A 71,925-nucleotide genomic window follows, 5' to 3' on the forward strand; every position below is an offset into this window, starting at 1 on the left:
TGTTCATGGAGGGAAGAATCAAGCAATTTTCAAGTGAAAACAATCAGAAGTCAAATCAAGGACACGTTGTAGAGAAAAAAAATCCACTAGAGCATAGCCATGAAGATGTGGAAATGTGGTTAACATACAATCAAACAATAATAAGAGTCAGATGTTTGAGTAATTCACGTGTCTCTACAGCAAAACCAAAACTAACAGCAATACCTCATCTGTGAAGGTCCTTCAACTCCTAGTGAGTTGGGGTAGCACCTGGTCAGATCAAGCCCTAACAAAGAAGGGCTTGAGAAAATGTTTCATATGTCAGGAACAATACCACCACTTATGATAGTCATCACAGACACAGTCAGGTATTTCAAGGAAAGACAGATCAGAGTAAACAAGTGAATCAACACGTTCAGATAGCGTGTATATTACAGGCAGAAGAGCATCATGAGCAATTTTTTATTATTATTCTGCATTCATCTGTGTGAAATTCAGCAGATTTCTTCATGGAAGAGCATCTCCACATAAGCAGATGAGTTATAACCTGCTGAAGATATTGGAAGGATATTTGGACCTATTGTTTGCCAGCCAGCGTCCTGCACACTCAAACTAACGGCCTGCTGGCGTATTCCCGTTTTGGGACCGATCCTGTTTCTGCTGAAATTGACAGAAAGCTCCCACTGGCTTCACCAGGAAAGCACTCATGCTCTTTGCTAGTAAGACTAAACACTTTGTGAGCATCCCTACTTATTTAAATTATTTTAACTGGTTCCCACTTTCACAACATTCTAGCAGAAAAGCTCAGGTAACTACTGAAGCAAACTAAGGAATCCACTACCCACCCAAAATATAAAGTCGGCACACAAGCAGCAGTCAAGCTTGGGATACCATTTCACTAGTTAAATTACACACTGTATGAGGGCAAAGTGGAACTCATCTGCTCACCTTTCCCAGCAAATGTATCCTCCATGACCATGGAAGAATTTCTCTACCTGATTACAGTTTATGGACCAGGAAGAATGAAAAAGGAATCAATACAAGATGGAAAAAACTGGGAGCAAACACATCTGGAAGAGGTCCTCTGCAAAACCAAACCTTTTGTTTTTAGAGCAACAGAAATTGCTTAGGGTTTTGCAGCTTAACTGAAAGGCAGAATACAAAATGCAATGTGTTTTAAACAAGAAATTGCTTAGTGCAACTGCACATAGTAGTGTTTCTAGGATTATAATTACAAAAAATAAAATCCAGACAAAAATCTCAGATACATGAAGTGCTTGACACTGGTGGGTAGTTTCTAAAGAACACCACAGAGCCGCTGTTTTCAAGCACTTTTGCATTGAAAAAAAATTACAGGAGAACTAACCATAAAGGAGGAGCTACACTTACGCTGTTATTTTTTGAGTGCCATCAAGTGAACACTAGTTCACAGCAACTGTGTCATTAAGTTTATTATGTGAGCCACTGGAACAGATGTTTTTCTTAGCAATTAGCTAATTCAAACATCTTAGTCTTTGGCCCAGCTAGGAGTATTTCTAGTTCATTGCGAAAAGATTGAACAGTTCATAAAAAGCTTAAAGATAGCAATTGTACCAAAAATTTGGCAAGCTAAACTGTAAAATTTGATTTTTTGTACTTACATCAAACTTTGGGCCTGAAACACCAAAAACAGTAATTGTATTAGAAATCTTTACATTCACACCATCATTAACTTTTATACTTTCCCAAGAGAAAACAACAAAGGGTTTGCTCTGTCTTCTTTTGTTTTTTGGACTGAAAAAAAAAAAAGATATATGTACAACTTCAGCGTGATCGCCTTTTTAAGACTGCTGATTACAGAACTGTAGCAAGAGTTCCTCTGAGAAACCCATTATATTGCACCATCGTTCTGCTGGATTTACACATTGATTCCAACAGAGCTGCAATGCTCACTTGTACAAGTAAAAAACAAAAACAGCAACAAAAAAAACCAAAGCAAATACAGTACCAAAAAGTGTTGTGTTTTTTTTTTTAACCTGTGCCTCATTATAACTGAATAATTGTAAACAGGCTAATGCAAGAACGCTTTAGCTTCAGCAGTACTGAATGGAGGGTATGCAAAGCCTGTTTTCTTATGGCACACAGGAAGAATAAGTGAGTAATTCTTTAAAAATCGTTTTGCCTCTATGCTGAATATGTGCTGCTCCACAGTGCTAGTCTTGTTTAAAAGGCATACACAGACTTGCCATTCACCCTCACAGCATAGATTTTCTTTTTTGTGCAACATGTTAGCAATCTAAACAACTGCTCCACACAAACTGTCCACAAACCACTCACATACAATACTAATGCGACAGTAGATTACAGTATGATAGCAATACAAAATATTTCATCAGATCACGTATTTCTCTCCATCTGGAATGAAATTCGAATCTTGCAAGCTAGAAGAGCCACAGTTCGATTTCTGCGTGTAGTTTCTCATCTGTGCTGGGGACAACGTCTCCAGTGCGGACCCAGAAGCGTTAGCAGTCCTGACTTTAGTGGCTGTGGATTGTTTAGCAGCAGCAGATGCTTTGTTACTGGCAACTACATCCAAGTTTCCAGTAGGGTCAATGATAGCATTTATAACTGGGGAAAAAGAGGCATACACAGACATATTAGCAGAACTCGGAGTTGTTTAAAAAGGTTACTTGCCTTCATTTTGAAGGCCATAGAACTGCAGGCACTACTTGTGCTCATTTTAATCATGTTATTTTTTCCCTCAGTACCTTCAGACCTAAGCAGCTTTAATAAGCAAAACCTCTCCCAGTCTGAGTTTACAAGGACATTCAACTTTCTGGTTAAACTTAACAAGACAAACTACAGCGGAAAAATAACAGGCATTTAGCAGGAGCCTGAAGTGATCCCTGTATGTTTTCACATGCCGTTATTAAGCTTCCAGATGATGCAAGAAACATCCACTGAGATTGCCGTGCCTTCTCTATTGCACAGAGCTCTATGGGCAAGATTCAAGTCAACATGGACACTTAATCCAAAAGCAAAGCACAGCTTATTGGCTGGAAGAGCTACTAAGTATTTCAGCAGAACAGACCTTTGCCAGTGCATCTTATGTGAATATACTAATTACCACAAACAAAGCATTTCCACAGCAACAGCTTCCACATTTCAAAAGTCAACATTTTTTTTAAAAAAATTGGCAGCACAAGATAAATCTACTGTTCCTTCCATATGCACCCGTCAAAGAGCACCATGGAAACTGAACTTCTGCATCCTTTCCCAGTTTTCAGTTGCAAATCAAGCCACATTATTTTATTTTGTACAATTTACTGGCATAGGAAAGACAAAACAAACATTTCAAATGACCAACCTTCAAGCTGTTTTTGAACTCTCCTGAGCTCCTTCAGGATAGAACTGATTTCCTGGAAATAAAAGCATCAGAATGGAGATTTAAGCAACAAGTTACTCAACTAATGCAGGAATCTAGTCCTACTCTCCCCCTGCCTTCTCCCATCAAGAATATTCAAGGCCATTTCCAAACTTGATTATTTAACAGAAAAGACTAATAGAGTATTATGCTTTGACTTGATGATCTTGAAGGTCTTCAACCTAGATGATTCTGTGATCTCTATCTAGGTCAGCACATGCGACCTCTGCTCTGCCTCGTTTTCCCAAGTGCTACTACACCACCCAGTTTATAGCTACAATGGTTTATTAGATTTGAAATGTCAGCCAGATTAACTGTCCACGTAGCTGGACACTAACTATACAAAGGCTCATTCACACCCCTTTAACACCACACAAAGGTATTTGCAAACAACTCCTAGACTAGACAAAGTAACCGGCCACATATATACCATTGTAGCACTGGGTCCGTAGACAAAGGTCCTGCACAATTATACATACTCTTAGCATCAGCCAGAGTCCATTACTGCACTTAAATCCCTACCGACGGTCCCCATAAATGACAGTAAGAGGTTATGTGAGCACAAACACCACCCTATAGATGAGGCTTATGTTATTGTCCTGTTAGCAAATTGTAACAGGTGGGGAAAAAAACAAACATCCAGGAGAAACACCTGTCTGCAACTAAAGCTGTGGCAACTACATGGTAGGTGATGCTTTGGAAGATGTTTAAATGAAGCCTAAAGATCCTGAACTTGTACATCTGCTAAGGGACTGAGTATCTAAAGATGAATTACTAAGGAAGGGGAGAAAATTTTGGTGAAAGTGACAGTACCACAACAGCTGGAAAAACTCACCTTATCACACTTAAAGCAGCAACAGAAAACAGCAGTTCAACACATGCAAATGAGCCAGTAATTTCGGAAATGGATTTGAGGTGGGCCAGAACTTACGTCGGTTTCTTGCAAAGCTTCCAATGGACACAAGCCTTCAGTAGTTTACTTGTTCCATGTCTTACCTTGTTTGATGTCTTCAGAATTGGCACTTCATTTTCCGAGTTAATTTTGGCCTCCATCTCCTCCCAGGTCCTTTCTGAGTTTTGGAACAGAATCCTGCAGCACAAAGCGTGGAACAGGTCTTAAAATTGCCATCCAAAAGCTGATTGTTTAAAAGACTTAATTATCACAAGATGTGGCAACAAAGGAGATTAATGGATTAGTGACAGGACAAAGCTCCTTTCAGCTGATTTAGGAACATTCCAAAGTCCGTCTCTACCTGATGGCTTCTAGAGCAACAACAGGCTTTTGAAGAGCTTGCACAAGACCTGGTGATCTGTGGGCTTTCCGAGAGCCCTGGGACATGGGAGGAAAGAGAACAAAATCCACCAGTAGGAATACATTTTTTTCTCTCTCTTTCCACAGGCAGCATTTCAAAGTTAATGCATTAACAGATATTATAAATCCAGCACTAAAATTCAGAAGGCCAAATATATGAGAAAAGAGATGGCAAGAAACCATATTACCTCTCGTTCACTACATACCCCATTTACTACAACCGATTCCCTACCCCTTGCTAATAAAGCTTTTGAAGATGACAGCGTATTATCTTCCACAAAGAGCCAGTAAACATTTCAGGCCAGGGACAAAACGTTACTTACTTCATTTTTTCAGCTAGGTTTTCTGTATTTTCACGGATTGTATGTGATAACTGGGACACCGGGTTCAACATCAGGTTGTCAAAGATAACCTAAAATAAAAGGCAAAATCAGATAAAGAAATTTTATCAAAAGAGGAAAAATCAAAAATACATTTTCTTTTAGAGTAAACAATCCCCACTGAAATATCTTTATCTATAGGGGTGATATTTGAAGCTCAAGGGAGATTAAGATAGCATACAGCTTTGTTGTAACACTTTGTCAGAAAGATTAACAGTAACCTGTTCAGTTGTTGGTTTTGGTCTTTTTTTTTTTTTCCTAGAAGAGTAGGGGAAGACAGAGTTGTTTGAAGTCACATAACTGCTTAAACATTTCTGTAAGACTTTACAAGCCTCACAGGTACCTTCAACCCCAAAACCAAGCACATGCACACACACACACAGAATAAAACAAACAAAAAAAACATCCTAAGTGATTTATATGAGACACTTGAAGCCACTTTCACAGTCATGTATCTTGATATTCAGCCAGGCATATCCAGATTCTGCCACAACTGCTCCACAGGCAGCTCAGACAAGCATGTCCATTGCAGAAAAATAAGGTGCCATTACTGATTACGGACAGCTAGTCTCCTGACATAATTTCTTGCCATTAAACCACCAAATGCTGTACATTTCAAAGTTTGAGACATTTGTGTTTTTCTTTAAAAGAGCAAGTGAAATAGCCAAAGTGGGCTGACACTGAATGCCTCCTCCCCAGTGATCAAGCCTCAGATCCTAGTGAAGCTTTACACAGGAAAGGAAACTTCCAGTTAGCGTTGGCTAAAAGGGTGATTTTCTGTTCCTTTTTTCATTTCTTTAACACTATTTCTATACCAACAAAACTGAGACCTCTTGAGAAGAGCACTTTTTTGAGTAGCTGCCTTTTGCAGCTTAAGAAAGAGCAGATATGCATACTGCAACTGAGAGCAATGTCATATATAAAGTTAGAAAGTAAAGAAAAGGGTGGCCTGCCTCCTCACGGTTTCTTGTCCTTGTTTTTTTTGATGGATCCTCTTCTCTATTATCGTTCATATTTTGGTCAAAATCCTTCAGTTCCACTGATCCCGGAGGCACTTTCTGGTAGTTCAGACTTGCTTCTGGAATGTGCTGCACCAGCTTGGAAATAATGAGTAATGAGTCATTAAAAATGAGTAGGGAAGGAGGCACACAGGCACTCACTGCAGGTATGGCAGATTTTCAGGCAAGCCCCAGAGGAACACTGATTCATTCAAGTCTTGTTCAGACAGGTATGGGTTCCTAACCAAATTACCAGACCCCAATCCTGCAAATATCTACCCACTGGAGTCATCCTACAAAACTCAGTGGGGCTATTCCACTTTATAATCTTGAGACTTGAACGTGTCATTGAACAGTACATCTTTGCCTTTTATAGGCTAAAACTCAAAAAAAACCTGTTTCTCATATCTTATGTTTTAATATATCAATGCAACATTAAAGTGACACTAAAATTAATCAGAAAACATTTAATAACACATGGAAGAGATGAAAAAGGAATCCAAAACCACTGATAATGCAGACAATTAACAGTAAGAACAGAAACAGCAAGACAGCTACTCCTGTTTGTTTCATTGACAGACAAAAAACTAAAAGAAGGTGAGGAAAGTAACAGCGACAAGACAGGAATACAAAAATAATGGGATGGAAAGTGCACCTGAGATGGATATGCCAGCCGAAAAGATCTACGAGCAATCTGTGTTAAAACAGAAACAAAGAGATCAATGCTACTGAATGACTGTGACAGCAAGTATCAAAGAACACACACATTGTTATTTTGGGGTGACATTCCCCAAAGCGCGTTCCTGAGGACCAGCACTCGCTGCCCACCCCCTTCAGCATGCACTGAAGCCCACAGAGGTGCTGGTCACCCACCAGTTCTGCAGAGGTGGTCTCAGGCAGCTCCCCAGTTACTTCAAAATAGACAGTGCTGAGTGAAATCCCACAGCTCTCTTAACACAGGAGGCTCTGGGGGTGGCAACAGCCCTTGACTTCGTGAGAAAGCCATGTGCCATCCAAGGTCCAGGCTTCCCAAACTCTATGCGGTAGCATTTGGGTTATGCACAGGCAGAAGGCATGAGACTTTATGCTATGGGTGCACAACAGCCAAAATGTTTAGCTAACAAGCTTCATTTAAGCATCCTTGTGTGAAGTGCAGAAACAAGTGAGTTATGCTGGCTGCAGCGGTAAAACAGTGTCAGAAGGGAACGAGATATTCCTATAGCCCAGCAGATCTCGGCACAACCAGCTGTAGGAGCTGCATCTGCTCCACCACCAGCAGGAGATTTTCATACACGGTCTGGTTCCTTCTCATGCTTTCTGTTCTGTCACATCCATAAGCACCTCCTTTCGTCATACCAACAGTCACACTGAGCACATTAAACAGCAACTTCATAAATATAACTGGGATCTACGTTTTTTGCTATATCATTAATAACGAAAAAAAAAAAGCCAACCAACTGATTTTGTGCAGGACTAAGACTTGCAGAAGTGGCCGGGGATTTGGGCTGACCCACTTGACTCCACCTGCAGCCCTGCAGAGAACTGGGTCCTGTAACACCTACACACACACAACCCAAGGCATCCCAGACAAGCCAGGACTTTGGTAAACGAGAATCACGAAGGTTTCACCCTTTCTTGCAGCAGGGCTCAGCTCAGTACTCCAAGAATCTGGGTTACTGCACACTGTGCAGTTGAGGGCTACAAAAACCGAAACCACCCTAAACGTGCATCAGGGAACTGAAACCCTCCCGGGCTAACATCCAAGCTAACACTGGACCTGAAGGGCAGAACGTGAAGCGTAAGGTTTAAATCTCCATCTTAACTAAAGAGATTAACTAAATCTCCATCTTAACTTTTAAGAGAACGCACCCAGTTTTTGCTCTTAGCCAAGCTCTGTAACAAAAGCAATTTAAAATGCAATTTGTTGGAGGCTGAGAAATGCTGTAGCACACACAGGTCTGAAGTGAAGCTTCTGGTAAGGTGCTGAACCCTCAGAAGTGATTCCAGTGTTGGCACTTTTCCCTGCATTTTTCCCCCCAGTTTCTTAGAGTAGGTGCAAATATTTAGTAGTAGCAAACCAAGGGCTAGCAGAACGGCATACAACACTGCAGGAACCAGAGCTGTATGAGAGAGATGGTCACATACAGCAAACATTGCTCATTCACATATTTACTGTTAGCAGATATTTCTACTAAATTACTTTTGCTACTATAGTAAATTTCGAATCGCTGTGCCCTTTCCTAGAATATTCAATGTAAAATTGCTTAATAAAAACAAACTTCACAGTGCTTGGCATCACACATGCTGATCTCGAGATTTCCAAGCAGCTTCCCTGCATTAAGCTCAAAGTAATTATTTTAGCCCAGGTTGAGCAGCACCCACACCTGCCTGATGCCCTCTGAGGGAGGCGTGCCCGCTGATTCCAAGACCAGTCCCAAAGACGTGATGTGTATTTACTAAACCCCGCATCGGTCCTGTTACTCCCAGTCACAACACGACCCCCAGGATGCAGAGTTCAGGATCCAGCTCAATGCCTCAGCAGCACAAAGTCCTGCTGATTTAACCTGTTCCTGGCTACCACGAGGCAGCTCCACCGATGCATGGCCGCGTTCTGGGTCTAACTGAACAGCCTCTCAGCCGCTGGCCGTGCTGCAGTCACTGTTATCCAGCCCTACCGGGAGAGAAGCCTTCACTGGGGTTTCAGCCATCGCTGGCTGAGCACACCAAAGGTGCCAAAAGCAGATGAAGGACAGAACCCTCCCGCACCACTGCCAACGAGGGTGAGCAAGGCCCTCCTCACTGCAACCAGACTGAAGCAGGACCCCCAGAACAGTGCACACGTCTGTGATTTTGCTCCCTCCTGCCTGCTTGGAGTCCAGCATGCTCCTGAGCATTACCTACAGCACAGCACAACCCTGCAAAGTCGTGTCATGGAGAAATCCTCAATTAGCCAGGGTCCGAACAGTCCTGGCAAGCCATTGAGCATCACTACCAGGCACTCTGAAGCCCAGCATTTTGCACAGCACCCTCAATCCGTGTGTTTTGCAGGTATCACCGCTCCTCCATGCTACCCAGCAGCAGGGAACAACCTTCTGTAGGTGCTGACTTAGGGCCGCACCCTTCAGTGGCACTGCAGAAAAGTAGGTGTGCTTCCTGCTGGAAGGAAGTGGGTGCTGGTCATTACCAACCCACAGCAAACGTCTCATTTGCAAGTCAGAAGGTAGATATGCCACCTTAACTGCTCAACAAAGCAGCACAAAAGGCAGTTCTGCAGGTGTGGCATTTGCATGGAAACAAAGCAATAAAACACCATCTCGGAGCCTGAAGTTATTGTGAAATGTTTGCACACTGTGGCTCAACGCCAAATGGCCCCTAGCAGAAAACCCTTCCCCAAGCAGGCTGCAGCTGACCAGGGTTTGTTTAACACAAGCACAGCCCTGCACACCTCATCTTCCAGTAACCTCCCTAAGCTTCTGCTTTGCACCTTCAGCAACGAACACAGCAGGGTCACAGGGCCTCCAAATCCTCTCCTAGCAGGGCAGCAAGTTTGGCCTCAGCTTTGAATCCTGTTTAGGATAGACGTACAATTCTTACAACACAGACAACAGAGGACCAAGAGGCCCAGGTGAACAGCAAATAAAAGGAGAGATTTATTTTTAACCCCACACTGGTGGTAGACAGGAGGGAATTTGGATTTAAACAGTAGCAAAGGCCAGGGCACCTTGCAGCTGAGCTTGGGCTGAGTCCCTGAGCTGCTGCACTGGTGAGCCAAATTCAGATAAGGCCTCCATCCTCCCAAAGCTAACTCCCTCCATCCTTGCCCACCTCACAGGCTGCAGAGCAGAGCCTCTGCCCTGGCCTGCTGACACACAGGTGCAGGGAAGGGATTTAAGAAACCCCTGCACAGCATTTCAGAAGCCCTGGCAGAAAGGACACAGCACAAGTTCAAAACACACAGCTGGTACCGAGGGAAGAGCTCACCGTGTACATGCAGGGCACACAGCCAGCACCTTGTCTGGAAGGAGGGAGGCTCAGGCTCCCTGGCCCAGGAGCACTGCACACCCACCCCATCCTGCTCCTCAGGGAGCAGCGTCCCACTAGAGGCCATCGGGTCCTTAGGAATCTAACATTTTGACAATAGGGCCTTCTTGCTTCCTGGAGATGCTGTAAGGACGTCCACAACAAAAGTGCAACCTGCCCAGTTTCAATATTAAAGAAAAATAAAAAGACGAAATAAAGAGCATCCTAAACAGACTAACGGACTGCAGTCAATCTTCCGTTATTTTTTTAGGAAGGCGAGAGTTTGTAATGCTGCAGAACCCAAGGATGCTGCCCTGATCTCCCACTACAGCCGTGCCCCGCACACCTGCAAGCACTCAGAGGCCGAGATTTCTGCCATTCGGGATCTTACCTCTTCTCTCGCCGATATGGTAGAAGCAGGAGTGTTGGGCACAGAGCTGAGGGAGGTGCTTGGTCCCGTCCCCGACGAACTCTGTGAGTCCCCATCTCCAGCAACATCATGAATCTCTCGAGCAAGGATGGCCACATCCTTCACCAAGGTTTGGCTTAGTCTGAAGCACAGGGCATGAAGCACAGCCGTTAGGACACACGACACAACAAGCCTCATATTCATAACATATATATATATATATATTTTAAAAAAGCATCTGCAAAAGACTTTTTTTTTTTTTTTTTACTGTCAACCACAGGAAGTCTGTAAGAATCACAACCTCCACAGAGGCTAGGAAAAGCTTTGGGGTGCCTTGACATGGCATTGAGGAATGCTCTGGCTACATACGAGAACAACAAAATAAATCCACTTCTCTCCTATACCCAGCTTCAAAGCACAGATTTGAGAAGAAAACAAATTCTCGTTAGTACACACTATCAAAAAGTGTTGGAGATGGTCCATAAAGAAGCTTAATGTTATTGTTCCCCAACCATTTTTTTTTAATCTTTTAAATAGAACATGGTCACTTCTTCTTGGGACTTTTGCTTTCCCCTAAGAAGCACAAAGAAGGAAAATGGGATTAACAAAACCATTGGCGACCATTATACTCATGGCCTATTTCCAGGCTTTTATTTTTCTCTTTAAACCATTAAACTAAAAAGCAACAATGAAAGCATTCCTCCACCATGCAAAAAAAACAAAACAGTAAGCTCTTGTGCCTCATGGAAATTACCACAGTGTGATGTTCTACAACACGGCTAGAGCTCTCCTAGACAGCCAGAAACTGTATTCTTTATTACATAAAGAATAAAAACCTCGAACTCTTTCCCTCTCCCTTGTGGTTTACAAATCAAAATATGCCTCCGTCATCTCCAAAAGGGATGAGGGATGACCAGGGTTATGCATGGCATACCTTAGAGCGATCTGCTTTTCAGAAACCAAGTCCTGAAAGTTCAAGCCCCCTTACAGGTCTCCAGTTAAGGCTCAGTGACTGCAGAACTCTGCTCTGCTTGCTCTAGAATTTGAAACCAGTTTGTAAGTCTCTAGGTTGTTAGTAGTAAAGACTAAAAAAAAAATAAATCATCAGACCAGAAGTAGCTGTTGTGATAATTTTAAAGAAGTGCTTAGAAAAAAAAAAGTCTTCCAATTAGCTAGCTTCATCTGAAAGACATCTTTACTTGGGGAAAAAATAAAAAACAAGCAATATAATAAAGCTGTCAGTTCATCAAAACATTTCCTCAGAAAGAAAATGTGTAATTGAACTAATAAAAAGTAGTTTGATCTGCCTGCCGAAGGTGCCCCTATCCGTGCTGGTTTCGGACAGAGCTGTCACCCAACGCACCCACTGTGCGGTTCACTTACTGTATACAAGTGGCATTTTCCCTTTTAACTCTCTCCGACTACTTTAAACCCCTCCCAGTTAATTTGGGAGCAGCAGCGGAAATCAGAGCAGCAATTAGAAGCAGACTGTGTGACCGAGTTCTGCAACGTGCCGAGCCAGCCGAGGCTGATGCAATCACTTATTTATAGCTCCTGCGTGCCCGAGTGCTCTCCCGTGGTAGGGACGCTGCTACGAGGGAAATCAACATTTCCCCCCACACACACTTCTTACAGCACAGGTAAAGCAGCTTGGTTTGGGGGCTGGCACGTTTTCTACGGGCTGCCAGCGGCGTTCAGGAAAGAAAGCTTTTTAAGACCCGTGCAGCAAGCGATACGTCTGACATGGAAACGCTGACCCGGAGCACGCCAAGACAGCTTCCTACGTCGAAATTATTTCAAGTATGGCCAGCACAATGGAAGACCAGTATTTCTGGAAAGTTGGCATAACACACTCGCATATTAGAGATGTCAAACCTCAAACGCCACCGTTTAAAAAAAGAAACTATTTGCTTTACTGCCAAAGCCCTCCAGGCAACCACAGGACCACCAGTGTACAATAGCTCCCGTATCCACAGACATCGAGCTAAGCAAGAACTCATTTATATACAGGGCACAGACAGGTTTTCTTGTCTGGATTCGATTGTGCCAGCCAAAGAGGTTTCTGCCCTGCAGCGACTGCTTACTGCTACCTCCCCGGCTTCAGGCACAGCAGCTTCAACAGTTTACATCCTGGCTGTTTGCTGAGCCATTTGATTTCCTCTGTAGGAGAATTAGGACGGTTCACATGAACTGCTCTGTGCACAGAGAGCACCTTCCAGCAGAACACGGTGACAAGCAGAGATAGATACATGCTTTGACAGACTTAAAGCTAAAAGAGGATACCTGTCCACAGCTCGAAGAAGAAACAAGCCCAGAAACAACCCAGCTTCTCTGCACCTTGGCATTTTCTAGCCAGAAGGTACAACCAGCACTGCCTGGCACAGGCTGTAAAGCTTCAGGAAAACATATTGATGCTCAAGGCATGAAGGGAGGTGGGGGACACACAGACAACAGGGGAGTGTGCCTCTCTTTCCACCTTCACACCTGGGTTTTGAACACCAAGGAAAACAACCCACTGCTGCCCAGCTCCTCACCTGGCTATTTCTGCTATCTCTGCTGTCTGCGCCATGAAGTTGTAGGGGTCAGGGTGGTCGTCAAACTCTTCGTCATCATCCGTTTCTCTGCCGTTGTGTTTCTGCTTGCCCAGCCCAGAGCCACGTATCCTCGGCGTCTGTGTGGCTGTTGAAGTATGGGAGCGTTTGTGTTTAGGGGAGCTGTGATTTGAGCCATATTCCTCCTCCGAAGTAGAAGTGTAATCTGAACCCTGTGGTCTCCGCCTTGATGCTTATAAAAAATGAATTGGTTTCAGACCAAGGAAAGTGAAGAGGGACTACAACAGGGCAAAAAGGTAACACAACACTAGCCCAGGAACACAAGGGAAGGAGAGTTTCTGTGCAGATTTTAAGTTAAACAGCACGTTCTCGGAGCTTATTTCAAAGTTGAGCACTTCTGCAGCTCCCATCCGCTATACAAATTTGGAGTGGGAAATTCCAATGCAAAACCAAAATGACTCTTAACAGCTCCAAAGCATTAAATTATTACCGCAGACTTAGCTTTCCATGCACAGAAGCTCTGTGTATAAGCAGCACACGTTTCAGACTCCTCATAGTCCCACAGAAATCCTTCTCTAAAGAGAGCCCAATTTTCAAGCCTGCAGACACCTTACCAATTAGTTTCAAGTCCAAGCAAAAAGGAAGGGCTTTTTTGAGTGAAGCAGAGATGATGGTACTTGGTTTTATTTGTAAGAGTCCACACCCCCACCTCCTGCCTCGCAGCTCCCTGTCACTGACACCCTACAAGCAGCGTTCACACCAGCAGGCCGTCAGGACCGGATCCAGCCCCTGAAGTCGAGCGGAGGCTGCCCGCTTGTCCCAGCTGCTTCTGCAGCCACCCAGGTCCTGGTTGCATGGGAAGCACCGAGATGCCCTGGTATCAACCCCCTGATTTGAAAACCGGGCTCCCAGAGTTCGCTGTCTCATGGCACTCTCTGCACAGTCCTTCATTCCTTCCATCCTTGCCTGGAGGATGAGGACCCACCGAACACAAAGCCAGCCACGTTACTGAAAATTACAGCACCTAAAAGCTTCACTCTGCTACCAAGGTTATAATAATGCTAAATCACTAAAAGCAAATTAAGCCAGCATCACTGATCATGCAAACAAAAATAATGAATTTGGCTTATAAGATGGAGATAGAAACTAGACAGTTACCACATAGAGGAAAAAAAAATGTTCGTATACATTGTTACCTCAGGTATTTACAGGTCATGGCTCAGGATTAAAATATCTATGTATATACAGAAAAACAAATCAGTTCATATTCCACCAGAAGTTTTTGTTTGTTTGTTTTGTTTTTTTTTTAATTACAGGTTTCAAATCAAGAGGTCTCCCTATCACTGAATAGGGACTCCCAAACTAAGGGCCTGATTTTCCGCCCCTGCACACCAAGGGCAACCAGAATCTAGTCCTGCAGTGTCATTCAGATTACACTGAGTAAACAAATCACGTACACAGAGGAGCAGGGGGATACCAGCCCTTCTCTTTCAGAATTGGTACCTTGGATTATCCTGACGTTATCTGCGCTTTTCCCATAAAGTCACCTCAGGTGCCTGACAAGCCACTGGCATTTCTTGTCTCGAGGCCAGATACTCATTCTGTTCCTCCGTTAGCAAGATTAACTTTCTCCCACTGGGACGGTTGGAAACCATCGTGGTTAGCTTAATGCTTTAAGAAATCCTCGAATAAATCAGCCACATCTGCCTCCTTACTCCCAAGGCTTGATACTCGGTGTTTCCAATGGTTATTGTACCGTGCTCAGAAACACCTTGATGGCACAGTGCAACCATTCAGTTCATCAGCGCTTTGGTTTTGTCCCAGGAATGGGGTGCTGGGTGCTCGTTCACAGGGTCTCTAACATTAGTATAGGAACATGCATCACACACCCGCTACAGCACTACGAAGCAGGAGGAAGTACAACTAGTCTACTTAGAGCTTGTGCAAGGTCCACAATCCTATCAAGGAATTAGGAGGTTAGTATTTTAAGAGCAGCTAACTCAAAGAAAGGATTAGCATCATGTGCTGCAACTATGCCCAAGGAAAGGTGTTAGCGTGCTACTACAAAGCTCCGCAAATCAAAAACCAATTCATTTGAGAACAAGAACTGGCCAGCTCTGATCATTTTTCCCCAAATGATTTGAAGTCTGTGGTCCAAAGGCAGAGGGGTGTGAAGAGTACCTCCTGTTTGTAAAACCTGAACCACATCGTACTGATCTGAATTTGTTACTGATTAACACACAGTCAGTAACAGCATCATCTTGAAAAAGGCAAGAGAGCGACTCTACGCACTCTTTTAGCTAATTTACATTCTGATTTACATGCGTATACAAATGTGCAAGAAAAAAATCATTAAAATAAAGGGAAGCTGGAGGTGATAAAACAATCCAAAATCAAAACAAGCAGCAAATAACATTTTTAGCATGCAATAAAAATGAATAGTGCAAGAAGGATAATTATTTCAACTGTATGAAAGGACATGAAAAGGACACATCCGGAACTCTTCAAGAGCCCTTACAAAAACACAGATCTGCTCAAAACAGCATCCCTCTCAACAGGCCTGAGAAACTCAGCCAAAGCAGTTCTTCCTGTCCCTTCAGGCCCCCATCCTGCCTAAACAACAACTCAAACAGCCCTGCTTGGTCACGTTCATGCTAGATCAAGGAGTCTGCGCATAGACCAGGTCTTAGACTGAAGGCATAAGCACTGTCTGGGACAATCTCCGATTGCCAATTACCGTACCAGAGCTGTCATCTGCACTGTCCCCACCTCTTAATTAAAGGCTGTTTTAACCATGACAAATGTTGATATTGCGAGGGTCTGTTCATAACAGGCTGCTGAGTGTACAGCTAGAGAGCAAGACAGCCCCCGAACCTCCTCCTCGCGGGCAGCATAACTGTGCGCCTTCCTTACCTACGGCAAAAATGAATGAAAATACACAGCAGAGGGAACCTCGTGGGGCAATCAAAATGTAGCGTCCAGCTCCACGCTTACATTTACAGCAAGAAGAAGCGAACGGCCTTTAAAACACAGGGACATTAATTTGTTTTCCTGTTTCACGTGCCTTCAAACCTGCCGCTGTGGACATTAGCTGCCATCAATACCATTAGAGCCATTCTTGGAGCAAACTGAGTTCTAGAAGTCAAAGAAAAGCAGAACAGAACTGAAGAGGCATTAAACTCTACCTTTTTAACAGAAACAAAAAAGCTAACATTCTCCTGCTAGATGGCAACTGGCTGCTCAAAAAAATAAAATCGAGGAGCTAAAAAAAGCTATGTGTGATATCCTCACAGGCAACACCACAGTGACGTCTCCTTGGGTACAGGAGATGCTCTGCTGCCTCCGAACCCCACTGCACAGGAAGCATCACCCTCCGTCACGGTCATGAATGCAGACTGTTGTACTCACCATTGTGAAACTTGAAATAGTGGGGATACCAACGGCTGGCAACCGTGTCCGGCCTATAAATCAGAAAGAGGGCAATACAGGAAAAACAAAGCACGAGCACTTACTGGACGTGGAAGAATACTTGACACTGCTTGAGCGGGTCCTGCTGAAAGGCTGCTTGGTGGAGGCGGCAGCAGCCGCCGTTTTCCTCGCTGCGGCTCTGACCTCCGCAACGCCCGTCTTCCGATAGGACTCCACGCTCCGGCCCGAAAACGCCGACCTCGACTGCGCGGTTTCAGAGTCACTGGGCACCGTGAACGAGCCCGCCCGTTTCCTTGGCATGGCGAGGATGTCAAGCCGGGAGAGCTTTTTCGTCTCTGTGGTCTGCTTGGAGCCCGGCGCGGTGGCTTCGTGGTTGGAGGCCGTTTTCTCGGTATCGACGCACTCGTTGTCCGAAGCGTCGCCCAGACGGGCGCGACGGAGCTTGGAGGCCCTGGTGGGCCGCGGGGTGGACAAACTATTGGAGCGGGTGAGAACTTGCTGGATCTTCTGCACGTTCGGCGTCGCTTTGCTGTGCTCCTCCTTGGCAGCCTGAGGAAAAGGCTTCCTTCTGGGAACCGGCCGCGTTACCGGGTGCTCGTGGTCAGACACGACGGCGTCTGGGACCGGCAAGTAGGGCAGGCTCGAGCTTCTCTCATCATCCGTGAAGTCGAGCGACCCCCGAGTCCCGGCGCTCCGCTTCATCTGGAAGCGCTTGGTGGCCTCCACGCACCTTGGCACCTCCGGCACGTGGGCCTTCCTCTTCTCCGTCAGCCTGTCCCGCGCGCTTGGCTGCCCGCACTGGTCCTGGATGGACGGCGTGGAGGAAGATTTCTCCTTCTGCAAGCTCGCGACCGCTTTGCGTTTCGGGGCGCTCGTGGGGACGTTTTTGCCGCTCACCAAGCTGACCGTGCTGGCTGTGTCCACGTCGGAGTCGCCAGACAAGGAGTCCTCCAGCTGACCAGCAGTTTCCGAGGCCTCCAGCTGTTGGCTTTGACCAAGAAATTTGGCTTCCAGCGCTGCCAAGGCAGTTTCGGTATCCTTAAGGAGAAGATGAGTGTCCTGACCAAAGTCCATACGGGTTGACCGAACGGCCTCTAAATCTTTAAGCAGAGGGTGACTTGAAATATGCGGAAGTTTATTTTGAGGAACGCCGCTGCTTGATTTATCTTTGGTAAAGCTTTCCTGTCTAACAAAAGACGATGTTTCCTTTCCTGCCACATTTTCCTGATCTTGAAGGGAAATAACCATTTTTCCTGCTGCATTAATGTAAGCACTGACGTCTTTGACTGGTGGCTTTCCAGGAACAGGTGTGCCAGCAGACTTGAAGGAAAACTCCTGATCCTTGGGGTCTTTGTCTGCTCGAGCATGGGCCATGCTCAGACAGAGCTTGGAGGCAATCCCCACGTCATTGCTGTCATCACCAATGTAGAACGAAGTAGAAACTGCCTCACTTACAGCTCTCATGTTTGCAACCCGGGGGGCTCCTTGCTGCCGGCTCTCTGATTTTATGTCTTCTCCCGTCTGATCTCGCATTTTATTGTTCTCTTTGTACTTCCTGCTTTTTTCCGAGCTGAAGCCATCGTCGGATCTGCTGGCATCGCTGAGGCTATCTGGATCCAAGTCTTCCTGGATGAAGAGGCGGCTGCTGGGATCACCATAGGCTTCCACGCCGTGGTCCTTCACGACGGTTCTCTTTGTAACCTCGGAATAGGCCTCCTGGCAGACCAGAACCGTGGGTGTGGGGCTGTCCGATTTATCGCTCGGCGGGAGCTGGGGAAGAAGGCGCCTCGTCCTCAAGGGCACAGCGTTTTCTGGTTCCCCAGGTTTTGTAGCTACACCGCTTTCTGAAGGGAGTTAAGTGGATACAAGTCAAGTGTTGTACAACTATACTGCCTTTTTTTTTCCCTAAACAAAAAAGAGCTTAATTGTGCAAAGAGCAAGTCCACAAAAGCACTGAAAAAATGTGTGCAGAACTAAAGCTTGTGTTTAATATGAACATCATATTTGGGCCAGACTCCCGCTCAGTCCCTTTAGGTTTACCAATACAGAAACCCAAGGTAAACTTAATTCCTTTGCTGGATCAGAGGGCTCAACACCTTCCCTCTGAATCTGAAATCCTACCTGGACACTCTCCGATAATCTACCTCTCAGTACAATCACGTATGTTTAGAGGCCATACTATGAATCTGCTGGCATCAATCTACCATAAAAATCAGACTACAGGAAGGACGTGAAAAGTCATCAAGCCAAACCACTCCAGCGATGCAGTTTTCAGTGCCATTCTACACAATGTAGATGATGTTTCTCACAAGTTCTCATTTGATTGTATCCTACTGCAAAGCCTCAGAAGAAAGATGCTAATAATGAAGAAACTGAATTAGAGCTCTCACTGCCCCAGCGTGGGTGCTCCTCAGCATGAACACACTTCACAGAAAGAGCACTCTTATTTATCCCCTGCTGGTCAGGACTTCATATCTGATACCACCTTTAAATACCAGGATAACTGGTTGGATGGCTATGGTAATATTTCAAATGCTCTGGGAGTCGTTTTCCTCACATGGTGTGAAAACAGTGGCAGTAACCTCCAAAACAAAGGTTTCTTTTAAGCTTTACTCAGTCTGTCTCTAGCTGTTGATGGCGTGAAGGTAACGACAAATATTTCCAAACAAAAAAGGGTAAAAGCATTTCTAAAAGCCAATGAAGCACTGTTCTCCCCTTCTCATATATCAACAGGACCTGGGGGTTTGTAAGCTGTCTTCCTAGCTGGGAAGACTTTCCTAGATGGGAACCTGGTCTCCTCCCACTCCCTTTCCCTTCTCCATTCCTAGATTTCTATGCTAATCTCCACATTTCAAACCTCTCAAACTCCAGAACAGCCTAAAATTCTCAGCGTAGCCAGGCACAGGAGAAGCATACCCCAAAAAAAGCACCAGTCAGCAATTATGCTCCAAGACAACTTGCAGAGGGGTTTTTTTTGGCATCATTAGGCAGCCTAAGGAGTTACTTAGGGCTAGTTAACACCCAAGGCCCTTACAATCTTTCTGCTTCCCAGGTGCCCTTTAGTCATATCAAATACAACACTGAAGAACTTGGATGACTGTGAAATGCAAACCACAGGCACTCTCAATCTTCGCTCCACTGGGAACAATTCACCCTGCCCTTCCCACCCACAAATACATTAGCTGAAACAGAACATAAGCCACAGCCAGACACACAGAAGCCCATAATTCCTGCTTTTCATATCATCTTGATTTAGATTCAGGCACCTTCAAAAGGTGATGCCAGGTTGAGACTTACCTGTACCTCCGTCAGCCTGCCCAGAAACAGATCCAGAGTCAGAGTAGCTGTCGGCAAGGCTCGCCCACCTAGACACCCACTTCTGACTGCCCTGAGCTGCTGCAGACATCTACAACAAGGTGGGGAAGGTGGTGTCAGAAAGATGGTTTGTAAAACAAATCCAAGCCACAAAATCTCTCCGCTCATATCCGCATCACCCAGTCTCCTCAAAATGGAAACCAATCCTTGCATCACCTTTCCATGCATCCAGAAAACCCACCCACACCTCCACTCTCCCAACAAATCCACCTGGACTGCCCATACCTGCATGTCAGCCTGAGACCCACTCACAGCTTTTGAGGCAAATGCCTGGAGCAAGGGTGACTTCTGACTAGTGCCGTTTTCAGTGATTAAATGCTGATGAGAACCAGAGTCGTCTTTTTCGCCTTTTATGACTGGTCGGAAGACTGAGGATATTCTGGAAAATTCAGGTGACTCGAGAACACCAAAAACCTGAAAAGATGTTTGCGTGGGAAAGATTAAATATGGAAAAAAAGAAAAAAAATATTAACCCCAAATTCAAATCTACAAAGCATTATTCACACACAAACTACGATCCCAAAGGGTCAGAAACACTTGCCAATCCTTCCATACAAATTAACTAAATCATTTTCTTCTCTACTCCACCGTAGCAGCTTAAAATACACTTACTCACAGAATCCCACTCACACCCACCTTTTCCCTCATCCGCATTATTTCGGTGCGTTGCCTTTAACGGTAGTAACTTTCACTGACTGAGCCCCTTTTCAGCCCTGAGAAATTTCGGATGAGTGTCAGGAAATCTATTTACCAGCTAATTCATGAAGCAGAAAAAAAAAAAGCACAACAGGGAAAGCTCCATCTCCAGGGTCTTTCATAGACTGCAGCAGTGACAGGGCTGAGAAAAGCAGCCTTGCACAGCCATGGAAGGACCTGGGAATGGATGAATCTCTGAGACAAGTGTTTAGGCTAGCTGGCCAGCTTCCCTCTGGAGAAGAACAAGCTTTCCTAGGGGAGTAAGCAAGATCCATGCCTCAGAAAGGCTTGTTTCCCTCCCCTGACTGCAAGTAGCTCAGGAGAAGAGGAGACCATGGAGGGTACCTAAGTTTGGACAGTGATAGCCTGAAGTTCTCCACTCTTACTTCCCTCAAAAAAAAAAAAAAAAAAAAGAGTGTGTATAGTGGCAGAGGAACAAAAAGCAAACACCCCAGAACCTCAGCAAATTCAAAATTCATAACATCTTCCCTCCTGCACAGAAATACCGAGTTCTGGTGAGTTATTTCCCAAGTGGCAGGTCTATGCTGCATCAAGCCTATGGCACAGCCAGGAGCAGAGTTTGACCAGCCTGCCTGACCCGGGCACATGCCTGCCAAGGCTACTCCCCAGAAACTGTTTTTCTTTTGTGGTATTTTTGCTCATATTTCCCCACCAGAGCAATAAAGCATCTAATATTAGGACTAGGGCCTTGCTGCGGCTGAAACACCCTGCCCTGAAAGCTTCCGATCGCATTTCAAACAAGATGTAAGGAAGAAGTGTAATAACCAAACAAACGAGGGAAGCTAGATCGAGGCCCACAGAGCACTGTATATAAAGCTCTAAAGCCAGGTTCAATTAAGGCCTCCTTTAAATCTCACCATCCTCCTGCCCACGGTTCACTAAATGTTCACAGCAACTTGCCAGTTTTGTTTTCCTAATAGACCGCAGATGAAAGTTAAACCTGAAGATCAGCCAAACTTTGGTTTGCCCTGGGGTTGCCTGGCTGGGTGGAGTATTCTTAAGCCTCACCCTCTTTTTTTTTTTTTTTTGTAAGGCTATCATTCACTTTGCAAAATCTAAACAAGCATAGATCCATCCAGGATTGCCTCTGCCCTAGACCACACCCTTCACTTATCTCAACTAGCTGCCGCTTGCCCTGCCAGCCAGCACTACCTTCCTAGCTGAGCAAAACTAGACACCACCTACCACCAGGGCTTGTGAACGATGAAGGAAACCAGCCCGTGGTTGTGTTTCCCTTGGACTGCCACAGGACGCAGTGCCAGCGATGGGGTGCAGCTCCCCTATTCATAACAGCGGGCAGGAGGTGAGGCATGGCCAAGGCAGAGGCTCGCGAGCAGCCCCAGTCCTGGAGAGCAGAGCTGCTCCCAGCCACGGCGCTCAGCAGGACCAGCCTGATCTTTGTTTTGCTGCTGCCCTCCCCTTTAAACTCACAGCGAGCCCACTTGCACTTTAGCACCTGAATCTCATTTTGGAAGTAAGACAGCTCTTTGCTGAGGGCTTACCTTGCTTTCTGACATTTGGTGTTTCTTTGTTTGTTTGTCATTTTTATTGTTTGGGCTATTTTGTTGTTATTGTTCATAAGATCAGTCTCACAGTTTGTTGACACCTATCCTTAACAGAGCTCAGCCAGGATGATTTCCCACACCAACCACAACCCCTATCTGCACCTGATTTAAGATGGCAGCAGCTAATGAAATTAGAGTTAGAGCCTTCGTCACCAGCTGCAGAAGCACAAGCCTTCAGCCCCCAGCTCGCTGGCCAAGCCCAGAAAAGCGAGCAGCATTTACCTGATCTATCATTTTTCGTGCTTCCTCCACCTCTTTATCCTGCGACTCTGTCTCGATGGTGTATGTGCCCGTCTCGCTCACGCTATCTTCCTCGTCGTTCCTCCTGCCCTGGGCTGGCTTTACCTCCGGAGGTGGAGTAGAGGCAGACTCTGGTTCTGATGATATAACCACGCGTGGAGCTGCCGGCATGGGCTGAGGTGCCGGTTTCTCAGCCCCTGCTTTCCCCGACTGAGCAGTCTCCCGCAGGTACTCAGCCATAAAATCCTGAGCCATTTTAGATTTCCTCCCAACGCTCCCGTAGGCTTTGCCTGATGCTCTGGAAGCGGAGGAGGACGAAGAGCTGATCCGATCCTCTGTCTTCTCCCTCTTGAAGGAGCTAGCTCTTTGGGTCCCCGAGGAGCTGTTACTGGGTTTGCCCGCCTGCGTGCCGACGTGGGATGGAGGCACCGCACTGCCCTGCTTCTCCGCCGGCAGCACGTTCTTGCGCTTCTCCACCTTGGTCTTCAGCCCGGGATCGGTGTCGCTCTGGGAGGAGTGAGCGCTGTGCGTGAAGGACTGCGACCGCTTCTTCCGCGGCGTGTCCTCAAAGAACTCGATGACGAACGCCTGCTTGTTGTGCAGCATCTCGTGGGGGTCACGCCTCATCTGGCGCTGCAGCTTGGTTTGCTCCACCGCCCGCTCGCTGCCCGTCGTCGTCTCCTTCTCTGCCTTGGGTGCCACAGGGTCTTCTGAGTCGCTCTGCGTCCCGTCCTCGTGCCTATTGCCTGGAAACAAGTCGTGCATTTGACTTACATTCTCAGGTTCTGTGACCCTGCCATTACCTACCAATTGAAATATATCTTTTGAGTTAAAAGAAAAAGATCCTACAGGAAATAAACAACTCCAAAGACACCTACTGTGCTACTGGGACTGTATCCCTTCAGGGGGAAAAAAGAAGGAGTCTGTCTCCAAATCCCGGTTTACACAGCTGGCTGGCTATCAAATTATTAAAAATAATTCAAGAAATCATTTCAACCCCAAGGGGTTTTGATTTTGTAACACAGATTGTTTTAGATACGTGAGGCGTTGTTTATTTCCTTTTTGCCATTTAAATACATGCAATGCCATTATTTTACCATTCTGCCCAGTTACTGTAGTCCGAGATTACCTTATTCTGTTCTGTTACACAGGAGAAATCTCTCTGCAGAATCTACAAATGAACCCTGTGCACCACGTCCCAAGGAACCAAATCCCCGTGATGAAGACGCCACGAGAGCAGCATGTTACCAGCGCATGCACCTCCAAGCACCCACATTACCCCTCTCTACAACGGGGAATGAAACAGCATCTAACTGTAAAAGCGAACTTGCAGGGTTCTTCACTTCCCTGAAGATTTCAGGATCACACCATGACAGCCCAGAAGTCACACCGTCCTACCACCAGCCAAGCAAACGTTAAATCGTTAGGTACAGTTCGCTAAGCTTAAAGTAAGCTTACACTTATTTTTATTTGTTACTGACAACCAACTTTACAGCCTTCCCTTTGTATCAGTGATGCTCTCTGCCCCTCAGCACCTTAGTTCAGGACTCTCAGAGATTAAGTTAAAGTAAAACAAACAATAAAACCAAACAAACCTTTTTTTGGAGAAGGAAACGGGTGTGAAGGCACACAACTTGATTCAGTCAACGACCGGGAACCTGTCATCGGGAGAACGGGGAAAGAGGTCTCTGCGCTCTAGACTGTAATATGCAGCAAGATATACTGGCTAAAATACCACGTGTTTGAAAGGAAAACTGCTCCAACCTACTTTGCAAGTTCTCCAGGCACAGGGGTGAAGACCATTTATTACCTCGAGTTAACTGTGAAAGATTAGAATTTAATACAGGAACCATCCAACCCAGGAGTCGGTCCTCTGAGGAGTCTCCTAACACCTTGCTGAAGAAAGCCAGCAGACTTTGCATTGCGCCCCGAGGGCTGATAAGCTGCGTCCTTGAAAGGGAAAAGTTCTTCAATTAAAGGGTCTTGGCTAGGAACTCTGCTGAATGCAAACTGTGAGGATGCAAGGAAAAACACCGTGCCTATGGATGCCCCAGCAGAACACCATGCACATCCCCTCGAGCAGCTAAGACCTGAGCTCTCTGGTCTCAATACCAGGCTTTACATTCACCAGCGTTCCTGAAAGGGAACAGGTGCTGCTAATGAACCCCAGTGGTGGGTGTCTGTGATCCTACGAGCCAAAGCTGGTACACAGCCAGCTGTAGCCTCCCTCCAAGGCATCTTCAAAATCAGCCCCGCAAGAAGAACATGTTACACAGCCATCACAGATAAATGACATGCCATCCTCTGCCAAAGCAGAGGTGGATAAACTCCTCAGGCCAACACTGTATTTTTTAATCAAATGTCCAAACAGTTGATTTTTTGATATGCAAATTATGCATTAAGTTACTTCAGCTTCTTTCCATACCTCACGGACTGCAAAGAGGTGAGTGCAGCCAGTCTGGTACTCTCTGCATTGCTCAGAAAAACCCTAGGATGAGCAGCTGCTGCTTAACACTCTGGTTTTCTCCAGGAGGAAAGAGCAAAGCTACTGAAACACATCTGAATCCCTGACAGACTACGTTCTCCAACAAGTCAACAAAACCCAGAATCTCAATTAGAAAAAACAAACAAACAAAAAAAAACCACAATACCCAACACCACCAACTTCTATCACATAGCCACAGTAGACTGAAAAGGGGACCTGAAGTACCCAGGCAGGCCACCTCAACGTTCTCATACTGGGAAGAACTAGAAACAATGACAGCAAAAGAGTTTAATTTCCATGTCATGCCAAACCCCATGTCTGGTTATGTGAAACTTTCTTGACCACAGGGGCTTCTCAAAAACACATAAACAAAACAGCAAGTTGGAGGCATAATACATAAAACTCTTCACATTAAAAGGATTTTTTCAACAAGGACTGAGCAAATATTCCTTTGAGGGAAAACAAGGTATTGCTCTCTTAAGAAGGACCTCAAGTACAGTTAGGTCTAGTAACCTCCAATATGACTTCATTTGCAGTTTGCAAAGGCAGCTTTTCCAGCACCTGCACAGCCTCTGAATACAAAGGCAGTGAGAATGCAGGAACCTGTGGTCTTCTCCTCACTATTTTGTGCGCAGCACAAGAGAGGCATCCAAGCAAACTCAGATCATGAAAAAATATATTTAAAGTCATGTGAGAATCAAGTGACTCCCACCAGCTGCACTAAGAATTAGGTTACAAACTACATTTGAAAATCTCCCTCATAGTGCCACAGTTAATAGGAACTAGGTCCACAAAACCTGGAATTTTTGAAAGGACCAGGATTTCTGAGAAGCTTTAGTTTAAGAGAAGAAACCTTCTTCCAAAGGTACAACTATCTCTTCCACCGTTGATCACGCGTATCTCAACTCTATCACCAATCACCGTGCCATGACCTCTGGGCATTGTACCCATGAGGATCACACTTAGCATCTTCTGGACTGCAGCTAAATAGAAAAGTCATTTCTTCAGCTAGGAGAAGCCAGGAGAGGAAAATCCACTGTAATACCCATGTTTACCAGCCTGCCTGACCACATGGAAATGACTGAACATTTAAAAATCAAAACCCTTTTTTCACTCACTGCTAATGCCAAGATAGGGATATAGATGTGGAGGAACCAGATCAGAGTCCCCAGGCCAGCATCACATACGACTTCAGGGCTGGGTGAAGAGCCTACTCGCTGGGTTCAAAACCATTAACAGTAATTACAGAAATACTCTTCATCTTGAAAATTGGAGCAGAGATAAATAAGTGCAGCTCTCCCTGACAGGAGAAAGATTTTCCCCCTTTAGTATGTTGCATTTGCACAGCCAACAGTGAACACTGCCCACATGACAAGACATTCACTCACCTTTAAGCGTCCTCACGTGAACCGGCAGGTCACTCTTGGTACTGTACACATCGTCTCCTGGAGACTGCCGCCTCATCAAGCTGGGGTCATTCTGGACGAGCCAGTCAGCCACCTTGCTCTCCGCTGACATCACTTCTGCGTGAGCTGGTTCCTTGCTATAAGGTCTTCTCTGTCTGAGTGAAAATTTAGTTACGTGATCTTTTATCTTTATTTTACCAGGGGTACCGTCGTCAAATTCAATAGTGAAAGAGGCATGACTCTGCACAACTGGAGCTACTATAGCGTCGATATCCTTTGTCGGGATCTCATGGACCTGGGTTTCTGGAGATTTTGATGGCTGCTGAAATTCTTTAGTTGGGATCTCAAAGTAACTTGGCTCTCTCCGGAAAGCGAACACCGACTGTTCTTGGGAATCTCTATAAGCAGAAATATTGCCATTCAGTTCCTCTTCATGCTGGGCTATCTCTTTTGATCTATCTACAAAAGGAAAAGAAAAAAAGAAAAAAAAAAGAAAGCCTTAAATTCACAAACATTAGCTGAAGTAGCTAAAATGAATTAAAGAAAAAATACAAGTTCTGTTTTAGATAGCTTTATACTCTGGCCTCATCACTGAAATGGGCGTGTAAGCACTGTTACAGTCAGATCACTGTTTGTCACATTCACTTTGCTCTTTCTTCCACTGTTCCCTAAAGAGCTGAGCACGTGTGCACACGCTTGTATATTTTGGCAGAACCTATGTGGGTGGTGGCATTTCGAGGTTTCTGTATGCTGGGCTGATGTGGCAGGAAGATACCCTGTTTCACTCTGCTGAATCCACTTACACGCACACCTGCTCCACTTTCTCCAGTTCAAAGGAAAAGCTTGAGAGTATGAAGCTAATCACAGGCACGTGTTTGCTGGATCAGTGCTGAATTCAGTAACATCAACAGGGCTACAAACACATTTTTCAGTAGTACCCAAACCTCTTGGCTAGAGGGTCACTTACCTTATTTCAGCCTCTTGGGAGGGCCGCTAACCACAACCCCTCTCTGTCAGAAAACAGATGTACTGTACGTGCACTGAAATAAAGCTCGTCTTTGTGCAGGAAAGCATGTTTGACAGGAACACCAGCTTTACTGCACAAAGATAAAAATAGGCATCTTCCACACACATGGATTCACAACAACAGGAGTAGTGACGCTGAACGGCTTCCAAGCATGATGAGGTTAAAAACGGAGAGCTTCTGCATCAATCCAACCCAGTCGAGTGCCTCTGAGGAAATTCCCAGCAGATGGACTCATTCTGAATGGTTTATTCAGGTGGGCTGCGTATGATCACATACAGAGCATTGCTTCATAACTTGGGTCTCAAACAAGCTTCATGAGGCCTTTCTCATACGTACGGAATTACTCCATAACTGCTGATTTTAACCTTCACTTGTGCTAGTGGAAACATTTTAGTTTTCCCTTACTCTGGTTTCATTGGCAGCAGTCTACGCAGAGCAATGTGCAAATACAACAAGTACAAAAAAGTGGTAATTAAAGCCTTGAAGCAGGATGACCTCACACAAGAAAGATAAAAAACACGCAGGAATTGTGTCTCTCTCCCCCGTTCTCTGTCCCACAAATTCACCTCCCTTACCTGAATAATGTTCCTCCTGCCTTCTGTCCTCCTTGTTATTTGCATCATCTTCCCCCCACCAGGAAGGCTGCCCATAAAGAGGGGTGCGATAAGTATTGGTCTCTAGGAAGAAGATAAACAACTACTTTGGCACAGAAAATATCAATTCATAAGGTTCACAGAAGTCATCCGCATGCCAAAAGGGGAAAAATAGCAGGGTCAGATGAGATTTTGTACCAGTTACATTGCAGTTATAATAATAGTAAATTATACAGAATAGTTCAGGTTTTTTTCCTTTCCCTGTTTACACTCAGCTAGAAGATGCAGACTTCACCTCCCTTCACCGTCTTTCATAGCTGTGTTTCTCAAATACTGGCTTTTCACCCTCTCCAGACTCATCATCATTTACAGCAAGTGGAAGATTTTCAGCAGGACAGGCTACAAAATGCCAACCACAAAATTATTAGCAACTCACCTGCAATTTAGGTGAAAATCGGACCTTTATCCTCATCTTAACTGGGAAAACTTTAGCTCTGCCCTTTCTTGCCCCACCACAAACTCAGATGTTAGGAGGCCAGGAATCTTTTCCAACTATTCACTACTCCCACTCTAAATGACACACATCCTACAGCAGGAAATTCTTGAAGAGTTACAAATTTAGGGAAAATGGTAAAACCGTCTCCTTACGCATACATAAAGTAGAAGTAAACTCATTCTCAAAAGTGTAAAGCAAGGGGATCCCACAGTCACTGCAGGAGTTTTTTACATGGAGAAACCCTCTAGAAAAGCCAGACTTCAATAATTTTCTCTACTCCAAGGGCACTCACTGAAAGATCAGGGCTTCATTGCAACAGGTACCCAAAGGAACTGCTTCACCTCTTCTTATTTTTTCTCCCACGGAACAAGATTGCATTTTGGCAGTGCCTTGGGCTGCTGCTGTTTATGTTTCAAGTAAAAAAAAAAAAAGCTCAATTTACCTGTGTTAACAGTCATTAGTTTATGTTTTTATAATAGTTGATGAGAGGCAAATAAAGTAGCTTTTGTTCTTTCATCTGGAGGCGACAGAGACGCAAGTACAGGTCGGGGCTGAGGTTAACAGCCCAGTTTCAGGAGCTGCTTCTCCTCTACCCGTACCAGCCGTCAGCACGCACCTCGCCAGACACGTCTCAAACTCCAGCTCCAGCCACAGCTGGGCTTCTACCGCCAGCTGCTGCTCAGCTTGGGGTTTTATAGCCGCACTCTGCCCTGTGCAAAGCAGCCCTCAAACAGCCCTGCAATTTCGCATTCCCTGCTGTAATAGGGCCAGGACAGAGAGCAGTTGCTGGCATAAGGGAAATGGAGAGAGGAAGGGGAATTAAGAGTCGAAGAAAAAAAGAAGCCCAATTTTATGTTGCTGTTTCTAAAGGTACACAGATCTAATGGCCACTGTTTCAGGTTTTTTTGTTGTTGTTGTTGTTCTAGAATAGTTCCATAAATACACTTTCATCTGTTATCATAGGTAAAAATTTTGCTTTACAGACACAGTCCACAGGCCCTTTTCAAGAGATTTTTGTGCTTCAAAATTAAGCACGCTGCTTCCCTTCACACTGAGGATCAAAAGAGGCTGAAAGTATTACTCTCCTTTCTGCCTAGAGTGCGTGGAAGACAAATTGTATTGCCATTATGCAGGCAGCCTTTGAACGTTCAAAGAGGAAGCACTTTTCACCACAAATAAATTGGAATTGCGAAGCAATGTGTGTCATAACCGAGGATCGGTAAACTACTCAAAGACGAAGGAAAAAAAATAGTAGCAACCTACTCAAAAACCTGTCGAAGAGAGGAACCCAAAGGTAGGGTTTGGTCACATCCACGCTGCAATAGATCGTCACTGTCACTGTGAAGGGCTCAACCCTGAGGTTTTGGGCACTCGTCTCAGCTTACTATGACCAATTCTGACCAGCTCAATACTGATTTATTTTCAGGTGCTGGTGGAACAAATCCTGAACGTACTATGGAGATGAAATTCATACTGCTGCAGATGAAATGCGAAGGCAGGCTCGCACTCTCGCCCAGGCACCTTTCCCAAGCACGGGTGCTGTTGCTGTTGCTGTTCACAGCTTGGAAGGAGGTGCTTCATTACAGCTCATCTCTGCAGGACAACCCAGCCCCTCTCCAGGATCCCAAAGGGCCCCTGGTCTAGAAGCTTTCAGCTAGCTGCTCCTAGAAAAGTCTATTTCCCAAAGGGCAGAAGCTGAGGGAGCTCTCATCCATGCTGCAGGACAGACCTTGGCAGCAGCTGCTCCTGCCCTCAGCTCTGTGTCCCACCTGCCTACAGGACACGAGGTTTTCTGCTACAGGGAAAAAGGCAAAATCAAGTCTACCTTGGTCAAACTCTGCTGATGATGGGGAGCTTTGGGACTGCAATGAAAGCAAAAAGGAAAAAAATAAAAAAAGAGAATTTATAAAGAGCAATGAGCCAGTTCCTCTGCCTTCTCGAATTGCCCCCACTAACCTAAGAAGCCCTAATAGGTGCTTGGGAATTCCCTAAATTCCCCCTCTGACAAAAGCTAGCACAAAGCCAAAACCCAGGGCTCCTCAAGGAGCACTGCATCGGGTTGAGCAGAGCGCAGGGACCCGGGGCCACCAGTGTAGGAGCAACCCCACTGCAGTGACTGCACCACGGCAGAAGGTCCCTTCTGCCCACCCCAGGGCCATCCAAAATAACACGGAGCTCCTCCCACAGCCCTACCTGCAGCCATCTGTACCAGCGTGTGCTCAGTGCAACCCAGCACATCACTTCCATGGGTGTTTTCATTCCTTCCCTCTCCCAGTCCCTACAGTGAACGGGGACTTCATTTGAAAGACTGCAAAAAGCACAGATGGGAAGCCGAGGAGTCGGTATCTCGCTATTTGGGGCCAGTTTCAATATTTTAAGAGCAATTAATGTTTCCACTGAGCCTTTGTGTTAATTTGCATTTTAAATAACATTATCGAGTGACACAGACACCCGCATTTTCAGCTACCGCTCAAAGTGGCCAGATCCTGAGCCAGAGTACAACCTCCGTGACTCCAGACCAGCGACATGAATTCGCTGCCCTGCTCATGCCAGAAACTGCAGCCCCTTCTAACCTGCCAGCACAACCGCCCTGACAGCCACTGCAGCTCTAGTGCCATAATGTTGGATAGAAGAGGGGGAGGAGGTGATAGGAAGGCAGCAAAACCAGATGGCTGTGACAGCAGCAGGCCAGGTAGCAGCTACACACACAGTTTTTTGCCAGGGGGCTCTGCTCCTCACCAGCTGGGATGTATTTTGGGTAGCAAACCTCAACCTGGGCCGGCAGCATCCAGAGCAGCACATCTGCCTGCGTCCTGAGCCACGCACCCCACTCCGAAGCCACAACCTGTCTGCTACATTTCGGTGTCAGCTGGAAGCTCCTGGAGAATCAGAGGCTCGGGGTTTGTTCGAGTCAGCAGCAAAGCAAGGAACAGCTACGAGAACTAACAAACAGTCATTTTAATGATATGAGACTTCCTCCCATTGATGGCAGCTCGTTACCACCTCTCTCGACTCGGTGCCAGGCTGGCCAGATGGTGCCAATTCATTTAGACATATTTCTTGGCTCATCAGTTCAGGCAGACAGCCTGGAAACCATCCCTTTAGATAACTGAACTGAGGTCAGCACAAGCGTTCAGGCAGATAAACACGGAGCTATGGGTGACAGCGTAGTACAGGGAAGACCACTGACACACACATGTTCTGCTCCTGGCTTTCAGTCTTTGGGGCTCTCGCTCCAAAGAAAAAATGAAGGCTGCTTCAGCACAAAACAAGGGATGTCCATTTGTTTAACAAGTCTGACAAGAACGTGGCCTGCTAAATGAATGCACGGCTATTGATCATCTGAAGGAGAGGCACCCCGAGAGAAAATGAGATGTTTCAGTACAAGGGGTGTATTTAGGGAGAAGTGAATCACACGGAACAACAGCAGGACCAAAAATACAGTACAGGTGATGAAGGGAAAGGGGAAAGCCTGTGTTAATGCTGCTCTCTATCAGCAAGTGGGCAGAACAGCTTTCATGACGAGCAGGCAGCTCTCACGACAGAGGGGTCTCATTTCCTTTGAAGACGGCTCTCCTCCAGGCTGCCTGGCTGGGACAGGACCGAGGGCTGCGCTTTGCCTGAGTCCTTGCAGAGCTTCAAACAGTCACGAGAGAGAGACGGACAGCAACAGCACATTTCTTTGCTGACAGAAGCACATGCAGCTTTGAAGCTATCTGCAGCAAGTCATAACAACAGCATGAGAAATCCGGCTTGCTCGAAGTCATGCCATTTTTGATTCATTATTAATAACCTAAGTGTCCATCTTCAGAAGATGTAGAGTAGGCTGCTTATGGCAGGGGGGGGAGGAAAAAAAGAAAAGGATAATCTAGCTTTCAAACATTCTAAACTAATTTCTGATGTCTGCTTTTTTCCTCCCCTCCAAAACGCAGAATTCAAACCTAGCAGGAATAAGCACAAAGCAACTCTTCAGCTCTTCACCACAGAGTTTATTTTGTGTGCAAGCGAACCTAAACCCTGGTCTTTTGTACCTGCTGTGAGCACGCACAAATCCTGGAGGCTTTCAAATCAGGCTGATAATCACAAATTTATTTGTACCAATTACGCAGCGAAACCTTTAACATGCTGCAGGTACCACCAAACCAGCACAGATGAAAAGCAGATACACCATCGCCGCTCTCCTAAATTAAAGGCTAGAGCAGGGCTGTGCGTCTAAGTAGCTATTACCATGATCTCATGGGGAAAGCAGCCAAGGACCATGGAAACCACCCCACAACTCGGCACAACTCCCGCTGCCTCCCTCCACGCTGCCTGCTGACCTCAGCACCGGACACGACTTGTAAGTCGGCTGCTCTGCTCACAGCACTCTGCAATTACACCAGCACCAACCCAGCAAGAAAGCCTGTTTCGAGGATCCCGGGAGAGACTCAAGTCCTGCTCCTGCAGTCGGTGATGCCAGTTTCAGCTGCAAGCTGCGGGCAGCCTCCCCGCGTGGAAACTCAGGCCTGCAGCACTTATTCAGAGGTTAGTCATCAGCTTCAGCATTATCTAGTGCCATCAGCCTGTGAGGGCTTTAAAAAAAAATAACAACAAATTCAGATCAGCCTGAGGATTAATGATGTGTTGAGAAGACCACAAAGTAGCTTATCTCATCCAGTACCTCAACTCAGGTAGCAACAGATGGGGAGCGTGACAGCATTAAAATCTGCTCCGCTTAAGGCTGTACCTGGCCTCCCCATGACTTAAGGCTTTACACATGAGAGCTGATGGCTATTTGTAGCATTAACTAGCTGAACCGTGGGCACTTTTCTTATTCATACCAATATCTAACCCACAGGTCTTACCAAGCTCCTTGCCTTAAAACACGTTTCCCAAAGACTGATGGTTTGCTGCTTACAGGCAACACAAACCGAAACGCTGCCCCTTCGCCAGCACGAAGAATAAAGGGCTGAGCTGTTTTCAATTCCCTCGGCTGGATCTCTTTATCCTCAACCCCTCACCTCCTCCCATTTCTAAGCAGCTCTAATTGTTCGCATTGTTTTGTTAAACCTCTTCCCTGAAAGCTTGCATTGCCTCTGCCTCTCTTCCAGCCAGGCCCTGGGAAGCGATCCTTCTAAAGGCTTTTTGTCGCCCCAGACCTTGCTTTAATTAGTCAATGCAAATTCCTAAATACCTACGGGCTTAGCAAAACAGCTCTTTTCCCCAAAGCCCCTTTTTGCTGCCACTAAGCAAGCCCACTCCCCGTAAGAACACCACATTCTTCTTTCCGCTGATCATTGAAATTGCTGCCACCCCTCCAAGCACCAGAGAAAAAAAAACACACAACTGTGCATGTGTGCAGCTGCAGACAAGGTGAATTAGTCACATCACAGAGGAGAAGGGAACCCACTGATCATTCTGCTCACGTGACGGAGATGCTCTCTGGGGAGCGAGGCGCTGATTTAACGCTCAGCCTCCTTCCACAGGCTCCAGTCCAACCGAGCAAAATGCTTCCAACGAACCATCCTGAACTCCTCCATCTTCCAGTGGCTTAGCAGCGCACCACCGACTTCTCACATGGGTCCATCAGCCCCGCTGCATGTAACATGCACCACCGCTGGCCCCCAGCAAGTACTGTCAGCTTTTATTTTTGTTCTTTTTTAACCTTCCAGCTATGGTCTATGCTCACTAACAGTGACAGAGACGTAACGCAGGTCTGCGAACCGCATGCTGAGAGAAGGGGCACCTTGCTCAAGCGCCTCCTGACTTGGAAGATTTTCCAAATGTCAACCGCTATGCTGTGTAGGTTAAAACCAGGAAGGTGGCAAGAATAAAAATGAGAATATTCACACAGCCAGGCAGGGAAACACAAACTGGTTCCACGTGGGCCTCGCAGACCAGTTACTGGCAACACCTCCCAAGAGCGCAACAGCCCTCGCAGCACGGCTGAGAGCTCTCCCCAGTGAGGTTCACCTCTTTTCACCCTCCATGGTATCACAGCTAATCCCCAACTTCATCCCTTTAACTCCACGCTTGTGAGGTAAAGTCCTAAATGCCCCATCCACGGGGGGAGGGTGACCCACAAAAGCACTAAATCCACACGAAGAAGGGTTTTGCAGCCCGGAGAAAAGCAGTCAGGCACACATACCGCTTCCATGCACAAGTGGAGGCAACAAGAACAGAGGCAAAAATATGGGAGAGAAATACTACTTTGTTTTAGTGTGCTATGCCAGCTTAGAGGGATTTTCACAAAGACAATACAGAGGAGATTAAGGTCAGCCTACCCATTCCAATTAGGTATCAGAAAACCTTAATGGATTTACCCAAAGTTGCACGCATTTCTAGAAACCTGCTGTGTCTACATCTCAGTCACCTCTCCCAAGATGCGGTCTCACTCCTACTTGCCCATCATCTTCCCTCCACTCACCTTTCTCCTGCCTCCAACAGGCCACTTTGCAGATGGGCTGCCTCTGCTACACCTAAAGCTTCCCATCGCTCTGCCATCCTGGCGAGCAAGACTACCACTGGCAGTCATTAGTCATCAGGATGCTTCATATCATATTTCTTCCTCTTTTTGTGTATCATCAAGCTCTTGAAGGCCACCAACTGATGTCTGAACAGAGCAGGGAAAATATATGCCAGGGTAGTATGTACAGGAGGTAGGAAGCTCAGATAAGACTGCTGGGGAGGTCCTGGCCCACCACGGCGAGGAACAGGCAGGTATGAAAAGGAGGCTCTAAAGGAAGGTAGCAGTGGGTAGAGAAACAGGCAACAAAAGGAATTTTTCAAATGGAAAAGTTCTGAAGCCAGGTAACAATGAACCTGAAGCAAACGCCTCCCAGTTCAGCAGTCAGTTTCAGTCCCACATCATGGGGTATTAGGAAATGCAGTAATTTAAGACCATACATGGCTTTTTGGAACAAATCCCTTGCTACCGCTTCGCCCGGCTGCCAGTACTACGCCACAGCAGCCATGCATCTTCCACTGTGAGTCACGATCTCTGTTCAAACACCAGCTCATGATTAGGAACATAAAAATAGACCAGACAGGTGCCAAAGAACTTACCAAACCTGCTCAGCCCACAGGTTCACTAGCACTTGCCCAGTGACGAGGCATGCATGAACCACCACGCCAATTTTTTTTTTTTTCCTGGGAGGCTGAATCTCTGAAAACTGAGAATCTGAAATACCCAGAGGTTTAGAAAGATGACCCGCTCCTTGTACATAACCCACACTGCACTTCATTCTGACCCAGTGCAGGGATTAAGCAGCGCTTCGACTCTGCTGGATCTCGAACAACTGGTTTCTGAGCAAGTACCTGTAATTGGTTTCCTCTCTCCTTTCTCCAGCTTCGCTTGCTGGGACTCGGTGTAGACACCATGCTCCATGGGCTGCTCCGCCCTCTTCATTGCCGTGCCTTTGAAATTCATCTGGAGCTGGCTGGTGTACTTCTCGTGCTGCAGGGACATGAGGACAGTTGCAGTGTGCCCGTGAGACCTGCGTGGCAGCCCACGGCAGATAACCAACCACCCTTCCCCGCAAATGGATCTTGCAAAGGCAAATACTGTGGCTACGTTCTGTGACAGAAAGAAAACACACCTAAGTAGAGGCTAGAGAGCAGCAGAAATGCCACTTGAGAGGCTTTCAAATACCTCATTTGGAAGACAGTAAGTGACAATTACAGCCCATGAGAAGGTCACTGTGACACAGCTCTGCAAAACAGCTGATTAGCAAACCCTTTACAGAGTAAACTGAGAACAATCAGAACTTATGCCATTTTCCGTTCAGGATTCAAATCCTGAAATCCCCTTTGTTGTTAAAGTAACATTATAAATTCTTTCTGGGCCCTCATCTGCATTATCTCAATCTTTCAGAAAAGGCAATTAAAATATATTTTAATTATTTCTTTCCAAACCCTCTCATCAGCCAGGAAAGTGATGAGCATGCCTTAGAACAGACTCCATTATTAACTTGGGGCCTAGTACATGAACTCATTAAAAGTGGGTTTATTACAAGTAAATTAATAAAAGGGTGTACCCATTCGGATTACCCCTGAGTAAATTCAATGAATCATTTACCCAATCCTGGCTGTTACACTTCTGATCCTATCCAAGCCCTAGAACTGGAACCAAGGCTAAGGCGGCAGCATCTGCTGGCCAACAGGTGATGGATGCTTGCAACTGATAACCTGGTTCCTCACCCGAAGAAGGGCACAGTTCCTGCCTAGAAGGGGTTGTTCTTCTGCCTTAGATTAGCAGATGCTTGAATATTTTATACCCAGTACTGACCTCTTTGTTTAAAAAACACCTTACTCGTAAGAGGACCTCTTGGTAAGGAAAACGGGGAGCTTGAAGGCAAAGATGAGGTGATAGGAATAAATGAAGCGAATGTCAGCCTGACGGAGGAAACGTGATGGATCTGGCCTAAAGTCACCACACACAGAGAAAGGCAACCATGCTCCACTTCTGAAAGGGAACAAATTCTCCTCTGCTTCATCCAGAAGTTAATGTGCTGACTGTTCTTTAATACAGTACAGCTTTAGTAACCTTTTTTTGTTGGCAGTCATAAAATCATAAATAACTTGATCTACAAGTTAGCGGAGGGATAAGAAAGATCAGAGCAGAGATAACTGAGAAACGTCTCTCTCCTCAAAGGAAGGTTTTGTTAAGTCTCAATCCAAGGACAGCATAACATTGTGGATCATTTCACTGCCATCAAGAGTATTTTAGCACTTCAGGCTGCTTGATCACTACTAGCGCACTGAAAAAAAAAAAACTGCACCTGCACCCCCTTACCTTTAATGCTTCTTCTGGGACTTTGTGTTGAATTTGCTCCAGGACATACATGTTCGAATGTACAGAACTCGTTAAGGAAACAGCAGAGGAATCAGATGCAGAAAGAAATCTAGCACTTAGTCACTACTAAAAGAAAACAAGATCATAAAAACAGTGACACTTAAAATGCACGGGGCGCTAAAAGCCACCCTCGCTGTGTACCACCCCCATCTTTGCCATACGTATTTTTCAACAGAGGGTAAACCATGTCTGATAGCAGGACCTGTGCCAACTGAAGAGTGGCACACAACAGAAAAGGGGCAGGAGAAGCTCTGGAGAGCACCAGCAGCTTGGTGCAGGATGAGGGAGCAACCAGAACCCCAACTCAACTCGCACCCTGCTCACTCCTCTCAGCTCCTGCCTGACCGCTCTCTGTTCACAGCATCCCGGCCAGGACAGAGCAGGCTCCACAGTCAGGATGAGGCAAGGCTTTTCAGCCACTGCAGTTTCCTGGATGAAAAGTAAATCAGGTCATGAGCTGCTGTGACCTCTTAGGAAGGGGAGGCATTCAGTATGTTTGAGCCTAGGCAATAATCCCCAGCAATGCTGCGGAAAAAAAAAAAAAAAAAAAAACAAAGGAAGCATCTGGCAATACCATCATGAGCAACCCAATCAGGACAGCAGAGAGCAAAAGGGAGGAAAAAGGAAAGATGGAAAATGTTAAACTAAAAATAAACTAAGAGATACTGGCATAGCAGGGAAACTCCACGCAGTCTGTAAGTGAAGCTGTAAATGGAAAAGAGACAAACGCTCTTATGCAATAGAGCGCAGCTGACTCAGAGGCCACAGGAGATGCTGCCATCCACACGGTGGGCACAAAGCACTGCTAAAAAGGGTGGCACCAAAGCAGCAAAGGAGAGGAAGAGATTTTAACTGCTACAGCAATCCTGCCAAAGTAAAGAGCCACGTCTAAAAGCTACATTCTCAGAAGTTTTCCTGTTGAGGGCAATAAATTCTACAATTCATAAATGCAATCATTCACTTCACATGAATATCCATGTAAGGGCTGCAGGACTAAGCACTTAACTCAGCTGCTTAATGCTCAGAATTACTTTCTATAAAAAGTTTAAACCTGTATCATGGCCACTAAAATCTACCCAAGCTCTCACCACTGGCTTATGCCTTTGCTTGACTGGAATTACAGCAAAATGATGAGTTTCCCCACACATCCAGAGACCAGAAGACACGTGACCAGTTACATCAAAAGAACATTTGCAAAGCTGCAAAGTCAAGAAAAGCTAGAACCGAGGCTGCCTTTAGCATGCTTCACCAGGTGTGTGCTGAGATGCCACCTGCCATGACAAGACCCTACATGATTATGTATTGGGCAGCACTCAGCGAGGGGCAACTCAGGACGTTTCCCCATTTATGCCTGAACCTTCATGAGCTGCACCCTTTTCAAATTGTACTCTAAAGGCAAATAATCTGTCTCCTCTGAGGTGTATTTTTATGTTGTGTTTTGTCCAAAAAGATTTAACAACTACCTCACTTTAAAAAAAAAAGTACCACCATGAAGCAAGGATTTGTTATCTATAAATATCATATATATCATGGGAACAATGAAGAGCACAAGAACGTGGCCTTGGGGTCAAGGACACACAAGAGTTTTCCAGCCAACCTTTTTTCCCCGCTTCTATTCTCAGGAATGTCTGGGTTGTTTTAATGTAAACTTCTCACAAATAAAACAAGAAACCTGGAGAAGATATTTGTGACCATTCAGCCTGAGCAGGTAAAGTTTAGTAGTTCGAAGCAATTGAAAGAGAGTGCTGTTCTGAAAAAAGGATTTGATGGTGTTAAGAAAAGGCAGCAGTAGGAGCTTCTACTTACCTCTGTTGATCTACAGCAGCCAGCCAAAGAGCCACATCAGGATGAGAAGGAAAGGGATGAAGCTAAAGGCATTTTAGCAAACCCTAGCGGGATTTGCCTCTGTAAATCAAGCAGTAACAGCAGCCTGGCCTCCCCAGATAGAGGTGAAATTTTCTGTTGCTAAAGAGTGCTTTACTCTTGCATTTCGCGGCAGAAACAATTTGCAGGAGCAAGCTTCAATCGATATAGAATCAAGGGTCTGACCACAAGTCCCCAGAGCTAAGCGTGCCAAAGACCTGCAAATTGTCTGCAAGCAAGCAGATGGTCAAAATGAATGACAAAAACACTCACATTAAATGACTTGAATAAAAAAAAGTTAGTTTTTACAAAAGCACACGAAACACGTTTGCTCCCAGGCTGGTACCAGCTACAACTGCCACCCAGAGATCCCAAATAAGAAAAAACCCACAACCCTTCCCTTAGACAGGCTGATGTAGCACCTCTGCGGTCATCACTGCCAGCGCAGGGCCTGATTCGAAGTCCAATGAAGGCATCTTGATTAATCTGTTCTGAATCAGGTCCATGGTGGAGAAACAAAAGCTGATGAGCTATCCAATGACTCCAGGAGGCAAAACAAACACCCTTAGTCATTAGCCACAACTGGGACTGTTAACTCTCCGTGCAGCAAACAGCACAAAACCCAAAGCCTGCATCTTCAGACAGGAAAGGATATCGTAGCCGAAGCGAATGACATCGTTCAGTTTTAGGGTGATGTACTTCTGGTCAGGAATCCTCACGTCATTGACGAATGTCTACAGGGAAGAAGCACAGGAGTGGGTTTTGACAGAGGGTATATTGAGGTAAGGCATCTCTTTGGGATGGGGCTCCTGGAGCACACCCAGGCCCGCCTGGTAGCGGTACCACACACACGGGGGTGCACCAGCTCACAGCAGCCCGGCCTGTCAGCCAAGCCCCCTGTAAACCACCAAAAGCAGCTCCCGTCGGCTGGTTCGAGCACCCCAATTACGCTTCAAGGCGAGGTGCTCTGAAGGGACCTCTGGGGAGATCTACCTTTCCACCAGCTGCAAGTGAAATTTTAGTCCCCGACCTGCAGAGGTGAACGAGGTGCCTGAAGTCAGGCAGCCTGACGTGAGGCAGCGAGGGAGGCAGTAAAGCTGCGGCAATTCCTGCTCCAGTTACGGAGCTGGGAATCAGCTCTCCGCTGGGTGTCAAACAAGACTCACACCAGCCCTAGGCAGGGTAATTTAACAAGCTAAGCCTATCACAAAGGGAAGTGGAAGTGAAAACACACAGGAAAACAAGCATTTTTTGTGGAATCACCACAGCATCTGAGGTCCCGTTGTCCAAGACACCATTATCAGCACAACAGGCCTCTCACTCAAGAGATTCACATGCTCGTTTTTTCCCTATGCTCCAGACAGTTAATTGAGGCCCAAAGAAACTAAATTATCCTTATAAAGGTATAAAAAATGCACTTCACAGCTGTGAACAAATGCCTCACGTGTCTCAGATGCCTGCACTCTGAGGGACCCTGTAAGGAACAATTCCTGCAGAACACTGGAGGAACAAATCAGGCTTTCAGGGACACCTTTCACAAAGAAGCCCGTGTGCTATCGGATTTACCTGGGCTGTCGCAGGCACCAGGAGTGACCTGATCTTACAAGGAAGGATTCGCCCAGCCTTACAGACCTGGAAGTCACTGCTGGGTCTCTGCAGCCTCCATACAATTCCAGCTTCCAAAATTTTTCCATTTTAAAGAATCAAAATTGTGCTACAAAATGAACTGACACACTTTCACCACTGAGGCACAGTTTTCTCCTTTTGTTTTCTCATCTGGGCCAAGTCAAACACCCATGGTAAAACCAAGAGTTGACCAGAGGGGAAAAAATAAATGCTACAAACAGGAAGCTAGAAGCTCAGCAGACAACAGCCCCCAGCTGCCTGGCAGTTTACAGAAGAGCTGGAGAAGAGGCCTTTAATTTCAGAATAAAAGCAGCGAAGCTGGTTAAAAAACATGCAATTTCTATTTGCATGAAAATTTTTAATATTTAAAATTCCACAACAGTCAGATCTGGAACAACAACAAAAAAATTATTTGTTGAAATTTCTGCAAAACAGAAGTTTGCACGAAAATCCATTTTGATGTTGTTACCTGTTTGTCTGTGGTCGCTTAAAGTAAAATAACCCATGGAAACTGCTTGTTACAGATAGAAATGCTATCTTCAAAATCAAAAGACACTTAAAGACCGCAGAATTATACTAAAACAATACAAAACATTTTGGAAATAATATGAATTAAATTACACAGTCATATAATGCATTGTTGATAAAGACATGAAATAAATACAAAATAAAAAGAAATGCTGAAAAAGGAATTTAAATCAAGGTCCCCAAGAGGAATTTATTTAGTTTTCACCTAAATTTCCAACTAAGGATCTATTTACTTCACACAAAATAAATTCAGTTTGGCCACAACCACCTCTCCCACAGAAGTCTGTTTGTCCAGCTGTAGAAGACAGGCACTGCTGTAACTGCTTCTAATCCACCACCCCTCTGAGCGCAAGCCTATTACTAAAATGCTATAAATTCAGTAGCCTATGAAGAAAGAAGAGAAGTAGTGATACAAGCCTTCCCTTTCTGCGAGTAGAATTTTCAGCTGCAATTTACATCACAGGTTTTGAATCAGGGATCCCACCAGAGCCCAGACCAGTTACCAGAAATCCTGACATTTCAGCAGGGCTCTCTGCTTTCTGTTAGCAGGCTGAGGAGGATTAACACTCATTCTAGTTGTTTTCAGATGCCAGAAGAGGCAGAAAGTTTGTTGCCTTCTTCAGCATGTGTTTTTGTACAAGTTTCTGGGTTCGTCCAGTGTTTTTGTGGTTGCAATGATGGAGGGCTGCCATTTCTAAACCCAAAACAACGATGGCAGTAAAGTTCTGTGAACACACAAACACTGTGAACACAATTATGTGAATCTAGCTTAGGCCTGTTTCAGAAGAGCAATACTTCCACCGGTATGTAGAAGCAACTCAAAAGAGGCATGCTATGATATTAGAATAGTTTTAACTACCATGGTGTACTTAACAACCACAGAATTCAGGTGGACAAAGCCTCACCAGAATGCCCAACGCTACTGCCTGCTTCAGGAGCACAGCAAGGGTTAAGACTCAGGTAGCCTCAGCTCCCTGTTCTGGGCTCACATTATCCCTCAGTCTTAACACAAATCAAGGTAGGTGGAATAGCAATTTTTATTATCAGAAAGAGGTGGTTTAAAATAGTTTCTCCCCAAAGAAATTAAAAGGCTCATCATCCCATAAATCACTTCACACACCGACAACTGAATTGCTAAAAGGTCACCCTGCTCGTACTGAACAGCTGCTCCAGAATCTTCACCAGTTTAATGTTAACACCCCCAAAACAAGACTGAATTTATTTCCTGCCCTTTTCTAAGGAGCACCATGGTTTTGTGAGCCTTGGAGAGCTCTGCAAGGGCACCGAGAATAACAGGGGAAAAAAATAATACAATATTTACTAAAGCTTTCCTCTTCTAAGATATTGCATGACCTCTGTCTCAGGCCGTGCAAATAATTTTGTACATAACTTAATTCATGCAAACGGCTGCAGTGAGACCCCCAGAAGGGTCTAGCAGTAAAATATATGCACAAGTACTTGCAGACTCAGCACGCCACGTGTTCACCTCCGTCAGCAGGGCAGTTTGCTACTTACGCCGTTTAAGCTCCCGAGATCCTTCACCCAGTGCTCATCTTTCTCCTTGTCGTAGTTGATCACAGCGTGCTGCTTATCGACACTGCGGGACTGGCAACGAAAGCACAATGAGCGTGAGAGCAGCCAGGCAGAAGAGACGCTGTTAATCAAAGCAGCATTTAGACATGAAACTAACTTGATATGAGGCAGGGGGAGAAAGGGGAAAAAGCAGGAAAGATTAAATATTATTGCTACTATAAATAACCAAAGAACACAGAGTAAACACTTCCATGGTTGATGTAAACAGTTCACTGAAGAAAATACACTATTTACATGAAAAAAAAAGTCACGGAAAGCTGTCAAGACTATGCCAGCACTTCAGTAAATTATATAAATGCACATTGAAACCCAAACCAGTCAAATAGAAAGCCTGGGGGCATCATCTCAGCCCGTGTGAACTGGAAGAGCTCCATTTTCACCGGCTGAAGCTGGTGGCCTCATCACCAGGGACTTTCTATTTGGGAGAATTGCTTCCTATCTTTCAAAGGGAGAAAAATATATACTTCTCTTAAGTTACAAACCAAACTTGTTCATGATGCATACTGTTCCCACGACCGTGTGCTGGAGTTGGTTTAAACCCTAATGTTTAAACCAACTCCAGGGAGTTTAAACTCCAGGGAGGTTAGTTAACTTGGGATGAGAAAGCGACTAGAAAAAAATGAAAATTAAAGCTAACTTTGAGGACACTGATCTGGACTGATATGGTCCCAACGCACACTTACCAAACACATCTTATCTTCGAAACAGAGTATGACACTTCAGGAGAAATGCTGTCAGACCGTTTTGAGGCACAAACGTTAAAACCTCTGAGTAGTTTTGAAACACAGCATAAGCGTCACAGCTATGAAGACACCAGACTGCCTGCATCTTGGCTTGAAGCAGTCACTGGCACTACTCACTCAATCCATCAGCGCGTGCATGTATTGCTGACACCTCCCTGGTACCTCAGCCCAGGGAAGGGTAGGGCATGCTACCAACGCAGGGAGACAAGCCAGGCTAAGCCTGCGCATCCTTCTCGTCCTGGGCATCAACCAAGAAGTTCTCAGTGAAAAATAAGTCCTTCCCTTTCCCCAGGTACAAACACGCAGGTTTCCACAACACCGCTCTCAGTGAGCCAGGACATACTTCCTCGCAGGCATGCAGGGGCAAAGACTGTTTCAGGGGAATTCCTTGATGAAAACAGAAGTTTTTCCTGACAACCCATTAAGCATTAGCAGGAATTTCTTCTTCCCATGGCAATGTGAAGCAGATTGGTAATACCGCAACTGCTGATAAACATCAGGTCCCAGAAGGCTGGGCTCCTAGAAGGGCTCCCTGCACCTTACCTACAAAACAGAGGGGGAAGACCATCCCTGCCCACAGCATGGGCAGAAATCCCCCCTTTCACCAGTGACGCCCGTTTATAACCACGTTACATCCTGCAGGACTCAGACAACTGCTGCCTGCACTGCACGGATGCAGACACAAGGTATTGCCATGTCCTTCAGCTACCCAAAATCCTGGACACCGCTGTTCCCAGTGGGATGGGAGGGAGCACTGAATAGTTGCAGCAGTGCCTGCTTTAGCTTTTTAAGGCACGTCACAGAAACTCACTTAAAGATTAACTGAATTTAAAGGCATAACAATCCCTTTAGTCCACTTCCAAGGTCAGAAAGTCTTCTACCCCAAAAAGAGAGTTCACCCAAACTAAAATTGCTGTAGATTTTACCTTGCACCAAGCCACAGGGCATTCAAAAAGAGGCTTACATCAGGGAACCAGCTGTCTCCTAAAAAATCAGTTTGCCCTACATCTGACCCTGATGCAAGTTACCACAGCCTTTGGACTCTTGTATTTTACAACAGCGGACTACAGACACCCTGGGGTCCCAAGCCAGACAAGGGTCATCCCACAGGGACAGAGATATATTCTAGCACCGTAATATTCCCCTATATAAAAGCAGAGGTCACCAAAGGAACCGATTTATGTCAAAATTTCCCATCTTTCAAGCAAGTTTCCGCTGTATTCAAGACTGTCCTTTGCAAAAGCAGGTAAAATGATACGCTGTATTTGTGCCGTGGTCCTGAAACTTCCTAGCATCGCTTTAAAGAGCATGTTAGGAACATGGCAAACTGTTACACAGATCACGCTTCCGTGAAATCTCATCTTTTTTTGAAGAGGAGATGAATTTTCACAGTTTTATTTATGTTAAAACAGCAAACATCACAAGCACTGGCAGCAGGAGTTCCTAAGGGCCCGTCTCCAAGGAAACTCAAATTAAAATAACTAAAATTGCACCTTGTTTATTTTGATGCAGACTTGCCGAAGGTCACTCTGGAGAACCAAGGCGTGGTTTATTTCAACACCAGTCACATCTACACGAAGCTGCTCTTTCCTGCAGCGACAGCAGCCACCCGGAGGCTGGTGGTGCTTTTGTTCCCGGAGAGGAGCAGGATGCCTGAACCCCACTTCCAAACAGAGCCTGAGCAGCCACCAGGGCAGCAACAGACGAGGGCACGAGAACAGACCTGGTGAAGTCACTTCAGTCAGGCAAGCCAGAGGTTGCCAATGAATGAACCCTTAAATCACGGAAAGCAAGTTAGGAAACCTGAGTCTGTGCACGTTATAGACCCGTCCATGGGTGCAGACCTGCCAGAGATCTGTAACTCCACTGGGAGGATTTTAGGCGTCTATAAATTGAAAAGCTGCAATGAAGCTGACTGAATCCCAAGAAGAAAAGGACTCCTTCGTTCAAAAGCACTTTTGCACCAGACAGTGAGCCTTGCTCGTGCTCAGTCACAGCCTCCGCATCAAAAGGCAACGCTGATCCACATGTTTGGACAGAAGATGCTGGTCCAAGTCGGGGAAAAAAAAACACAAAATGAATGTGTGATAACAATAAAGTGTTTATATATTAAAAAAAAATAACACAGCTGAAGTGCCTATACACAAATGTCAAACGCAGAAAATAACCAGCACACCCTAGCAGTGACTCCATTTCACCAGAAAAGCACTTGTAGCAGGGACAGCAGCACTCCTCGGCTACGGCAAGACTCACTTCGGTTCTGCTCGGACCCAAACAACAGCGTTCTCGCCGCGTCCCAATACTAGACTTGTTATCAAAGGAAAACAGTTCTCAGGAAAACACAGCGTGTGCTCGTCTGATTAACAACATTTATGCTTCTCTGAGGGGAGAACACGGACACTGATTTGTTACTACACTAAACTCACCCAGGGCTTGCATTTCCAGACATTCAAATCACTTCCTAATATAAGGCTGTCCCGCTTCTCCCTCACGCTACCTCCGGTGCATCATGTTTTAAATACCTAGTAGACGAAACGCACACGCCGCACGTATCTGAAGACGGAGGTATTTTACAGTTACACTTTCCTCCAAGATGACATTGAACAGGAGGCACCTCCAAACCCTAGGTAAGAACGGCACCTCCTGGTCTGCCAGCCCCAAACCCGTACCAACATCCTGCATCAGCCCCCAGGGAGACGTGCAGGCAGGCAGCCTGCTTCCGATTCTCACAACTGCACGCATCAGGTCAGCCAAAGCTCCTCCTTAGCACTGCAACAGCAAAAGCAGCTTTAGAAGCGTGCAGGAGTCTCCAACGAAGTAAATATCACATCAACTATGTGCGCTGCAAAGAGAACATCATCTACAGCCTTGCGTTTGGGGAAGGGCCTGATACATACAGCAGGATACTCAGGATGAATCCAAGAGCTGCAGAGAGATAGCAAGCAAAATCCACAGGGAAACAAGACCTGCTTAGGAAGACAGGATGAAAAAATACAGCAAGACAGCCTGCGTTTCCCCACAGGGTCGGGGAGCAGATGCAGCTCAGCTGTCTACGTAGATACAGATGCTGTTTTCTTTCCCCCAGCAGAATTACCATGGGCAAAAACCTACTGCTCGGGGTTGAGATTTGGACCTCAGCCCCGCCAGCGCTGTGAGGCATCATGGTACTGGAGATAAAATAAACAAACAAGAGCAGTTTCCCTGTTCCTAGCTGCAGTCTGTTGTGCACGTCTGGCAGAAGATAGCTGCAGCATTCTGGTGGCAGCACGCAATAAACACTTGCTTGAATATTTTCCACGTTGAACAGGTTACATTTCTGCCAGTAATGTGCTCTGCACAAGTGTCCCAGTAAGGAAATACAAACCTCTCCCCGTGCCCCACTTTGGGAGGAAGGCACGCAGAGCCAACTTAAACAACAAAATATCCTCAGCCACTGGCCTCAAGCGTGGTTTTAGCTCCTCAAAAGTAAAACCCCGGACAATATTTAATGACAGCTATAGCCACTGGGTCTCCCTCTTTCACCACGACACATTTCATAATAGTTCTGCACCTTGGCCACTTCAGTGCTTTTCCAGAACATCGGCGATTTGTGAATGCTCCGTCCTGCCTCAGGCCGGTTGCAACGAGACGTCCCCGCAGACCGACTGCTTCCAGGGGCACGTGCTGGTTTCTGCACGATTCTGCACAAGCACACCGACGTCTCTTCGACATGTGCAGCCACCTCGACGCTGGAGCTGACCTCACGTTGCAGTTTCCGAGCTGCAGATTCCTGCTGTCAGCTGTGCTGCAGCTAAGATCACGGATCTGCTTAGCGGATCCGTGGCAGGACCTGAGTATTCACGCAAAAATAAGGCACTGAACAAAAGAAAGAAATCCCCCGGGAAAATGAAACGATAATCCCCACAGCTTGGCAAAGGGATTTGGAGGCTGGCATAGTCCTCATAACAATTTAACCCATTGTTTTAGGCTAGAATGGGTTTTTGCTTGCTCGTTCCTCTCTCCAGCAGTGGAAGACAGGCTCAAACGACCCAAGGGCAGGTTCTCCCCAGAGGCAGGGACCAGGCAGCCCGCAGACGGGCTGGCTTCCCCTTTATTTTCTGTCGCTGCACAGGGAAAATGTGTGAGCATCGCCTCTGGTGGGAGAGCAGCCTGCACGTTCACAGCACAGCTGAGCTGCGTGCTGCTGCCTGGATCAAGGCCTTGGAGTACAGGTCAGCTCCCGACATGGACAGCGTCCCCTTCTTCCTGCCCACCCCCAGGAGGGACAAACCCTCCCTCCAGCTCCTCGCCAGCACCACACAGCCCTCACAGCCCCTGCCTGCAGTGCCAAAGCCTCCTCTCCCCGCGCTGCCTCTGGCGCTGACCTCCCCCCCCAGGTCTGCCAGTCCTGCCGTGCCCGCAGCCTCCCACACCACGCTTCCTCAGCCAGCCGCAGCCCTCCCGTCAGCTTCACGTTAGGAGAAGACAACGGGAGAGGCAAAGAGCCAAGCAAACACCACCAGGGCTGGAAATACGGGATGTGCGTCCCTCCCACAGCTGCTGCCCAAGCACCTGGAAGCACTGCCTGCCCGAAAGCCGAGCCTTCCCAAGGCTAGATCCTTTCCCTCCTGCCTGCAAGACACCTCCTTCCCTTGTGACACCTAATGAATGAACAGCTCGGGATCGCTGCACTTTCTAACGCCCAGGGACTGACTTAGGTGCTGGTTTACACCCTCCAGATAACTGCGGCAGAACTGCACGAGCAGGGCACAGCCCTGCCCTGACTGCAGCTTTCCCACTCCACGCGTGTCTCCACAGAGAGGGAGGCTGGAGGCAGCAGCCCCCATCACTTTGACGGGGAGCTCCCAGTGCAGAAAATACCTCGGTGATGGAGGGATGCTGCTTCTGCACAGCAGCAAATTGACCTGGAAGCATCAGGGAAAACATCTACCGAGCTCGTGCCACCTTCTTCCTCCCGGCACAGGCAAACTACGCCACATCTATTCCCACCTGTTTATGTAAACACTTACCAAACTACACTGGAGAGACATCGTGTTATTAGCTACAGCCCAGGGAAGGCTTATGCCAGGTCAACAAAACCTTAATTTGACCACCAGTCACATACACACGGAGCTCACAACGCACCGCATCGTTTGCAGGGTGCACCACGCGCCCTGAACAGGGAACAGGTCTCGTGTGGTAGGAAATCTCTGGGAATGACACCGTGGCAGGTTGCATCTTCACGCCTGCGTACACAGGGGCAGAGCAGGATCACACGGGCGGTCTTCGCGCTGCTATGCCGTAACTGCGCCGCAGCTATAAACACTTGACTTAGCAGCCATAGGAATGTTCTTTCAATGCCTGGGATGCTTATAATTGCCTAGCTTTTTACCAAAACAAGCTAAAAAAGAGGAAAACGTCTATCCAAGCAGCATCAAGTGACCATTTATCCAATGTGCCAGCAAAACGGACTTGTGGTAGGGGCTCGTGAGCCGAGCATACTTGAACTGGCTAATTGATACCATAAGCAGCATGCGACGTCCCATATGGACCAGTGACAGATGCTTGGCTAGTAGCTTTCACAGCTATTTGCTGACACCAGAATGAAAACAAGTCTCGAGTCCACTCCGGGCCTAAGGGAGATGCTGTTCAGCAGTCGTGTACACTGAGCCGCTTCTGCCCTGCTTTCACCACTCCTCAGAGCCCTGCTGCCTCCCTGCTCCTTGCTCCTCCTCTCACCCTGCACACACACGGCCACCTCCTCGCTGCACCTCCCTGCTGAGCCCGGCCTTAACCTGCTGGCCAGGTGTCAGAGAGGAGAAATCCGCCGATCAAACGCGGAGAGCTGGCCTTCGGCTCCCTGAAACATAAACTGTAGGAGGTTGAGCAAGTACCCCAGCAGCTTTCCTCGACAGCTGCTTTGACCACTGTGAGTCAGGGCGCCGGGCTAGATGCACCTTGATTTAATCTAGCACAGCTGCTCCTGCTTCTGAACTCCAGTCCTGTGCATCCCCGCACCTAGCTCCTGCTTGCCCAACCCGTGACAGCTCTGTCCTCCAATCCATCCCCTCACCAGCATCACTCCCAGACGTGATGTTACCAAAACCAACAGCCTCCCATCAGTCCCCGCTGACTGCACGCAAACTTCAACGTTGTTCAAAGGCCTGGAACACTGCCAAAGGCATTTAGGTTCTCGATGGGAAGACTAAGCAATCACCTCCGACCTGGGAGCTCCCTCTCGAAAAACGTCACCCCCCCCCCCAGCCCTACAGCCCCAAAACTTCAAAGAACGGGTTAAACATACTTCTGTATAGTTCACATGGAAAAAAACAGCATTTTCCTCAGTCTTGTTCTCCTAGAAGACTGCAGAAGGGAGCTGATCTCTGCCAGAGCACGCTGCCTGAAACAGACACCTGGAACATAAACTCACCTCTCAACCAGTTACAGGGTTCAGCAGAGTTATAAGCAATGGAAAGCAGAGGCTCACAATAGGAAGTGCCAAGCTGTCTTAACTGACAGGCAGAACAAAGGCCACACCTAAGCCAGAGAGCATCAGGCCACCTGCACCTACTCCTGCTGTAACTCACGCTCACACGTACAAACTCACAGTGTAGGACAAGGGCATGCCCAAGCCACTGCCCTACAGGGAGGGAAACACTCAAGGGAGCACTGGTTAAATATTTTGCTCTCTCAAATTTTCCATTAAACATCCCTCTTTTAAACAAAAACAAGGAAATCGTGATGCTGCTTTCGTTTTAGTTAAATATTTACACACAGCACAAATTTCAAAGATGCTCTGTTTAGGGGCAGAGCGGAAGGTTTAAATGGTTAAGTGAAATTTTGGAATTTGCAAAATGTTTATGTAGCCTGAGTAAATACCCATCACATTAAGCGAGTGATCAAAGCTGATAAAAACGGCAATTATGTTTCCCAGGAAAAATGTTGGCGGGGGAAGAAGTTACTCCATTCTACAGTGTCAACACAACAAAAAAAATAAAATCTTACTCCTGGGTGGAAAAAAAAAAAAAAGAGATAAAGAAAAAAGTAAACACGCTCAGAGAACTATTTCCTACCACCATCAAGCTTCATGTAAAAACATGCTAGTGCACATTAGTGAAGGTTTGGGTGTCCACACTCCTGCTGTTGCCTTATCTGAAGGGAGCCAATGAATACAAAGGGAATCAAGTACTGTTATCAGAAACAGGGCAGAATGGAGCCCTTGCTACATTTAACACTGTGCACACACCAAATTACACTGCACGGCATTGCCTCCCAAGCCCTAATGTTCAAACCCAATGTAAATCTCACATTTTCTTGTACTAGGAGCTTTACAATGCTGTTAAAATATTTAAAATATTTCTAATCCTCTTAGTAGGTATAGAGGATTTCAAGGCAGGTTGTTTCCCCACTATCAAATCTACTTAATTTTAAGCTTGAAGACTCTGGTTTTCTTAACCTCTTTGTTAACTAGAAAGCAAATCTAGTACCTGTATGAAGTAAGTAAACACAGGGGAAACTAAGGCTTGATTGTTTGGTGGCAAAGACATTTTTTGCTGTTTAGGGATCTGATACCTTGAGGCAACGCAGCCAAGAAAACGTCTAAAGACGAGATGCTCCTAAAACTGTAAAATGTGAAAGGCAAGACTGCAAGCTCTCCAGGACAAGGACAGCTTATGTCTGTGCTGTATGTTTGCACACTAATACACGAGGTCTCAACAGGGGACCACAAACTGTATCACAATGAAATCACTAAGCAGAAATAATCTTAGAGATGAAAAAAATGACCAGGTCATCCAGTTCTCTCCCCAGACAATGCCAGTCTGTTCCCAATTGTGCACTTGAGAGGATTAAATGCCAGCTTCTTGAAATATACATATACAGAATAACTGTGCAGTGAACACACAGTTTCAGTGTCAACACCGCAGGAATATTACAGGTACAAACACTGCCACGAGAGCTCTGTCCATCTGCTCTGATAACCTCCCTGCTCCTTAAGCTTTCCCCAAGACAAATGATTGTGCCAGTCTGCACAACAATTTTGTGACACGGACAGTCACAGAAGGAAAAAAAAAAAGTCTAATTTTAGATCTCATCCTCCATCTGCTCACACACAACTTTGCTTGGATATCAAGTGTGTGCTTGCAGTCTCCCTTCTGCACTGAGTCTTACTACAGTCATGTCGTTTGGAGCCCAAGTTAGCTCTGGCAAACATCTTTATAAGCAAACGGCTAGGAAAATAATGTGCTGTGCTGTTCAAAATGAGACCATTCATGTGATCTCAGAAAAAGCTTTATTACTGGAGACAATAAACTGAGATATTAATAAAGGGTCACGTGTAATTCAGCCCCTGAACAGAAACAGCTGGATTTTACCGACAACCCAGAGCCTTCAGTCTGAAAAATTAAGGAGGTTTTGAACCATCACCACCTACAAGCCCCCAAATACAACTGCATCCCTCTCAGAGATACTGCTGACTCCTCCAGGAATCCCAATTTCTTTACCCTGTAGAAAAGAGCGTGACAAACGTACAGCGTCACAAGGTTGCCGGTCCGCATGCAACACCGACAAGCCAGCTCAGACTTGCAAAGAAGCATGAAACACTCCATGTGGTACGGAGTGGTTCACAATCCACACTATCCAATTAATCCCTTGAATAACCAGAGAAATAAGCAACGCACTTTAGGGATGACTGATATTTGGGCACTTGTATGTTCAGGTGCACAACTTGAGACTTGGGATTCTCGCAGTGCTGAACCCTGACCATAAAAAAAACCTCAAGTACCTTCAAAACATATTAAGATGCGCTCCCTAAAGCTCAGGCCATTTTAGAAAAATCAAGAACACTGTATACATTTTCTCCCTTTAAGTCAAAAGGGAATACAGCAATCAGGGGTTTGAGCAAACACAGACTTATGGAAAATATTAGGACATTATTAATGTCTCACCATTACATATCTCACCAGTCAGACATGTAGGAACATGAAATAAATGATAGCGTAATTCACAGGAAAACCCAAACAAACAACCTGCTGTTGAACCAGAGCATGCTTCAAGCTCTACCACTTTAGCAAAGCCATTTCATTCACTTCTAGCTAGCCGAGCAGTACGAACACTGCAAGCTCTCCTTTTGTGGACACTAACATTTTATTACAGCTAGCTAACACCTTAACAAACTGTCTTCTAAGTACAGCTTGTACAACAAGAGCTCCCACCCCCCTAAACAGACCTCCTGCTAACATATCTTATAAAATCCCTGCAGTAGCTACAAACACAGCCTGCCTGGAAGAACATTAGCAAAACATTTAGGCGATGGCTGCTACCACACTAGCAGTGAAAACTACAGGGGAGGAAGGCCCCATTGTGCATGCGGCTTCCTAATGTTGACATCAATGGGCACGTGGGCTTTATGGATGATCAAGAGAACCTTCTGCCACATTTCTAAACAGGCAAAAGGGGAGCAGGTAGGTGCAGTCAAACTTTTTTTTTGCATTTAAGTATTCATGCACGTATCTAGCAGAAACACTAATTGAATTCTAAGCGTCTATAAAGTCCTGAGCTAAACCGCTCTTGTCAGCTCTTTGCAAAATTCCAGTTCAATTTGTTTGGAGTGACATCCATTACATTATTCTGTCAAACATCAGACCACAGTCAACACTTCAGAAACGTTGGATTAGGTCCAGCAAAGAGACATGCTGGTATGGAAGGCACTAACGCAAGCTGCAAGTTTGCCCAAGTAACACAATTACTTTGGAAATAAGAGGACACCAAAAGTCAAGTGACAAGAGTCACCCCACCAAAAGAGCCAGCATTACTCTGCTAAAGATCAGTGTTTCCTACCATGACAAAAATAAACAAACACATACACAAACCAACCAACCACACAAAAATGAATAAATGAGGGATACAAGCACTGACAATATAATCACGCTTAGAGTAAAGGGAAAAATAGGTAAACAAAATGCTGCTACCCTCCAAATCACATGCTACAAAAACAGTAGTTTAAACAGTTGCAGATCAGGACAGAACTGTATGTCTTGGTTTAATACTTCTAGCAGCATCAAGATAGGTAATCTGTTCGATTTGATTAATCTCCCACCAGCACAGCTCCTACCCATCTGATGACATAGCTGTTTGCAGGAAACCTCACTTGCACTTTCCTGAACATATTAAGTCTTTGTGGGAACCGCAGACTTGACATAAAAGAGGAAGTTTGTTTTAAAAGATGTCATTTGAAGAAAGCATTAGCTATCTCTACAGATCCCCAGCACTGCATTCACATCTACTACATCTTCAGATAAATAGGAAAACAAAAAAGGCACGTTACCTGGAGCATCAGTTCACAGTCATCTCTGCCAACAAATATCATCTCCCGAGGGAGCCGATGGCGAATGCCAGTGCTGCTCACCAAGAACCACGAAGTCACGCTCATTTTGGCGCTTGGCACTTAATCTCTACACATCCTAAACATGAAAAAAAAAAAAAAAAAATTAAGGGGCACATAGTGAGCTATTAATGATGTACGTAAGTATTGCAGTGCGGAGCTGCAGTTCCCAAATTTTCCCGAGCCATGGGACCCTGTGCTGCTCCTTGCACTGTGTTCACGTTAAATTTTTTGTGGCAACGAGCAGGGGTGAGGCGCGCCCCAGGAGCTGCCACAGGTAGGAGCCACGGCTCTGCAACCCTGGAACTACACCCACAGCAGAGTAAGACTAGGGGGTGGTTAAGAAAAGGAGCATTATCTCAGAAATGAAGCAAGCAGCTGAATCCAATGGCTGAATACGGTTAAAAAAAAAAAAAAAAAAAAGGCAAAAGCGTAGATCTTTTCCAGAACATTTCCGGGCTGCTAGCACAGCTCACGCCTCCCCCATCCTCAGAGCCCCGGAGGAGAGCATCGGGAAGGTGACGGCTGAACCCGTAACCTCCCAGGCGCGGTCACGGCAGACTGCTCAGCCTGCGGATCGCTCAGCCCACCCGCAGGCAGATAAACCCACAACGCCCCCCCCCCCCATGCGCGATCCGGTAAAAACACAGGAATAAAGACACGTAAATAAAGCGCTGCCCTGGACGGGAGGGTCTAGCGGACCCCAGAGGGGGATCCCGGCCCACAAACGCCCTTCCCCCGCAGGAGGCAGAGGCAGAAGCAGCCCGTACCTCGGAGGGCGACGGCCCGCGGCACCTCCCGTCCCTCTGCGGCCACACCTGGCTGCTGGCGCTGCTACGGGCCGGCGGCGCGGGGCGCAGCCCTGCTGGCTCTCCTCCTCCTCCTCCTCCTCCTCTCGCAATCTCGCATTTTCTCCTCCCGTCTCGGCCTGAGGGAAGGAGAAAGGGCAGCGGGCTGCGGGGCCTCTCCCGCACTGCGCTCCGAAGAGGGGCTCCGAGCCCTCCACCCCCGGCGGCACCGGGCTGCGGAGCGGGGGGGAACGCGGCGCGGCCGCCCCCCAACAAAGCACCTGGGCAAAGGCGGCCGGGGCCTCCCGGCACCGGGCTGCGGCCTCGCCCCGCTCCCCGCTCCCTGCCCGGGGTCCCACCGGGGGGCTTTCCCCACGGTCCCCCCTCGGTCCCCGCCGCCGCCGCCGCCCCCCTACCTGCTCGGGCCCCGGCGCGGCGGCAGGCCGGGCGCCTCGCCCCTCCAGCCGGCTCCGCCCGCCCCGCTCCGCCCCCGCGCACGGCAGGTTCCCGACGTCAGGAGGCGGCCCCAAGGCACCCGGCCCTGCTCCATTTTCCCCCAAGCGGCGAGCCTGGGGGTGCCGGGGGGTCCCCGGGGCTACCCCCGCTGCCCCCACCGCCCCCACCCCTCGTGGGTGCCCCCCGCAGCCTCCTCACAAAGCCTCAGGCACACCCAGCCCTTCTTCCCCACAGGCTTTTGGTGTGTTTCAGCGCTTTTGGCCCCCAAATCTTATCCCCCGCTGAGGCCCCAGGCAGCAGGTGTGAGCCCTAGAGCCTGGTGGGTTTACTGGGCGATGGTCTGAGTGTAAAAACAACATACAAGTAATGATCTTGTATGGCGCCCTTCATTTCAGGCTCTCAAAGGGGTTCATGGAACACAAATGGGGCTTCGTGACACCTCCCTGACACAGCAGTGGTTGTCCCCGGCCTTTCCAGGCCGAACACGCGAGTTTGAGGTCATAGGGCAGGAGTCACTACCTCCACAATCACTGGGTTCATATCACCAGCCCTTTCTCCCACATCCTCTGCTGGGTTTAGGTTGAAAAGGTCTTCAGCATGCCTTCCTCAGGTCCTCTTGTAGGACAGGTAACCAGGAAATTACTGAAGAGCACCAAGTGTGAAGCTCAATAACCACTTCTTTTCTCACTGGAACTGGAGGCAGTAACAGCTACACACCAGCTCTCTGACTCCAGCTGGCACAGGCTGCTAAGAAAAAAACATAAAAAAGATGGCAAGATCACAGTGATATTTCCCCAGGCTTATCTTCCAGCCGAAAAAGGCGCCTTTGCATTTAAATGCTCTATGTTTATTTCTGAATATCATTTCTCAGTAACCTGCAGGAGCTTCCCTAGATGTCTTAAGTGCTGCCTTTTAGAATTTTGGCTTCAGTGTTTTCCTCGATAATGTCTGATTATATGGAAACCATAGGTGCAGTACACCGATTACTGAGGACAGTCCTACATCAGCATCACTCCATGGACTTACTCCTGGCCTACAGCATGGGTGGCAGTGGGGCTGATCCTCTGGACAGAGGAGCAGGAATGGCCATCCCCTGCAAGGCCTGAGAACCAGGGAGGGCAAAGTAGAATCACAGGATCATTAAAGTGAGCATGGGCAGAACCAGAAGGGGGTAAAAAAAACCTGCCCTCCTCTTTCTGAAGAGCAGTAGGACTTCATTAGTATTTAATTACTAGTATTATTGCCTTCTTTAATCAACATTTGAGTTCTTCTCTGGCAAATACATCATGCCCCGGGGCAATTTCAAGGTGTGATTATCTTCAAAGGCTTAAAAGCTGGCTGAGACTGCAGCATTTGTGTTTTATTGGAATGCTCTTGCTATCCCCTCGGAGAGGAGCACCACACCCTTGCTGCACACTGCATCCCTGGGGTGCCAGGCAGGAGGACGGAGTGACCGGTGCTCGCTTCTGGGGCATTTTAAAGGCTTTTGCATTGACCACTGGCATAAAGTAGTTTAAAACCTTGATAAATAAAAATGGACTTCTGCCCTATTTTCCAATTCATTCTGTAGTTGAGTCGTGTTTTATTATCAATTTAACTGACCTATAGTTTAGGTTTTTATAAATAAAATTCACGTCTCTCAGAACTACATCTAGAGAGTCTGCTCTGTAGAATATCTCTATACTGCTAGAAGAAAGTAGGATAATTTACTTCTTTGTACAAGCCTGCCATCTAGGCAAATCTTTGTTATGAGTTTATGACTATAAAAAGGTTAGTGATTGCTTTAGCTTAAGCTTGGTTTTACCATGCACTTATATATGTGTATTTATCAGAGCAGTCAGTACTTCACTATTTATAGCGAAGAAAAATAGTCCCTGTTTGCACCACGTGTCTTCTGACCTGATTGAAGGTGCAGTTAGGCCAAGACGCTAGGCTGCATTACAGCCTCCTTATTTTATTCCAGTGATCTAAAGGGAATAAAGAAGCTAATAAGGGCAGTCTTTCCTTCTCTTTTTTTCTTCACACCTCCCAAAGTAGTGTATGGGCAACAGGGGTTGAAGAATAGCCTGGTGTCACACTGTCATCTCTAAATCCCATTCCAGAGAGGGTATCTGTGGGAAGGAGAAGTCGTTGCACTGCCGTACTTTGATTTTCACTTTTTTTTTGCTATCAGAACAAGCCCTGTTGGCAGCCTTTGCAACACATGGGTTGCTTTAGTTTAAACCAAACACTGACCAAACACATGACTGCCTGTGAAAATATGATACTAGTAGTGTCTTTAAACCACTGTTTATCTTATCACCGGTTATCTCGGTGTGACAGATTAGCACAGACACAACTCGGGAAAGATGTACTTGAAGAAGAGATTTAGAAATGACAGTATAACTGACTGAGAGGGAAGTTTCAAGGAGAAAGGAATGGAAGAGAGATGGTGAAGAGGAGAAAATACAGAGGAGGCATTGAGTGAAGTTAAGTGATGGCAGGCATTGAGGATACTCAAGTAATTACACAGGGGCAGGACTGGGCCAAGTTGCACATTGAACATAAAATCCAGCAGCTTTCATTTGGGTGTAGTGGCTGTTTTAAACTTCTCCAGTCAGCAGTAATACAATGATCTCAACCCTGTTCTTTAAGCAGGGGGAATGTTACCTATATCCCAACAATTAAATTGCCTGTGTTCTTCAGTGCTTTTAGCAAACAGCATCATTAATCCTTGTGTCCAGTCCACCTCCAGTTTCACCGGGGAAACAAGTACTGCCTCAGGGCATGCACACCAAGGACACAGAGAGGAGGGAAGGCCCAGGAAGGACCTCAAGAAGTTGAGAGCAGCAGCAGCACAATCTAGCTCATGCGCTAAGTTTGCAACAGAGGGTGCTTATCATGCAAATCTCTCTATTTTCATCTATAGTGCTGTCACCTTCAACTACAAGGGACATGCCTCTGGCTGTGTGAACCTGCACAACCCAAGTTACAGGAGGTTCATCGTACCATACACTGTGCAGATGCACATTGTAAGGACCAGTCCCTGTCCCAAAGTGCTCATATGCCCGGTAAACAAGGAGAGCGAAGGTGAGATAAAATGTCCAGGCAGAAGAATAACAGCAGGTCACGGGCATATAGGAAAACCAGATTTCTGTATCCACAGCTGATGAATCTGGATACAAATCGTCTGCTTTACTTTTGTCTGACACTCTGAGCCCATAGCTATCCTGAACCAGGACGACTTCAGCTCTCTGCTTCAAAACAAAGATCCTACCATCCCCAGAGGAACTGAATTAAATCAAGCCCTTTCTGCCAGACTCTGACGTAAAAGAGACTTGTCAGAGTTCCTGAACACGAAGCATCTTGCTGCATCTTGCTGCAGAAGAGGCTTCTGTTCCAGGCTGATCACAGCCTGATCCAGATACACTGTGCAGCTTCCCCGCTTCCCCCCAGAATGGCAGCTTTCCCTGTGCATGAGCTAAGGGAAAGAAAAAAAAAAAAAAAAAAGAAAGGAAAGGAAAAAAAAAAATATTGCTTAGATATTCATATGATGGGTAGCAAGTAAGTAAAGATATACAGGATTTCTAGGGGAACTCTGCCACAGAAACCCGTAGCATGCCGCCTGAAATCAGGTACACGTAGCTGCATTCACATTTAATCACAGGCACGTGTGCAGCTTGTGAATTCCTGGCTGCTTTGCATCAAAGGCACTCCAAAAAGAGTCATCAGGCGCTGTTCCCTGGAATTATTCCATTTGCCCTTCACTAACTGACTTTGAGATGCATCAGGAAAGGTTCACAAGTAGGTCATGCAGGCTTTCTTAACCCCCTTCTTCACTCGGATGGATTCTGCCTCCCTGTGATGTCTTTCTCTTCCAGAAAGCAGAAATTGCAGCAAGGACAGTTCTTCAGGCCCTGCTGCAGGGAGATGGATGCGCACCTGGCCCATGCTTGCAGCATTCTCCCTTTGGATCAGAATTCCCGTGTTGATTTTTAAGGCGAGCAGCAAAGATCTGTGGGCTTTTGCAAGAGGACACTGCAGGTCTGAACCTGTGTCCTTGATGCAGCTAATAGCACTATTGCCTGCCAACAAAAAGTCCCCTTTCCTATAGGGCCTACGACCAAAGCTTTTCATCACTAATTCCGGGCAATCAGTTGGAGCTGGCTCACCATAAAATGCAAATCATCCACCTTCTGGATATGTGCTTTTCAAGTGCCATTTTGAAAAATCTCTCCCTTGATTTTTTGTCGTTTCTTATTGGTTGATTTATTTTTTAATTGCTGGGTATTTGTCAGGGTATGGAGGTTTATCTTCCTTTTAGCTACGCTGGTGTAACGACGTTGCTGAATCGTGATTTGTATCAGCAAGAGCAAAGCAAATCTGCTCCTCCTCTCTAAGTATCAATCCTTTGCTCTGCCAGATATATCGATTGTGCTGTTTGCCAACATTCCCTTCTTCTGTAGAGCCAGCAACAGGCCCCGATCCTGCCTAGTCGACTGAAAAACAATAAGACCATTCATCTGCACGGTTATTCACTTGGATAAACGTTTGCAGACATGCAGTCTGACTGGGACAGGCCCCTAATTTGGACGGTTCTAAAAGACGGATTTTTACAACGCTTGTATTTTTAACCCATTTATTAAAGAGCTACAGAGACAGATTCTTAGCAGGAGCATAGTAGTATTGCTCAAAATGGCTTCAGTTTGGCTTCCTTGCCTTATACCAGGAGAGTTTTTCCTGTATTTTTTCACCCACAGCATAGTCCCAAGTACCAACACGACATTTAATTTTAGTACTATGGAATTTACTAAAATAAAACCTTATATGCGTTAACACTTCTTTTCATAATGTGCGGCGTGGCCTTCTCCCGTCATCCTGTTTTATTCCCCTGCTATGCTGCAAAAATTATTTTCTTTTTATTATGTAGCTTAAATCATAGAGCTATGTTCAATTTACAACCCTCATAACTCTGAGGGGGAGGGGGGGGCAAGAAGAAATATCAGTGCAATAAAAGAGTGGAGTGTGAACACTGTCAGAATGTCTCATCTAGGATTTGTGTGGTATAAAACTTTCCTGAAAGAATTAAAACATATGCTTAAGTGATCTTATATTTGGCATTTTTAATTAGTAAAAGCTCAGCAACGATGATGTCGTGCTGTCTGATGAGATTGGGTCAGGTGATACATGGTTGTGTGGTGTGGCATCTTAAATAGGAATCACCTCATGGCAAGTCGGAGCTGTTTCGATATCACATTTAAAGAAATCGCTTCTCAGGGAAAGTTGATTGGTTTCATAAGAGAAGCAGCAGGGTTTTGAGGACTCCTGTGTGGGAGAATGGGAACAATGGGCAGCTTGAGATCATCTCCATTTCAGTTTCTTTTCTCTTATTCGTTCAATTAATATTCGTGTATGTGCATATTTCTTATGAAAAAGGATGTAAGCATATTTGAAAAGAAAAATGATTTCACGTGGCCTGAAGAACTCAACGCAGCATGCATGGCCAGAAGGCTGTACCTTGCCCTCCAAAACATGAACAAATTCCTTCCCCCATTCCTCTGGGGTTATGATTTTAATGGTAAGGCAGAAATATTTGCTTGAATACTGCAGATGCAAGATTTCCTTAAGCAGTTTTGCTCCAGTAACCACCTCTGTTCCACGCAGACGATCCTGAACTGTTGTGTCCCGACAGTTTCTAGTTCAGAGGATGTGTCATGGAACTTCTCCCACTGGATAAATTTCAGGACTTTGTAGAAAAATCTTCTTGGTATTTAGCTCATGGAGGTGATGTGATTGATATTTATGAAGGGAATAAAAACCCTGATTTGAATTTAAGTATCAGTTTAAGGAAAAATGAGATTGCCATTCAGCAGGAGCTCACTGATTTATCAACTGCACACATTTCTTCCTTGCCTAAGAGACTTGTTAAAACCAGACTTGGAAAGTAGGCAACAAGTGAATGAATGAGACCTCATGAAAAAAAAGAGAAACCATTCCTGTACATTTTTATCCAATTAATGTATTTTACCTGAAAACCAAGATTGTTGAACTCTTTTTTAGCCTTATAAGTAAGGCCGATAAAGAAGGGAGAATTTAGGTTACAACTGACCTCTGCATCTCTAGAGGAGTCGTTGTTATTTAACATCTCCAGAGCCAAAAGTGTTTGCTGTGCTGACCAATACTAGGTTGTACCATTCACGTTTAATGAAAATGTCAGTTCTGCTTGAAACTCTGTTCTTGGTTTGTTGCATGCTATTGCACTAGTTTTTAGCTGTAAGATGGAAAGCTTTGATGAAAAATTTAACAGATATTTTTAAAAATCACAGTTCCCTTTAAATTGAAGGATATGTCTACAGTAACATCCACTGTAGAGGTGAAGGTCTTATAGGGAGAGAAAGATCTTAATTTACGGGCCTGCAGGGAATAATTTACTTGGAGATTCAACCATTTTCTGTCCTGTAGAAGTTTAAACTGTATTCTGCTGTATTGATCTTCAGCATTGCATTTCCTTCACTTGAGAATGGCGTGGAACAATAATGTGAATATGGATGAAAAGGTCATCGAGTGTCAGGACGAGCCAGCCTGCTTCCACAGGGTCAACAGGGTGGGCAGCTTTAATTATTTATAGCGTACAAGCCATTGGTTGGAGATTTATGTGCTTGCCAAGCATTTTAAAAGAAGTCATCAGAGCACTATTTTTTTTCTTTGGGGGAAACAGTTGGATTAGGAGCACCAACAAAAGAATGAAAGTCACCAGAAGGAGATCTTCAAAGCAGCATTTTCAAGATGGAGGAGTAGCAGATTCATTACTTTCATAAGTAATTACTTTCTTTTTTTTTTTTTTTTTTTTTTCCTTACAGATTCATAAAAGCTTCAGTATACTTTAGAATAATCTTCTTTAGTCAGCAGGTGCATGAACTCCCGTGCGCTCCACATTCATTAAATCATCTTAAAACCTTGCAAAGTATGCATGCTAGCTAACTGCACACACATGCTCAGGGCTGTCCTTTTCACCAAAGATTTTGTAAGCAGAAGCTTCATCTGTTTCAGGCAAACAGCGATTCCTACTAACACAAACTAAGGTAAGCTGGGCACAGATTGTCGTACCATTTAAACACTCCTGAGCTAGCCTAGGTGACACAAGAGTGCAAGTTCCAGGGTATTTTCATGATGGCAAAGCTAGCTCCTGAAAACGAGTTGTGGGTATGTGAGCTAAAGGATTGAAGAAGGCGAAGTGACATCTGAACAAGAACCAGAGGTACCACAGTGTTGGTTATCTGCAGAACTTGAAGCAAGTGTGTATTTCTACGTACATGGGCTATTTGTTTAAATTGTCCAGAATACCTCTTACCTCTGCCGAGTTTCACTGGGCTGCAATATTTTTTGAGTTGAATAAAATTCTGGGCCCTTTCAATACCTGACACGTGGGATGGGTGCCTGCTGGGAGGTACCTGCACCATCTCACTGGCGTTGTTAGTATCAGTGTGTTTGGGGATGCATTGCATTTGCTGTTTAGGAGAAACAACTCTGAACTAATCCATCTGGCACAGGGCCTTGTTGTAGTTCACTGGCCAGATATAATATTGGAGGTGTAGAAGCTCTCAGAGGAGGTTTAGAGGGGGATACAGCCATCAACCAAACTGCTTCTCCTTTCCAGAGGAGAGGCTGGAAAGGCTGCTACTAAACCTCGCTAAGGGGGCCATAGCCACCCTTTCTGCACTGGGACAAGCAGAATAGCTCCTGCACTGCATCACAGAGCAGAGCCTTCTCCACGTCACGTCACCATCTCAGTCACGTCTAGCCGCATTTTGCCTGCCACTAGCAGCTGTAGGCCAGATTTCTCCTCTTGGGATCTTAAAGAGATGTAGTAGAGCTTTCCGCCCACTTGCTGTGAGTTGAATTTAAACAGAGAGGCATTCATTAGCACTGTATTCTGTCTTAAGTTCTCATTCACTCTCAAGGGTTATCTTTTCCAAGCTGCATTTTAACACTAGACAGTTCTCAGTACCTGGGTTTGCATATGCATCCGTTCAAACACGTGGTGGAGAGCAGAGGAGCCAACACAGCACAGAGATGCCATGAAGAGGTCATCCAAGTGGTCTACTTTGAGACTGAGCTGTCAGGAAAAAAAAAAAAAAAAAAAACAGGAGTGAAAGAAAATGCAAGGAGAGCAAGAAAATGCTGAGGACTGTATCGCTAGGTGTTGGACAGTCACAGAACTGAGAGGTGGCAAGAGCAGGCAGGACAAGAGGGCTGTCCAACTTTGCAGCTATTTCCCTTCCTGTGTTCTCTGGTGCTCAAGTAGACTGCAAGCATTTTGAGTCAAGGACTGTCTCCTATACACTGTACTACGTACCGTGCTTCTCAGCACTCCTACAATACAAATCATCACTCGACAGAAGCTCATGTATATCTGGAAAGAATGAAAACCAAATCCCTCTGAGACCCTAGAGACTGGAGATAACTTCTCATTAGGATTTAAAAAATAAAGGCAATAAAGATAGAATGAGCAAGAGATGGTGATATAGTTAATGGCGACTGTGTTTATAATTTCTTTCTTTGATGGCTGGTAATAGCTGAGCACAAAAAAAAAAAAAAAGAAAAGAAATCAAGCAACATCTTTTACTCCAATGATCACATTTATTAGAAGTCCTCTTATTAACATAAGGAGAAGATGAATAGGAAATTCTCCAGCGTGTAGTCTGACTGGTCCTAGGATGTGCTGTTCAGCAGCAAGCTGACTGCGTGGAACACGTCTGGACAAGGAGAGGAGCTGAGGTTAACCGCGCAGAGAGCTCACGGTGCCCTTCCACAGTGAATTCAGCAAACTTTATGCTAATATCTTCTGCACGTACTTGAAGGGAAGGAAAAGAGCAATGCAGTAGTGGACTGGTGAGACAAAAGGACTTTTGACATTTCCAGTTAATAGGTGAAACTGTTTTGAACTCTGAAGAGTGTGTTGGTCATTCATTTGCCAGGTTTCTTTGTTCTACCCTGAAGGACAAAAAGCCATGCAGAAATATGGTTCGTGCTTCCTCTTCCCCGCAGATCAGCCTTTGCAAACACAAATGGGCACAACAGCTTTCCAAGAGATGACATTTCTTGCTTAAAAGCAAAGCCAAAACAAAACAAAAATCAACACCCCAAAAGCCTATCTTTAAAATGATGCTTTTTGTTTTCTGTTAAAGAAAAAGGGACGGAATCAGAGGGTGAGACCGACTGTATGATTCCTCATATGACATGGAGCTGCGTGTGCAGTGAACAGGAGGAGAGATACAGCGCTCCCAGCACATGAACCCTCCGAGTGCCAGGAGTGTCCAGGAAGAGAGAAGCCAGCATGATGTAACCTAACCCACATGAATGGGTGGCGGTACCTTCAGAGCCCTAATCACAGGATCCGGCCATAGGCCGTAGTCATTACGTGCGGAAGCGGTGATGTCAGTGGCCATTGGGCACTGCCTCACTCTGCAGGCTTGTAGTCTGTGCCATTTCTGGGCTCTGTTATCAGAGTTAAGCCATTTTCTTCTGTCTGTGCACTGCAGCTGGTTAATTTTTTACATTAGAAGCACTCAGAATGGATGGTGCTTAGAAAACAGCTTTTAAAAACACCGGATGAAAAATGCCCGCTGTCGTGAAATAAATTTAAGAATGCCATTGGCTTAAGGAAAGTACTGTGTCGCCTCTCACACTAATTTAAAACTTGAACTGCAGCCATCTTTAGCTTTTACAAAATCCATCAAACCGTACGCTGTGTCAGTCACTGCCCCTTTCAATCTCTGAAGGCATTTTGGCATCCAGTAGCAAAGATACTGACATCCTGGGAGGCTGAGTTCATCCCCGAAGGTCCTTTAGGATTTCATATTGCTGCAGTCTTGAACAATCAGGTCCTAAATCGGTCACAAGTACATCAGACAGAACAGGGAATAAGCTGGCATTTGGCTCTAGTTTACATGAACATTGCTAGATGGGAATGGTAAAATTGTTGATGATGATGTGAAGAGGACTGAGGTGCTCAGTAAATATTTTTGTTCTGAATTTGGAAACGAGAAGAATCATGCACTGATGTTATGAGGACAATGCACTTTCCATCCCATTAGTAACCAAGGAGGCTATTAAACAGCATTACTGGAGACAAATATTATTACCTTACCAGGTCCGGGCAACTGGCACCCTTACAGCTGAACCGAAGTGGATTGGTTCAAGGGATCTCTGCCCCTCTCCCACTTCATCCTGGAGGACTGCAAACATTTTAGAGGACTGGAGAAATGCTGCATTTGGATAAATCATTAAAAAAAAATAACTAGGGCAGCTAAGTAGTTTTAAGCCAGTTAGCAATTCTAGGGAAAGTAATGAAATGCTAATAGAGAAATCAGCAAATAGTGTCAGTGTGAATAGTACGGGTCAACATGGTTTATTGGGAAAAAAAGTCTTCTGAAAGAAGCTTAACTTTCTCTTTTCATTAAAGTATTGGTTTGGTTGATAACAGCAGATAAATAGATGCAAGATATTTGTCTTTTGTGGATTGTTCAATCATGCAATCCTCTCACTATAAGTTACAGCAATAGCTAATAACATAAAAGTACAAGGTAAGAGAATTAAGAACTGACTAATTGGCAAGTCTTAACTAAAATACAGCTCTCAGTAAAGACTTGGCAGGAAACAGAAGTGTAGCCAGGTTCTGATACTGCATCCAACGCCACTTTACTTCGTTTTCTAAGGTGAGTGCTTTGTGCAGCTTGTGTAAAAGACTTCAATTAAAAAAATCGTGATGTCATGGTCTGTAGGAATGCTCACTGAAGCTGGTTTGTACCACTGCCTCCTCTGCAACTGGCTTGGCCTGGGCCTAAAATGGAAAAATACCATTGTACAACCAGACGGCAGCTCAGGTATATGAAATCCAGGCCAGGAGCTCAGCCCTGGGCCCTCTCTCCCTGTTCGGGCAGAAATGACAAGTGATGTTGTTGGACTCAGAAGTGAGTCGGTCTGAGCAGTTCCCTTGCAGCCTGCCTTTGGCATGTGTGTGGCATCCCCAAATCCCCCTCTCACACGGGATCGTCTGCTCTCCAGAGATGGGACATCTTCTCATGGGTTTCCTCCTGGAAACCTCCCAGCTCCGTGCGCCCTGACCCAGCTTCAGGGACCCAGGGGAGCGCACGAGATGCAGAGTTTGGGATTACGGCTTTCGGTCATCAAAACAGTCATGCTGGGAATATTTAGCACAGCTGAGTGCTTCATCTGTGCTCTGACGGCTTTTGCTGGACAGCATAAAAATAGAAAGCTGGGAAGTAAACATGGACATGTTATCGTCCTTACAGGGTGAGATTTCACATCCCTGAGAACTCAGGCTCCAAATTTCACTTCTGGGGCAGGAAGAAGGGCAAGAGAGGCTTTGAACACCCTCATGAAATAAGAATAGAACCCTGGAAATCTATTTATATTAGCAGAGGGGCTGACCATGTGCATTTATTCTGCTCTATGTAATTATCACCATTGCCTCCTGGTAATTGTTTTGCTCTCCACCAAGGATTACACAGCCATTAACCTGGAAGGAAGAGAAAAAGAAAAAGTAGGGGCATGTGGGAAAGGCTTTGAACACCAAATTCATTCACCAGTTAGGAACAAAAGAGCATATTTAGAAGGTTAATTAACAAAAAGTCTGTCTCAAGGCAACTGCAGCTTACTACTAACGGATACCATGAAAATTCATAAATTTGCTGCTGCGAACAAGGGTTTGCTGACTCCAGACTGCTGCATTGGGCTCTTCCCTCTCTGCTCCTTTGCAATAAAATGGTGATGTCCAGAAAATCCCCTCATTCAAGCGAAGGGCCAAACTCATGTTGAATTGACCGAGGGAAGTTTTTGCATGCTGTGTCCTGGTATATCACAGATGCGCATCGCCCCATGTGCAGAGCAAGGTTTGAATGACAGTCTTTGCTACTAGAAGGGAAACTCAAAGCTCTTGACTTAAAATTAGCACTGCCAGCTGCATTTCGGGCAGCACACCAGCCTTTGCATCGCTCTCGTTGCAGTATGGTCCACACTATGCAGGCTCTTGGTACGCAGGGACCACCGAGGGCAGCCACAAGCAGCAGAGTCAGTGCAGGACGAGCGAGAGACCCAAGAGGAAGAGGCCACCAAGGCAGCAGCAAGGCTCTAGCCACAGCCCAAGTCAATGCCTGAAGAAAATAAATAAATAAATAAATCTGTCCTTGCCCTCAGTATCACCAGCCATTCACAGCTCAGAAACAGTCTGTGCAGTTTCTCTCCACTAAATAGCCTGTTGCAAACTTGCCCGGTGTCTCCTTGTACTCTGGATAATTTTTATCATTTGCCTCTGTGGCAAGGGGTTTCACAGCTGAGCACACGGCATTGCACTGAAGAGACATAAAATGTATAGGGCCATGTCCTGCTGTCCTTTAACTGGGTACAGTGGACTCCCTATTACCTTTGAAAACAGGGAATTTAGGAGATTTATATTTGAAGGACTCACTGTATTTGGAGGCTGTTATAGATCAGCCTGCGCCGAGTTTTCCTGCAGGCCTCCATGCAATTACTGTGATTTCTTGGCGCTGGGTGATAATGATTCACCTGGGTTGAGTCATACACGAGGCGATGTGGCTCTGGAAAGCTTCCCGCTGCAATCGCCGTGCTCAGCAAATCTGGGAGGTGAATACAAAGGATCTTGCAATTGCTAAGCCTTCTAGGGAAAAGGAGAGGCTTAAAAGGAGTTCAGCAGTCACCTGCGCTGATCATAACCAGTGACTTTGTAAATCAAATCTCCTCTGCTGGAAAATAAAGCAGCTTCTGGGTATCTAGGACCTGAAGGGAGCTGTCATAGCTAGGAGGCTGAGTTCGGAGGACAGGGTAGATGTTGGGAAGGCGGCATGGAAATCCACAAAAATGAGAGAAGCCAAGGAGCAAAGAGCAGCACAGAAGTGACTCCAGTACCCGCGCTGCTGCATCAGCCATGGGGCAAATGGCCTAGGCCTGGGGATGGCAAGAACCTGTTTAGAAAGACAAAAGGCAGAGATGCAAAGGCAGAGGCAGCACCAGCACCCGATGTGATGTCTGTTTTGATGGGCACCTAAGGCACTGCTGTTCCCGGTAGGGAGCAATGGAAAGCAGAGCAGGGTTACAGGATTTTCCATCAGGTTGGATGAATAACTCCAGCAACCGCTCCCCTTCCCTCTGTTATGCACCAGCACTGCAATCTTGATCAAGAATTTATTCAGAGGCATTTTACTGGGCCAGTGACACATCCTTTGGCCCCACCTGTGGCCACTCCTGATGTACGGTTGTTGCAATGTCCCCGCGGCCCACACTGCCTCACCAAAACTACTGCTGGTATAAGCCAAAAGCTATCTCGTGCTCCCAAGGCAGGACTGCAGCGGGTTACCCAGGGTACGTGGGAGTGGGGCAGGAGGTGAGCAACGAGCCCTGCAAGTCCATGAACGAATATTCACATTTACCTACGTGCCCAGCGCACAGAAGAACCCTAGCTGCAGACAGGAGTGCATTAGCTCAGTCTGCAGTTGAGTTAGCAGCTTGAAGAGGCAAGCATAGAGCGGTCTTGGTGACACAAACATTTCTGCTTTAGTTTTCAAGCTCTGTATGGCTTGAACCTGTTTATCCTGTGTCTAGCTCCGTGATCTGATTAAGTCGCAAGTCAGCAGAAGAAGTAAGCTCAAAATTATGATGTTTGCCCAGCAGTTCTCTTGAACGTATTGAAAAAGTTTGCTTATAAAAAAACTGTACATGTTCTCCCAAAACCACCACGAGAGGAAGTTAGAAGTAGCACTGCCAACCTCACCTATAAAAGGTATTATGTCAACCGAGTGCAACATTTTGTGGTTTCAGTCCTCTCCAAGATTTGTAATAGGCTGTGAACTTGTTCCTCCATATATCTGATCACATCAAGAGATATCCATATTTAGAAAATCATTTGGACAGGGCCTAAATGAAATAAGGGATTTTAAGACTCTCTTGTGTATAATATGCTTTCTAAGTTTCTGCTTTTGCTTGATTTCTTCAGCTGTTTTTACACTGATTCTGCACAGGGCAGCACATGAGTGACACAATTACTAGTTTTAAATAAAAATACATAAGTGTATACACTAGGGTGTGCTAAATCAAACAAACAAAACCCACAAAGAATCTTTGAGAATATGAACTCTATTCTTTTGAAAACTAAATAAACTTATTGTAATGCAGTTCACCAGTATGAAAGTGGCTTATACCTGCCTGGCCATCTTTTCTTCCAAAAATAAACACAAGACTTGTCACAATCTCTTTTATACTGAAAACTCTGCCTTTGTGAAGGATAGAGATGGGTGAGGAGTTGTGTCTCATAGGATGCCAGTATAATTAAAGAGGTAGAAACGAAAGTGGAAGTTGCCTCTTCACCTGAATGATTGCACCTATAGGATGCAATACGGAGGTGAAACAAGAGCAGGGAATGCCTTAAAGTGGGCCCTCCTGTGACTGTCACGCTTGCTGTGGATACGCAGATGGTCAACTCCTTTCAGATCAGTCACTCAAAATTGCCTTATTCGATTTTCTTACTGCTCAGTATTTTATGTTCCTCCCTTGAAAAACAAATGCTCTCAAATTTCAGGTCCTTTTCCCTTCCTCATTTCCCTTTTTTAATACAGACTTCTTTATATGCATTATAAAGCTACCTCCCAGGTTGTGACTGGTACTCTGTTGTCCTCAGGCAACCACATCACAAAACCCCACATATAAACGGCTCAGGCTCTATCTTGAAAACTACTCCGGGCTTCTCTTTCCTGTACTCATACCTACAAAGACACTTTTCCAACCCCAAGAGTTAGAAACTGGCTTATTCCCAGCCCAAACTACTCATGGGACAGCCTGGTCCCGCTGGTCCTGCTGCCACCAGTGAAGCAAGAAGCCAGTCCCTTCATTGTCCCCATTGCACGGCCCTCGTGCCACAGCATGGTCAGAGACCCTGGCAGCTCCAGTTTGTGTGACTGATGTCTGTCTCTGTTTTCTTTGGCTCAAGAGATGATGGTGGAAGAGCATACTCCATGACAGACTGGAAATACTCATCCATCCTCCTCCTTACTGGGGATGCTGCTTCCCACCCTGGTTACTCCTTGCCTGTGCTATGGCCAAATTCACAATAGACACGAAAGAAAGAGAGGGAAAAAAAAAAAAAAGGAAAAAAAACACACATTTTTTTTTTTTTAGTCTAGGACAGGTCTTCAATGGCAGGATTGCTCCCTTTGGAGGCCACACCAGCTTCAAGTGCTCCTCTCTCATTGTGTCCTCCTACATTTACCTTCCTTTCACGCAAAGGACCAGGCAGAGCAGAGTATCCCAGGCAAAGACTCACCAGCATCTGTACCATGGCCTTCATCCATCTTTATACTTACTGGAAATAAATCCTCGTCCTTACATCCTCAGAGTAAATACACCACCATCAGGGCCATGCCACGTTGGTGGATCTTAGGCCTGCGCTTGGATGAAGCACTGAGATCTTCTCCTTCTCAGTCTTTCCCAAGTGTCAAGGACCAGTTTCATGGCAGAAGCTCCATTGTTACTCCAGAAGTTCAAGCTCAGAGCAACTAAATTTCATCCCCTTCTTCTCCTACCATCCACGCTCTACTGAGACATGCCAGCTTTCCCTGTACCTACAAGCGTTCCCCAGTCTCCTCTTGAAGGAACAGTCCCAGCAGCTTTCCCCCACTGCCAGCACCTTCCGTGCTGCTCCCCTTGCCCTGACCAGTTCCTTATCCCACCAGAACACTCCTACTAATTCCCACCTTAATGCATAATTTCCTGAATGGCACTTTATCAACTGCTCTGGGAAACCAGGCAGGCAATGTGCGGATGCTGTACCTCTTATCTGGAAGATCAGTTCTCTTATCAAAGAGAGCTAACAGGTTAGGCTGGCACAGCCGACTTTGGGTGATGTTATCTCATTTTCTATTGCTTCCATGGCAATAATTGCTCATCCCTTCAAAGTTTCTTTCAAAGCCTTTCATCCCACTGAGGTAAGATTAATCTAACCTGTGTCTGTCCTGATCTCACCCTTCCTCTCTACTTGTTTCAAGTTCGTGAACAAACGCTGTGCATTATTTGCCCTAATATTTGCTCTTCTCCAAATCAGAGCATATGCGCTGCCTTCCTTTGCTGCAGTGTTGTTTTTTGCTGCACACTTTTAGCAGAAAGCAGTGACTACAAAACAAACACCCAGATGTCATGGACACAGTGCAAAAGTACACACACACACAGAGTCAGGATTTCAGAAGACTTTCTGCAAAGGGAGCTGGCTGGAATAAATGACATCCGTGATATCGCTGGAGAGGGGTCGCTTGCTGGCTGAGGAAAGCCAAAACACTATGGCACATTGGGGTGGGGAATGAATGTATGGCATCATTTCTCCTGTCTGGGCCGTGGAAGGCAGTATGTTGTCATCGGCCATGTGTCTGCCCACCTGAAATATTTATACAGCTCCCCGTCATCTTTTCGCTGAGCACTCTGCAGCCCTTAATAGGTTTATTCCCTTCTGAGGCAGGGAAATTAACCTTTTTCCATTTTAAAAGAGAAAAAATAAGGCACAGGAGGACTAGAATTGTGTCATATAATACCATAATAACATATGTACACATAATAGTCATATAATGGCTATTTTAAAATCTTTAGCTGCACTCTTCATTATGCACCATTTTTCACAGTGCAATGAAAATAAAAATGTCCCAGTGTGGGAGAGTTGCTTAACGCTACCAAAATTATGAAGTAGGTTTT

At 45.8% G+C, this 71,925-nt stretch overlaps 1 protein-coding gene across 10 annotated transcripts; it reads right to left on the bottom strand.

The window, feature by feature from the left end:
• Nucleotides 1–427: 427 nt before the first annotated feature.
• CEP170B (centrosomal protein 170B) lies at nucleotides 428–55,215 on the bottom strand. Of its 10 annotated transcripts, none has more exons than XM_040557959.1 (22): nucleotides 55,137–55,215; nucleotides 54,751–54,860; nucleotides 53,876–54,011; nucleotides 42,752–42,841; nucleotides 39,738–39,816; nucleotides 37,160–37,218; nucleotides 35,683–35,821; nucleotides 27,873–27,974; nucleotides 26,253–26,729; nucleotides 23,975–24,037; nucleotides 22,362–23,125; nucleotides 20,083–20,271; nucleotides 19,780–19,888; nucleotides 16,566–18,326; nucleotides 13,036–13,285; nucleotides 10,484–10,643; nucleotides 6,728–6,766; nucleotides 6,028–6,171; nucleotides 5,018–5,106; nucleotides 4,379–4,472; nucleotides 3,326–3,377; nucleotides 428–2,586 (listed from the first exon to the last, which is right to left on the bottom strand). In XM_040557959.1, exons 3-22 carry the CDS (start codon nucleotides 53,978–53,980, stop codon nucleotides 2,351–2,353), a joined length of 5,001 nt encoding a protein of 1,666 aa, XP_040413893.1. In that variant the 5' UTR covers nucleotides 53,981–54,011; nucleotides 54,751–54,860; nucleotides 55,137–55,215; the 3' UTR covers nucleotides 428–2,350. The 10 variants fall into 10 exon arrangements, with proteins under 10 accessions (XP_040413893.1, XP_040413897.1, XP_040413892.1 ...); XM_040557963.1 differs by having other exon boundaries at nucleotides 13,036–13,180; nucleotides 54,703–54,860; XM_040557958.1 differs by having other exon boundaries at nucleotides 54,703–54,860.
• Nucleotides 55,216–71,925: the final 16,710 nt, after the last annotated feature.

Source organism: Cygnus olor, chromosome 5, assembly GCF_009769625.2.
Source record: "Cygnus olor isolate bCygOlo1 chromosome 5, bCygOlo1.pri.v2, whole genome shotgun sequence".
Lineage (NCBI taxonomy): Eukaryota > Metazoa > Chordata > Aves > Anseriformes > Anatidae > Cygnus > Cygnus olor.

Coding starts and splice junctions, on each gene's coding strand:
- CEP170B (XM_040557959.1), bottom strand. CDS start 53,980: ATGAGCGTGACTTCGTGGTTCTTGGTGAGCAGCACTGGCATTCGCCAT. Junction 13,286..16,565: donor CAAGTATTCTTCCACGTCCA/GTAAGTGCTCGT, acceptor ATTTTTTATAAG/CATCAAGGCGGAGACCACAG. Junction 10,644..13,035: donor GAGATAGCAGAAATAGCCAG/GTGAGGAGCTGG, acceptor CCTGTGCTTCAG/ACTAAGCCAAACCTTGGTGA.